This window comes from Haliaeetus leucocephalus, unplaced genomic scaffold, assembly GCF_000737465.1.
Source record: "Haliaeetus leucocephalus isolate CR32 unplaced genomic scaffold, Haliaeetus_leucocephalus-4.0 Scaffold2, whole genome shotgun sequence".
NCBI classification, from domain to species: Eukaryota; Metazoa; Chordata; class Aves; order Accipitriformes; family Accipitridae; genus Haliaeetus; species Haliaeetus leucocephalus.
The window spans coordinates 2,683,095-2,755,183 of NW_010972438.1; positions in this window are offsets into that span (position 1 = coordinate 2,683,095).

The window sequence follows — 72,089 nt, forward strand, 5'->3', positions numbered from 1 at the left end:
TTATAGTATTTTCTATCAATATTTCATCATAAGAAGTCAGTGCGGTGACTTACTTTGAGTCTCGCTTTGCTGGCGCAGGTAAGTTGTTGCTCTGTTCAAGTGTCATTCTTCGATGGTCTTCTCTGCTGATAAAAGTTAGCAAAGGGAATGAAAAGGGACAAATGCTCATAGCTATCAAGAAAAACAAGGAGAGAATGAAAGAGCTGTAGTTCTTCTTGAAATGACGTCTTTTCCCTTCTGGCTGCAGGAGTCCCCGCAAGCCCTAAGCATGTGTCCCACGATTCATGCGCCCACCAACTCCCAGATGTCGAGGTGCACCACCGTGGGCAAATGAATACTGCCCGCCACCGCCTTCTCCTGCGATTGCCTACTTGGACCGTGGCAGAGTGAAAAGCAGTCGCATTAGCAGGTGATGCTCCGGGCTTATGAGGAATGCTTGAAAATCTGTATTCGTGAGAGTTAATGATCGGAAATTTCTAATCTTCCCTCTGCTGCAGGCCAAATGCAGATGTTATTCAGAAAGATTATCCAGTAGGGTCAGATTAAACTGAGCTTTCCTCAACTATCCTAGATTTTTTTGAATAAAAACTCCCCAGTGTCCTCACCCCACCAAAATAACCAATGTTGTCTCCGGAGCTGCAGCGTAGTGCCACGTGGTCGGTTGACGGCAACTGCAGCAACAGGCAAGACTAAGCATTGGGGAAACGGGACAGTTAGAAGGTAGGAGGATATTTGGCACATTTATCCCCTGTCTGCTCCTTGTGCGGCTCTTCCAAAACCTGACTATAGCTCTGACTGTCACACTGTGTTTGAAGACCCGATCCAAGAAATGACTCAGGGCCCATCTCTGTTGCCAAATAACTTCACTCCGTTGTTTGCTCCTGGTCTTCGCCATCTGACTGTCCATGCTAGATGCTGTTTTGAAGCGAGCCAGCTAGTTCCCTCCAAGAGGAAGCTCTCCAGGGCTGCTGTCACAGATGCAATGCGTATTCTCATCATGATGCTGTCTCGCAGCTCTGATGAGCTGTGAAACATCTCTGGGATATCATCTCTGCTCTGTTGGACCGACGTCGCCGTTCTGCCGTAGGATTGCCTTGCGGGTCCCAGCGGGTGTGCGGTGCAGACGAGGCCATCTCATCCAAGAGGGATCTAGTCCAGAGCCATGCCCTCAAATCCCGTAGGCCAGAGAGGGAAGAAATTGTTCAGGGTTAGACTGATGAGCGTACAGCAGGGGCCGTTTGCTCTGACCGGGCGGCGTTGCTGTGCCCGTTGCGGGGAGTTGCCTTAGTTGTGAGTAACACGTGGGTTTAGTAACGATTTTAAATTTACAGCATACTGTGAAGGTAACTTTGTATGGGGATCCACAGCCGTATTACTTTTTTTCCTAGTTTTATCAACAAATATAGCCTTTCATAACTGCCTTTTTGCCTCGCGATTTATTTTTGAATGTGTTGTAAATAGCCGATGCTCTAGATCAGGTCAGTTCCCTAGGGAAATAAATGCATGACACTTATATATTAGAGGTTAAACTCTTCCCTGCCTTATACTCACTGCATACAGCATTCGGGGAAGCGTAAGGCAGGAAAGAACTTGTTACTGTATACAGAAAGTAATTTAAAGAATTACACCAATTACATTTTTAGAAACCTTATTATAAGGTCAATTTATTTCATCAAATGACCAGTAATTAATTTTACGGACGACGTTAAAGAGAGTAAACTCTAAGCTCTCTGCTCTGACTTGGACCTTGGCGGTAAAGTAGAAGACTTGAGCGTACTGGGATTTCAAAGATGTGCTCAGCGTTGGCCGAGTGATGTGTCGTGGTGAAAGAGGTGGTAGGGCAGCGGGGAGAGGTCTGGGCTTCCTTTGGAGCAGCCAGCGGAGGAGCCCGGAGCGGACCGGCCACGGCACTGCCCAGCATGGCACAAGCTGATTTCTCTTGGCAGAAGCCGGCCAGCACGCCTTGCTGGTGCGACACCTTTCTTTTTGTCCCCCAAAGGTTACAAAGAGGGATTCTCCTTGCAGGGAGAAAGACAAAGTATGAGGGATGCATGTAATTATATGGCATTTCTGTTGGTTTTTTCCAGAAATGCTAACTGAGAGCGAGTCATCCAGCACAAGCCACTGTGTGTTTCTTCTCTGCCATCTGCCGTGGTTGCCCTCTTCCCTGCCTACTCGCGGTAGAAGAATTGTCTTTTTCTCCATCCTGCTAAGCTTTCCAGAGAGCTGATCCCCCTTGTGCCACTGCCGGACTGGTGCCACGAGGCTGCCGAGAAGACGTGACCTGGAGGAGATGGGTGTAAATGCTGACCTCCCTGCAAGTTACCCACCCACTGACGCTTCGGTTTAGCTCCTCACTCAGAAATCTCTCTTGATTCTAATAAAGCAACCAAAACAAAGTGAGGTTTGAAGAAACTGTCATCTGTCTTCTGGGCTGGTGAGACAAAATCACTCTCCTCGCTGGCTGTGGGAATTGTACTCCAAAATTCCACAGCAGTAGACTCTTTCATACTGCTGATGTATATAATGTAATTTACTCCTTTCCCATAATGAAAAATGTTTAGATACAGGTGAAAAAGCCTTCAACCTATTTTGACCCTATGGAAAGTCAAAAGAATAGCCTAACTGATTTAACAGTGCCTTTTTTTTTTTTTTTTTTTTTGGAAGGGATGCTATTCATACTTTGGTTTAACAATCCAGCATAGAAGAAAACAGCATGACTCGAGCCAAGGAGAAGAGTAGAGAGAGTGAATAACGACAGCACAAATCAGCAGTAAAGAAGCAGTCTGCTGCAGCACCTGTACAGAAAGCCCGAGGCCAGCAAGGGAAGTGGCAGAAAGATTGCAGTGGGAAATGGCATGGGGAGCACCATATGCACCGAGCACCGAAAGGCTGAGAACAGCATTTTAAGCTATCCTAAAGATGGGGAAATGTCTCTGTCCTTGGGTAAGGGCAAAGAGAGGGGAATTTTTGAAGACGGACAGTTCAAGACCTTACTTTTATCGTTAGGCAAGTGCAGGTTTGCTTTTATTTAAACTAGAGTGTGTTGATGCTAATGAGGCACTGTAGATGTTCACAGGGATGCAGTGTGCAGACAGGAATCTAGCATGGCTGTTGGGTATTTCTTTAGATGAGAAGTGTGTATTGATATGGTTGCATGAAGTTTACAATAAAAAGCGATGCATTAGTCAATCCAGAAAATTAACCACTTTGAGTGCAAATCAGGGAGAGCTGCTGTTTTGCTGTGTTCACTGTGTTCTTGTTTTAGGTAGGGTTTGATGCAGAAATTGTTTAAAGCAGGAATATGGTTGAATAACATTCTCAAAATAGCCTCTGCTATTACTATTAGGATATTTACAATCTATGTAATGCTAGATTTTTCTACTAAATGCATTTTCTTCCTAATTTTGAATTTCCCTAATCTGCTGAGTCTCTTCCACTTGGGATAAATTAGAAGAAAATGTTTTGTGTGAAATCAAAACAGGTTGTTAAAGCCATCCCACAGGATGCAGGGTTAAGGTTCCTTCACCAAATCAGGCAGACAAGTACGTTACTGTCTTTTCTGTGGGTTTTTTCCCTAGTTTTTGTTTTAAATGAATACTACTGGAAGATGAAGGATGGGCCACTCTACCTGACTTGTTTGGTACCCAAGTCAGGGAGAAAATTCGTGGCAGAGGGTCTTGGAGATGTTGGACAGATAACCTCCCGGTCAGAGATGGCAGCTTCCCGGGATTTTGGTCTGAGTGAACTTCCTTCCTCCTTTGGGTCTCTTCCTTTAATAAGAACATAAAATGAGGTCTTCTGAATGACCTACACGTTTGGCTTCTATTTTTGCTTGGTCAGTATATTACACCGTGAGCTTAGAGTTGAAAATCAGTGCAAGTTTGCTGTTGACATCAGTGGGGGTGGGAGGCAGCCAGGCACCCCCATGTTAAGGGCATCAGCATCCCAGAGCCAGGCAGGACATGAGGGCTCGGCTGGAAAAGCTCTACCAGAGTCCCATGGCTTTACAATCCATTTACTGGTGGCTGCAAGATGTTTTGCATAGATGCCTTTTCTTCTTACCTAAATGTGAATACATACAGATCAATCAACAGAGCTTGAAAATCTTCCTCGTTCTTTTATGAACAATCTGCTTTGTTATTCCTTTCATGTGTTTTGCACAGAACAAGCCAACACCAAGAAAGTAACTTCTTGTGGATGATCAGAAACAGCTTTCCCCCCCCCTCATTTTTCAAAAGGCAGTACACATAAATTGAATGTTGTCTGTACGCAGAGTTGCAATTTTCCATATATAACCAAGGTGTCACACAGCTCATTATTTCATCATGTTTAGGAGAAAAAATCAGTGTCAACAACCAAGGCTTGCAACTGTCATTGATTTTATTAAAAGTAAAAATGTTTGATCATTTGAAGAATGAAAAAAAATCAGCTCCTGTGTGTTTTAAAATATTTTGCGCTTGGTCTTACCTAAAAGCATCAAAAAGTGAAAAATCTAATGTGACATTATACATTCCAGTGGCCCCTAATAACCAGTCACTCCACCAATTTTTCTAAGTTTATCTTTAATCTACTATTCCCAAACTAATTAAGGACTGAATGCCTTCGGACTGATTTTCATTTTGTCTTGAGTTATTGTGACATCTTTACTACAAATTCTTTTTCAGTCTAATTAAACTCCTGCAGCATAAATGTCATTATTAATATCATCACCTTTGGTGGACTAACTTTGCCTTGGTGTCCTGATAACTGTGCATTGTAGACTAACTCCCTTTCTTCCTGGTTAATATTTGAAAAGTTTGGCTTGAAGTAAGAACACATCAAGGCTTAGCATAGACAGAGAATCCATTAATATAAATATTAATTTAAATTGGTGGGGTTTTATTAAAAAAATCCAGTAGTTATGCTATTATATTAGTTTTCAGAAGAATATTTCAAAACTTGTTTAAAACTTTTCTTTTTATCTGCAGAAATAATTCCTGGATGCTAAGAATTCTAATAATTTGAGGATTAGAAGTAATTCCCACTTACATGGCAAAAATTTCCAATCAAATCATTAATGCAGGTGGAAGGGAGACTCACTAAAAGAATATATGTGGGACAGCAGAAAACTGCCAGAAATGAGTATTCATTTCCTCAACCCAAAAGAAGCTCTTCTGTGGGCTCTCTGCAGAGGACAGGACATCATCCCAGGAATGGTGGGAGCTCAACACAGGACAAGTAGGTGAGTCCCTTTGTCCTTAGCAGGTAAATATAGAAAAGAACTACCATGAAAAAAAAAGAATTTATATGAAAATTTCATAATTTATCCATTATTTGGGCTAACATTATCTTGATAACTTTTTGCTAATCCTGAATTTAATAATGATCTCTTTAGCTCTAAATGCATCAATCAGTAATGCAGAGATTTTCTGAAGGGCACAGGTAACAGTGAATTACCTTTTGTGGGAGGTGTCTTAGGAGTAAATCAACAAATTGATTCCTAGTCTAAAAAAACTGATTAATTTATTAAGATGAAGTTTTGATCTTTGCTCCCTCAAAGTTTTGATGAGCATTAGTAGTATTAGAATTGCAGTTCCAGACATCCAGAACAATCTATTAAGTTAATAGGCAGTGAGAGTTTGAGATTGATTGCTATAATCACAGCATGAAAGCTGAAATTTGTTTTGTAGATATAGATAACTGGGCCAGATTCTGGCACAACTGCAGAGATGTGTGTTACTACAAAACCTGTCTGCTTAAATTCTGATGAACTAAAAAGGAGAATAAAATGCTCTTCAAAAAGAGTGAGACTCTTATAATTTGACTGTAATAAAATAGTCCTAAATTCTTCTTCACAAGCCCGTATGAGTTTAGGCAAGCCTAAATAAGTATAGGAAGGCTGTTAACCTTGTATTGGTTCTACAGCACAACCTACATCAGCCCCTTGAGAAGCCACGATGCACAGTAGCATCATGGTCTGTACTGGAACGATATAACTAGTGAAGACTCCGGAATCTTCAAATCGAAGCAGAGAGACATAGAAAGCTTGCTACTGCTGTGAAATCCTCCTTCCCACCCCGTACCCACTGTACCAAATCTCTTAGGGACCCGAGGGATGCTCGGGGGGGCTCGGTGGGTGTTGCCCCAACCCTGCAGGCAGAGGCTGTGCCTGCTGAAGCAGCCCTGTAACGGATGGCCAAAAGCTCTCCAAAGACTGATTAAATTGCCAAGTTAATGTATTGAAGAAAGTGCACTTCAATAATTAAATTGCTCCGATGCAATTGCTACATTCTACATTTTTTTTCCTTGCGCTCTTGCTTGTATTTTGACTATCCTTGAAGAAGTCCACGCTACCAGAGCTTCCTTGCTGCTCCCCGGATTTTACAGGTAAGCCCTCGACGCCGTTCCTTTCTCCGTCTGTCATCGTGAGACTCAAAGGGAGAGGGCTGTCTCCCACGCATTCGAAAGCCTGATCCTGAGCCGTCGACTGAGGCAGGCGGTCCCAACGCACCCCCTCAGCTCAGAAATCCTCTGGTCTGGTTTTAAACATGGTGCAGTGGCTTATCTGCTAAATAAAATCTAAATGAGAAATGTTGATACTTAATGAAGTATAAGTTTGGGGATTTCACATAAGAAAGCTGCTGTCAGTGCTTTAATTTATTAGGGGAGAGTTATGTGCAGATGGTATATACAGAGTTATTTCCTGACTGTACTCCAAAGTAAGTTGATTTGTGGTTTAATGACTTTTATCAAAATGAAATAAGCATTTGATCTTTGGATTTGATCTGGCTATATCTGCAGCTGCTACACCACTACAGCAATTACTTCCAAACTGGGCTTTTTGCCCAGGCAAATGGAGTTCGTCCTTGTTTCATGTCTCATTGACTGTCCTGATAATACACACAGTGGTACTGTAGGTTTTTTCTTCCTCTAAATTTGATAGGTGTGAAAGTAAGAGAGTAATTCACTTTTTTTTAGTATCAGTGTTGTTTCATTATAATACATTTGCTACCACTGGTTAATTTTATCTCGAAGCTGCTCCTAACTAAAATTTAGTGTCAGAATGTGTAATTTTCTCTCCATAATCCTGCTATGCGCTTTTTATAGAGAACCGAGAAATTCATTTATGAATTCTAAATCTGGGAACCCTCGTGGTAATCTTCACATCTGTCTGTGTGGTTTAAGGATGAAGTTGTAGTGATACGTTGTACACCCACACTGGACTAAATCCACTCCTAATGTATTTCCATGGAAGGCAATAGAGTTATACTAGAAATAAATTTACCGCCTTGTATCCATCTCTGAAATAGTGCTTTTTTTCACCACTGGCTAACTGATTACTTACAGAATGAATCATAGAATCGTTTAGGTTGGAAAAGACCTTTAAGATCATCAAGTCCAGTGTGTTAAGATTAGCAATTCTTTTTCCAGGACAATACTTGTTTCTTTATTCCCTGTTCAGGACAAGATTCACCCAAGTTCAGCCCCGAAAGCTCCTAGTGAGAGATCATCGTTAAGATTAACAGTTCTTGGCGCTTGGTGCTGCCAGCCGTGACTTTCCCGAGCAGCCTCAGCTCATGCCAGCTGCATTTTTGACCAGAGTGTAGGAGACAGCAGCTAATTTGATGGCTTGCAGCCAGCTCACCTGGGTGAGGACTAACCGAAGCAAGCTGCTGGTTTGCGGTATGCAGTGTATTCTCTGATTAAGGCGATGCTGGATGAGGATGCTCTGGAAACAACCTAGGTTTGCAGCTAGCGGATCTGAAGGCTGCAGATTCACAACGGCAAGGAGGTGCAGTCACCAAGAATTAAAAAAAAAAAAAAATAAAGGATTTTGTTCTCCCCTTGTCTACAGTCACCTTGGGAGAAAGCGTACCGCACTTTGTAAGGTTGGAAGCTAGATTTTAAATTGTCTTTTTTGGCAGGATATTCCTGAGATATGTGATAAAAATGGTAATAACTGGAAAATGACTGGTGAATGAGTTGCCTGTAGATTTGCAGTCCTACCAGAAACTGTGTGAGAAGGCAGTTCATCACAAGAGCTCTGGAAGGTTCTCCTGTGCCAGGGTTGCTGCTGCGTCTTTAGCAAATCAAACGACTTGCATAGTACTTGCTTCTTAATCCAGGAAAATTAAAACCACCAGTGATAGCTACATTGTCTAGCCATCTGCTCTCCCAGGTGCTCCCACGCCTGATCAGAGATGAAGTGATGTGACCTAGAATCCTACTGCATATCTGGGATCATTCCCAGCACAGTCCCAAGCTTCAATCTTCTGCATGACATCAGATAAAGTAAACATCAAGATTTGATGCGAGAGCATATGTCCATTGCATAATTCATTAGAGTTCTTCTCTGGAACTATTTTTAGGTATTTTTCAATCAGAATTAGAGGGTGAGGATTATTCAGGAAAAAAGATAAGAAAATTAGGGGGGGTGTTCAGAAACATGTCCAGGTACTTCTAGGACTGATGGCAAATTTGGCCGTTGAGCTATGTGTGTTTGGTTTTTAAATAATTATTTCTGTCTTGGACAGTTCCACAGCTCTTCACGGCAGCTCAGTTGTAAGATGGTGTAAATCCAATAGCGGCACGGGAAACCTGCTCCTTTTTTACTTACCACTGCTGCTAAAACCCCTCTCAGGTCAGACAACATAATTCTTCCTTCACACCAATTTAAGAGCCTTGCCTTGAGGAGTGGAGCTTCGAGTGCGGTTGTTCCTGATTTCCACACGCGAGACACATTCAAAACTATTTACCTGCTGTTTTGCAACGTATCCACTAAGTGTTGGTACAACGGAGCAGGCAGAGTAAATGGTTAGGCTGCCTAGGCTGTGCAAAACGCCTCATAACTGCAAATCATTGCAGCGCTTACAGCTTGTTCTCTTGTGTCAGCAAGAAAATGTAAAATGTATTCAGCTCGTGTGGGGCACCTGGGATGTTCCTGTGTTCTTAGATGAAGGCGGTGCATGCACCCTCTTCCTTGCCTCATTTCACCTGACACACGCAGTGTGAGTGGTTTTGCTGTGAGAAAGTGAAAGAAAAAAACCCCAACCAAAAAACCCAACCCCCAAAACCATATTGTACAGGATGAGTCACTGAAAAGAAATGGAAGGAGGAGCTCTTTTGAGGGCTTTTACATCTTCCTTATTGCTAGGAGACTGCTTCCCATGCGTGCGGTGCTCTTCAGGCTCTCAGCAGCTGCCTCATTTGTACAGCAGCGTTGAGGGCAATTTACGGAGCAGCTTTGTACAAGAGAAGGAGAAGCAAACTTGGATGGGAGCTTATTTTCATTTTTTCAGTCTTTCTGAGACAAATGCAAGAGCATACGGGAGACAACTGCAGGTGCCAAGGAAAGCATCGTGCCCGAAATGTCAGGGATCTTGGGCTGACCTTGGAATGTTGGTTAATGGTTGGACTCGATGATCTTTAAGGTCTTTTCCAACCTAAATGATTCTGATTCTATGATTCTATGTTACTCAGGTTTCGGGACAGCCATGGCTTTCAAAGAGCAGTGCAATTATGTAATTATACCACATTTGGGTTAAATCTGTAGTGCTAGGGAAGCCACTAGTGCAAAAATGTAGTATTGCCAACCACAGAGCCAAGTTTTGGCTTGTCCCTGATGGTCAGTCCATGAGAAGTGTGGGGAACTTACACCATCAGCTACCAGTGCTTTGAGTCCCACCAAGGGCAGATGCTCAAGGCAGCCTTCAGGAGAAAGCATGAACGGTGGCCAGACCCACCGCCCATGACTCCAGTGTATAAAATTCTCAATTCTGAGTGAAAATTATTCTCTGGGAACCACAGTTTTAATAAGGCACCTGAAGTAAGCTGATTGAGGTTTGGATTGTAAAGGGACAGATCTCCTAGGGTTGTAGTCTGGGTGAGTAAAGACTAAAAAAAACCCCAAACAATCAAAGAGCATGAGAACGTGTGAATATATCATCTAGAAGGGAGTTACTGAGACAACCGTACAATATCTCTTACCATATTTTTCACACTAATGCCAGATGGCCAGGAATGGGATCCCCCACGTTCTCCTTCTAGTCTGAGAAGACAAGAAAATAAACAAGGAAAATGTCTGTGATGGTATTAGTTGGCTGCCTGATAAGTGAGTCATTGCTTTTGATTGCTGAAATAATTAGGACTGCTTTCTAATTTGATTACCGTGTTATCCCTTCCTGCTCTGTTCAGTCCTGCCCCACAGATCTCAATCATCCTTTTGGTTCCTGCTCCTCCCTCGTGCTCCCTGCTTGTGACTAGTGCCAAGTTTGGGGACGGTAGCCAAATGTCAGGTGCCTTCAGCACTGCGCTGTATCAATTGACTAACAGACTCCAGCAGATGTAAACAGTATGTCAGAAAAGCTTTATTCAACAAAAATTAATACTTAGAGGAGCCATCTCCAGCAGGTCCCAAAGGCAGGCCAGATGGTCACCGTTGGCACGGGCCGCCAGCTTGCAACCGGCCAGCAGCTTCGCCCCAGGGATTCCCGCTTGGTGTCTTCACACCAGCGTGGTGACATGGTCTGTGATTCTGGAGGGTTCCCTTTTTAATTGTAATTGTGAGAAGCCGGGAGCTATTTATGAGCGCTGACCCCCGTGAGTAGCCGTGGAGCACGTGGCTGTCCCTTCTCCTCCTCCACCGCCACGTCCAGGAGCGAGTAGTCCCTTGTCAGGCTTTCGTTTCTTGCCATGACAACAAAGCTGTCGCACGATGAAGCTCTGATAAGAGGTTACCGACAAGCCACATGCGTTTGCCCACATGCTTTTGATCAGGGACTCGTCGCTGTCGCTGCCTTCTGGCTGGCTGGACTTTGAAAGTGGCTTTGATCCATCTGTGCCAATGAAACGGAGTTGTTTGAAGTCTTTGATCCTTTCTGTGGGCACACTGTGCCCAGGAAACTTGATGGGCCCAGAGTATTTCTGAGGATTTCTTCCATTTCAGGAGTCATGAAAAATGAGATGCGGCAGCTCTTCCCGTTCGCTTGTTTGTGTTGTCTGAGTAGACCCAGGCAAGGGCATTTTACACCAGTGGGTATGTTGGTGGTGATACTCATCCCTCTGTTGCTCCCATCATCTACAGGACCGTCCTGTGAGTTACCAAGACTCAGTTGCCCTCCAGCTACAGGACAAGGTTGCAAGGAATTACAGGAAAAGAAACACAGGGCAGAAATTTTCAGGTGTGGTCTTGAGAAAGATGGAAATTTTGGCAGAACAAGGTAGACATGTTAAAAAATATTGCCGTGGGTTCGTTGACAGGCACAGACTCCTCGGATGAGACGAGAGCCCATGCAGGTGTGGGGTGCCCTGTGCTCAGGTTTTATTTCGGAGGTGCTTGGCACACTGTTTGGTCCCATGCTCCCCCAGATCCCTGGGTTCATGCCATATGCATGTTCTGTGCGCACACATTTATTTTTAAACTATAATACGCTATGTTTCCTACCTAGCTAGTGTACTAAAGCAATTTTGTTCCGTAGCAAATAAAGGAAATAAATGAGTAAGTATAAATGTGTTTCTTAACAGCCTTGTTTGTGACAAAATTGCGAACCAAATCTTCACATGACATAGGGCTGCAAGTATTCGAGTCACATTTGGACAGCAAAGGCCACTGCACGCAGCTTTAATTACAGTATTTCTCTCAGACACAGTCTTTCTCTCATGTTTTTCAGAACATTGTTTAAAGAACTGATGAAAGGGCTGAAAACTTTTCAAACTTTCCTTTTCTTAGGGTCTCTTCAGCTCAGTCTTTCATCACAGAGTCAATAAACAGTTGAAAAAGACTCTTCTGAACTGCAGCAGGAGGGAGGAGGAAGAGGGGAAATTAATGATATCACCAAATTGAAACTCTTTCAAGTTCCCTTTAATTGCAGAGGGCACAGGGAGCTCATTCAGTTTTGAGTTCTCTGATCTCTTGCTCTCCCCAAAGGGACCAGTCTTCCTCTCCTCCCACGTTGCATGTGATTTTCCCGGGGCGTCGAGCCCGGCAGAGCGAAACGGGGCGGACGCCCGGCTCCTTCCTCGGGGCTCCTCCGCGGCGCAGAGCCCTTCCCGGTGGGATTTTGGCAGTGGAGCAGCAGCCCAGGCTTCCCGCAGTTTGGGGAAGGCAGGGCCAGGTCAGTAGAGCAGCACTCCTGCAAGCCCCGAGGTGTTTCTCTGGGTAAGGAAAGGAGAAGGGGGTCTTTAGAGAGGGCAGAGTAAGTAAACCTGGGCCACGAGCAGCCCTTGCGCCCACCTCTGAGCACCCTCTGCCTTTCTAAAGCGTGGCCCTAAGACTATCTCTTCCACTATCCTCCTTGCTCTCCAACTGCACTCCTGCTCGTAACTGGGACCTCAGCAACGCGTCCCCCAGGACTCCAGCTTTCCCACGCTGCACCCTAATTTTAGGTAGGGCTCTGTGTGCTCTTCTCCCTCCCGTGGTCCCACACCAGGGCTGGTCCACCTTCATCGCCTGACCTTCGCCTTTGACCTCTTCTTTGCAATAACATAGGAATAAAGTCCGATGTCCTCTAAACAAAGCTCTTATCACCTGATTTGAAGTGGTGCGACCTTTCGTGCAGCCCTGGGGTGCCTGAGCTGTGACCAGACCCCGCTGGGCTCCTGGGGTGCCCTGGCCTCACGCTGGTGGTCGCGCTGCCATTGGTGTGGGGCACCCACCACGCAGGGATGCTTCCTACTTATTTAGGCACCTGGTAAGCCGTTCTGTCTATTTTTTGTCTTTCAGACAATAAGATAAAGGCTTTAGAGCGGAAAGGGGAGGATGTGGGAGGGTACATCACATTTAGGTTTATTGTATTTCAGCTAGATAATGAAGACCAGTGTGCACGCAGAAGCATTTTGGCATTATTTTAGGAGTCTCTTCTAAATAGCTGGCTTCCTTAGGAAGAAATTATGACACTTTCTGAAACCTTGTGAAATATTGTATTTGTTAGAAATGTCCTTAGGTGGTATCTTTCCATCTCATCAGTCCTGGTTAAACCCAGGCTGTGGCTGGCAGGCACTGCTGGTTCGGTGCCTCACCTGCCCAGCTGTGAGATGGTGAGAGTTACATATCCAAGTAGTCCAAAGTTAAAAGAGAAAACAATAAAACCCCCAAGACTGTCCCAATATTGCCACTGCCCACCAAGGAGCTGCTCAACTAAACGGACCAAGAGCGCCCTGGTTGTCTTTGTGTTGTGGGAAGTGTCAGTGTAACAGGCTGAGAACTGCTCAAAGAGCCATTCCCACCATTGAAAAGGCTGAGGATTATAATTGCAACAGGTCCATGGGCAGAAATATGAAGTATAAAGCTTTAAATTCAAGTCATGCTGATAAGTATAACAAATAAAGAGACCAAATTCCCTTAAAAAATGGGATTACGGAGGCTGTGGGGAAGAAATATTTTGAAGGAAGTTAAAGAGAAGTTAATCTGCTTTTATGTAATTTGTTTCCCTATTCTTCCTGAACTGGCTTGCTTTGGAGACAGCTGTTTTCAAGGTTTACAGCCGTGCGTATGGTTAGGAGGGCTGGAATTGGCAGCCGATCGCCTGACAGAATAATGGCTAACTGGAAAAATAGCTGGGTATATAATTCACAGATGATACGACCACATCAAAATCAGTGGAACACAAACTATTCATTTTTACAGTCTCCAGATTGCTGTCTGTTGTGATCTGTTCCTCCTGATTGCTCCCCCGTCGCGCTGCCGATCACCTCTCCTCCCACCGGCACCCGTGGCGGGGAGGACAACGACGAGCCTCAGCGCCGCGGGGCAGGATACGACGGACATCTCAATTTCTGGAGAATTTTATGGTTTAGATATGGATGGGAGCCAAAGCATCGGTATCACCAGGTCCGTGTCTATGCAGAAAGTGGGTCTGCACATCGGCAGCGTGGTGGGTGCCCCGAGGTCTGTAACCCATAGCTCGTTCCTCTCCCAACCACCACCAGGGCTTCCAGCCCTGTGGGATCTCCTGGGGCTCTGACAGCCCCACAGGTCTCGTACCTCCAGCTCTCAAAGCTCTCCTTGCTCTGAAAGGAGCCAAACAGCCTTGGTTGGTACGTTTCCAAACTTTGAAATTGTCGGGGTTTGAACCCAAACCGGCTAAGGTGAAGCAATTGCAAAAACAGCAATAAAACTGGTGAAGAGACAGTTTGGTTATGCCAACAGTATTTAACCTTCTGCAGATATCTCTGTCTTTCCTGTTGGAAAATTGTCTGAAAAAAGTTGCCCTTCAAAAAACAAGTGCTTTTCTGAATGTACTGTTATTTTAAATCTGGGCAGAACTTCTTCTTCATGCTGTTTTTCTCCCTCAGTTATTCTCAGGGGTGGAGATGACAGTAAAAAGGGTGAGAGAGTAGGAACCATGAAATGCAGACGTGGAATCTGGAAAAAAGGGCTTTTTCTAAAAACTGGAAATATTTCATCTCCAAATAAATGGCTTTCTATACAAATATCCATTTATCGTGAACGTACCAGTTCTTATTTTCTCATTGGAAAAAAACCAAAAGTGTTTTGTAAAGTCTTCTGTCCCTCTCCCCAAAAAATAGAGGTGTGGGAAAACCCAAGGGCGCTGGGAGGTGATTCATGTTGTAGCACACAGCGACTGTATCTGTTCGTTCCTGCGATTACAGACGGAGGAGGCTTCTTTCCTCACAAATGTCCACGTTACCCTTGAGGTGATCTGTATAATCCGTCCTACACTGCGTGTTGAAAAGTGTCCATGTTTGAGAAACAAACGGCAGTCTTATTGAGGCATTAGTCTCAGTTGTATTCTGAAGATTTTATTGGGCTCAACTCTTCTCAACTCCTCCAGACACTACCACTCCGTTTGTTATCCCTCGCTTAGGGAATTCAGCTGGCCAGCGTGAACTGCCGTGAAGTTTTCTTGTCACAAATTCATGGCTTCACCAGGTAAGCAGTATGTTACATTTGAAATATATTCTGTATGGGTTGGAGAGGGTCACGCCGCTGTTGAACCTCTCCAAAGAGCCCAAGCAGCACACAGGCTGGTGTGGAGCTCTGATAATATTGATTTCTCCAGCGGCATTGTGTTACAGAGTGTGGCCTTGCAAAGAAGGAAATTACGCCGGTGGTCGCAGTAAGTGTAAAAACTGCCATGTCATTTAACAGACACGGTGCCAGGGCTTTTATACAGTGTAATCCAACTCCTCCGAAATTCTGCTGAAGGATGCTTGAGCTAACAAGGCTCTGCGCTCTCTGATGAAGCAAGCCATGTACATTAGCTTTATTGTCAAGACATGGCACAGAGCATTTATTGCTTTTGGCTCGTGTACAGCGTAGGATTATTCTGTGAGTTTACACAAGACTGTCTATTTGTAGTTGAAAGTGAATTATTTGCTCATTAGTGGTTCAGAAAGGTCTGCTCGCTCCCACAACGTGAGACAGCTTGGGCTTCTCTGTGTGATGAAACGTGCTTTGCTTTAGCCCAGGCTCGACAGACTCAGCACCTTCAAGGTGGCCCAGAGGACATGGGATTAGGAAAATCTGCAACTATTGTAAGAAGAATATTAATGTCTTTTTCTTTTTTTGTTGCTCTTGCTTGCAGCATTACCATCCCACTCCGAGGGTGGTGGGGACAGAGAACAGCGATGCTCTGGCTGGCCTCAGCCTCTCCTGTCACTTGGTCTTCCTCAGCGTAGCAGTTCTGGGGAGCTCAGCCCAGCTTCCAGTAACCTGCCATGGCCTCGGATTTTATACTTGCTTTGTCCCTCTCAGAAAGCGTTCTCTGAGTCAGAAAATATGGCAGATGGCAGCTTGTGAGAAGAAGACAGCTCTTCAGTGCCAGATTTAAGCGAGTATGTAAGTTTTCATTATATATTAAAAAAAAAAAAACAACAAAAACCAACAAAACAACAACAGTGCTATTTTGAAGGGAAATAGGAATATGCTTAATACTTCCCTGAGCTGGCGCCAGGTGTTTGAGCCCCAGTCGACTAAAATTCCTTAGGTTTGATCGGGGCAGCACACCGCACCATGGCCCACCCAGCCGCTCACGTCCTTCGGCCACAGCGTAAGCGGCTGCACCCAGCAGTGGGATTCGCAGCACTGCCGGGGGCACGGACACGGGGGCACGGACAACCTCCAAGCCAGGCCAAAAGCCGGTGAGCTTGGGGGGGGGGGCTGGCAGCTGAAAACCACATCCCACCTTTTCTGCTGGTCCCCCGGGACACCACGCAAACTCCGTGAAATTGCAAAGCTGCTTTTCTGAGTGTTTCGCGGGAACTTAGGCAAGCTTTTGGAAAAGAGCGTGAATTTTCCACTGACCCATATTTATTTGTTTCGTGAAACTGCAGCACTGCAACATTATAGTCTTTTGTCCTACTTTTTTTCTGAAAGAAAATATTTATTAGGCTTTGAAGAGGAATATTACAGAAGCTGGTACTGTACAGTAGGCTTAGCGTATTTTGCCTCTCCTAGCTGGAGCACTTGCTGTTCGCCTTTTCTCTAAAGAGTCATTTCTTATCACTGCCAACCTCCACGTGTTCATAGAAAAACAGGGCCAGACTGCTCTGCCTCAACACGGGCAAATTTCGGATTTTCAGTTAGCTTTTTTGGTATGATTTCTGTCATTCAAGGGTGGAATATCTAGAAATATGAAAACAGTATTGTTATAATGAGCTGCAGCAATCCTCTACTGCCAGTCCCATCGGCTGAGCGATGAATGCAGGAAACCACTGCCCAGATGTGGGCAGCTGTATGGACATGGAAATTGATGGATATTCGAGGCATGGATTCCTGCAGGGGCAGCTTATTTGTGTGTAGACAGGTGCAATGCTGGGGATAGACTTGAGACAAGTTTTGCACTGCTCTGACTTCAGTGGAAGGAAACTATTTTATAGCAGAGACTGAAAACGCTGGTGGGAAAAGCTGTAGACGATGACCTCAGAGCCTGGTGTCTGTTCACTGCATCGTTGATCTGTAGGACCATGGTTTTGTGTTCTACTTTCTTTCTTTTTTATCTGTTTAAACCCCTGGGAACAAGGATTAGTCTTTACTTTGAGATTTTAATATTCAAGGATAGATTAATGCAACAGTGTTCTGATGTTAGATGACCATTAAATACTAAATTCTGTTGAATCCTCCAGCAGCATTAGTCAAATCAAGCCCTAAGTCCTAAAAGCTTTATACTTTCTCCAAAATAATTACACCACAGTATCACCTTTGAAGCCATGTTGTTCTTTGTTAATCAATAAACGAGCAATTCCTGGGTACGTCAACTGGAGAAGCTCTAGCTGGGTTAGTCGTGGCCTGTCCTTGGCCAAGCCGTAAGTGAAAAGCAGATTCTCGTGGCTGAGTTACAAAACCACTAAACAAAATGGAAATGTTGATGTTCATTATTGATTTTATTCTTTGCTGCCATGGAATGGTGCTAGTGGGAGCTGTTGTAATCAGATTACTTTAAAACTTACTTACAGAAATTGCTTAATTTATCCCCCCTTTTTCCTTTCCCAAAGTGGTACAATATCAAGGTATCAGCTGTGTTTCTTGTAGAACAGCCCTTCTCTTTTTGGTTTTCTCACTGTGTTTGTGTAATTCATTTCTTACCACTCCCTATGATCTTTTAAAAAAAAAAAAATTGCATGTGTTTTATGTCCTAAAGTAATCACTCATATCTGTTATGGAAAAGAATAGACAATGATTGTTGAAGATGTAACCCCCAAATGCTTCCAATTTCTGGACACTTCTATCAAAAACTAAATTTACTAAACATTCATCTAGAACTCCCGATGCTGTCAAGTCCCAGATATGTGCCTGGACAGCCTGTATGTCTTTGGGATTCAAGTCAGACAGGCTGATGATACCAGTTTAAGTGAGAATGTGGGAAATGCTGCATTTTGAGTGATCTAACCTCTCATGATCTGTGAGGTGAAATGGTTTTTCTGATTTGATTCTTTACTGCCTTCCCTGTTTTGCATCGGATCAAATCGGGTGTGAAACGATAGGAAACCCAAATGGCGGGTTCACCTGCCCACCCTTCGCTCGTTCGTAGCGCTGCAAGCGATTGCAGCCAGCACAACAGAGAAAGAGTAATTAGGCCTTAATTGCCCCCGATTCGTCATATGTAATGTACCAATATTACTGGGCTAAGTGTCCGGGGAAGCCGTCCCCCGTCGTTCATGGAAGGTGTTTGTGGGGCTGGAAGCCGAACGGCCGGTTTCGTTCCAGCACAGGAGCAAACCCCGCTCAGCGCGGCGGCTCGGAGCCGTCCCCAGCCGTAATCGCGCCGTGTTCCATGGGCAGCGCCGGGAACGCGCGATTCCCACGTTTCCCTCGCCATCTCCTTGCGTTCTGCTCCGACACCCCTGTTCACGTTCACGTCGAACCTGGCTCTCCGTCCTCTTGAGCCCGCGGTGGATCCCTTGAGCCCGAGGGACGCAAAGGGTTCCGAGCGGGACGAGCTACGGCCGCGCTCAGCCCTGACACCCGGCCGAAAGCGCGCCAGCTCCTCGCAAAAACATGTCCTGCCGTGGTGGGGAAGGCCTGCCTTTCGAATGAACGAGACTTTTAATCTCTGGAGCCAAAGTTAACCCTCTCCTTGCTCTGTCCTGGCCGCATTCCCCGCCATCACTTGGCAGCCAGCGGCTCCGAACCCAGCAATTCCCGTCAGTCTCCCCCCGACCACCACCGACCGCCTTTGAAAGGAGTAACGAGGTTTTGCTGACTGAGCTGGATGGCAGCAAATCTTGATACCTGCCTCTCATCGCCTGGCTCGTGGGTTTATAATGATGTATTTACTCTAGCACCTAGAGCAAATGAATTATATTAAACCTCTGCAAATGGTCGTAAATATGATAGTCTGTGTGAACTGAGGTAATTGCCTGCTTTATATATGTGTTTATCTTCACTACATTGCATACACAATGTGCATTATGTCAAAAAGATGATAAAGGGCGGCCATAATGCTCCTGAACTGCATAACTCTTTTTAGTTTATGACTGAGGCTCGGTGTTATCTTATGCAAAGTTAGCTGCAGTAGGTTTAATATAAATTAACATACTTACAAAATGTCAAGGAGCATTAATTGACAATTTCTGAGGCCTACCTCGCTAAATACCAATTCAGTTCTGAAACCTGTCTCTGCAAGTTTAATGTATGAAAAATAATGCTTATTCATGAGTGGCTTATGTAACTTGGAATTAATTACATGGCAGCTAGAGCTAGCTGTTACAGATGGTCTTTCCATAAAACGAGATGCCGAAAATAAAGTTTCAAGCCCCACAAGGGAACTTCTGGGCTGGGTATTCAGCACTTTGGAAAACCAGGGCACATCATCTTGTGTGTAAATATCGACTTACTAACCTAATTCTGGACCCACTTTTGAAAGAGAACTGGCATATATAAAAGCATTTAACTTCAGCAGCTTCTCCTTCATTTTGAATGAGTTCTGGCAGGCGGGGTCTGCGGCCGAAACCCGGCGTGCTCCCCCGCCATTCTCCTCATCTGGAAAATGGAGGTGACCCTGAATATCTCCAGCTGAAAAAGGTGAAAAAAAGCTAAGGTTTCTTTATTTGAACAATTAGGAAAGTGTTGGTGGGTTCCTTTGCCTGCCCTACAGCCTGAGCAGCGTTACAGCTGTAATGGGCCAGTGTGGAGGTGCTCAGAGGAATGCTAATTGTTGATTAATATAGGCCTGGGTTATAAAAAACCCCAGGTTCTCTCTTTAATGCTTTTTGCTAGGCACCAGGAAAGCGCTGACATCTCTACAAGAAGGTTACCTGCTCCCCTCTCCAGCTTGTGCCGCTTCCAGCAGTGAGTGCGGTCAGCTCAGCACCGCAGCGTGCCTGCTTTCAGAGCTCGTGGGAACTTTATTGCCTGCCTAAACAAAGTTAAGTACGGCTGAAGGATGAGATATTAAAGCATTTATTGATTTTCCTTTAATATTTTGTTATTTCTTTTCCATCAGTACAATATTTTCTTTATCTAGTGCACTGCGGTATAAGTCTGTTCCCAGAAAATTATGCCCATAATGTTATTTTCATATATGGGCATACAGATATAAAATGAAAGATTGCCTGTAACTCACTTAAAATAAATAACACAAAACACCATCTAGGAAACCCTGCTATCCGAGCTCAGCACTCTGCAGCTATCCACGCTCCGGTTACCCGAGTGGGAGTGGGGAAGGGCAGACTTTCCCAGAGCACGGCGTGGAGGGATGGGTTTCCTTGGCATCAGAGGAGGTTTGCAGCGTTTGGGGCCCCAGAGCTGTGCACTAACAGGTTTCTATGGCAACTGGCTGGTAAAGCTGGGGATGGGGGGGGACCTGCCCTGCTGTACCTGCAGCTTTTACCTTTTTTTTTTTTTTTTTTTTTTTAACCAAATAGGCCATTCTTTCATGTTTTTCCTCTTCTCTTTTGCATTGCTGCTGTTGGAACACAGGGTTTATCTTCTTATCCTCTGCTGCTCACGAATGTCCTGGGAAACTCTGTGAAGGGCCGTAGGGCACCGGGTGCGTTTGCCTGTGGGTGCTTAGTGTTATCGGTGTGGATCACCTTCAGTGTGTTCGAGATTTGTTTGTGTTTCTCCCTCATGCCCACACGGGACACCAAACCCTTCCCGTTTCAGACGTTCCCTGCTTCTTCAAAGTACAGAACTTACGTTTCCTTCTGTCCGCCTCCTTCATGCTGTCTTTGCCGGAGATTAGAAGCTGAGGGCAAAGACGCAGATTATCAGATCCATAGGAAGAAGCAGCTGTCGGTTTAATCTGAATTACCAGCAAGAGGTGACGAGCTGCCTTTGGGGATGAATTACGGGCTGGACCAGTGGCCGGTGGCGCGGACTGCAAGGATTTCCCTGGGCAACCTGCTGGAGCTGCCCCTGCTTGAGCAGGGGTGGGATGGGACGGTCTCCAGAGGTCCCTGCCAGCCCCGGCTGTCCTGTGACACGGTCAGCGATATAATTTTGGAGTAGAGCCTACCCCACCATGCTGGTGGTAGTCCAAGTGCACAGCAGGAGGTAGTCCACGTCCCTAAGATCTCCCCAGAACGGGGAGGACAGGCGGTGAGGAAGGATGGGGTGAAGCGGAGCAGTTCCTCTTTCCCCTAAGTTAAGCCTTCCCCTGAGGTCAGTGGCAAAAACGAGATTAGAAACAACCTTCCCAGCTGGCAGCAAGCGCTTCTTCCCCTTAACCACCCTGCCCTTGTCTTTCTGCTTGATTTCTCATCCCCTGCTTCTCCCATCCAGCCATCCCGGTGACCCACAGGGAGACAAGCCTCTCCCTCTTCAAACCTCCTCGTGTCCTCGTTGTTCGCTTGGGCTTTGGGGGGTTTTGTTGGTTCGGGTTTTTACTTTCAACAGCAACACTGTGAAATGTCAGGAGGTGCCACGGATGCCGCCTGTCCTCCCCTCGCAGTGGGAGGCAAGCCGGCAGGGCTGGTGGCGGTGGGAGAGCGAGGACCACCAGCTGGAGCCCCTTGAGGCTTTTTTGGGAGCAAGCCAGGCAGGTACGTGGCCCTAGCCGGGCAGAAATACCGTTCAGCTGCAGCACACGCAGACGTACAAAGCGCTCCTTCCCGCGTGCCTGCAGCGTTCCCACCGCGATCGTCTCCCATACTATACCATAACGGGGTCTAGTTTTATATACAATACCAGTAATCATTTTGTCTTCTCTTGCTTGAAACGTAAAAAAAAAAAAAAAAAAAAAAAAAAGCTTTAACCCATCTGCGAAGCAACTGCTTCAAATTAAATTTTGTGATAAAAACGAACGAAGCGTAATTGAGAAGAGACAAGAGAAACTTGCCCTGAGAACAGAGCGATAAGAAATTCACTGTGACAATGATGCAATGTATATTGTTCCTCTACAGCGCACCAAATGTCCCTGCTGTCGGGCTGCGCTGTCATTAGGGCAGTTTGCTGCTGTGATTGTGAATCTTAAAACATGTCTTTCCCTTTCCGTGCGAGACCACTCCTCTACGATCTTATGCGTGCTAATGAAAGAATTAGGCTCAACTATCAGGAATTAAGCAAAAATGTACTGGCACGTGTTCCTAGAAATACTGCTGAAAGAAAACGTCTTTTACAGAGCTGCTGCAATGCTTGCTGCAGGTATGAATATTGCAGAGCGTGCAGCCTGTCTCTAGTGGGCTGCTTGACCATGAAATTGCCTGTGAAATGGGACTCTATTGTTTATCATGCTAATTAGTAACCCAAGGAGTTTATTTAAAGGTCACTAGAAAGCAGCGAGAAATATCATAGTGTGTTACTGGGAGAAAATTCAAGAAGCCATAGGGGGTTTGGATTATTTAGTAGAATATTATTCCTAATATTTAAGATAATTTGTGAGATGTGCATTAAATTAATAAGGGAGATGAAGGAATGTTTTAATATAACTTAGTGTGAAAATAGCCTTCATAATTTATTTTATTCATAGATTTTTGCATCAAAGGTCCTATAATGATTAATTTTCAAACTTGCAGGTTTTAATAGCAAAATAAGAAATAATAGCTCCAAAGTTCCTTTGAAATACTTAATGAAATACTGTTCTTTAGAGCATTAGATGGCTTTCAAATGCCACTAGCACTTCAAAGAACAGTATTCTTTACAATATTTCCATGCAGTATTTCTATTCCGTTTTCTCCACTGTGTACAGCTGGCTCACTTTATGTAGCACAGAAATATTTTCAGGCAAAGTATTGTTATATTCCAACAAAACACTGGACTGAAAAACTGTACCGAGTACTCGATAGGGTTGAAGTTTAAATGCAAGTTAATTTGATGTTACAGAAAGGTTCCTTGGCCTTCCAGATTCCCAGACAAACTTAAAAAAAAAAAAAATCAGTAGCTAACAGATGTAATTATTGTAGCTGTTCATTGCTTTATAGGCCAGACCGCTGGAGGAGGAGCAGCACAGCAGGTTACTGGGTCACAAGCAAGTGAGAAAGAAAAATCCTTCATCAGAGTCAGGTCCAGTAGGGAGCAAGTAAGTCAAAGCTGGTTTTGTCTGTTGAGCAGAAGAATTGGAAATTAAGGTGGGATAACTTAAGCAGTCACCACCCTGGGTGGAGGAGGAGAGGCTTCTCCTGCGAGTGCAGTCCAACAGGCTGACGGGCACGTGCCTGACGCAGAACCATGAGAAGACTGACAGACCCCCCGATCCAAATGGGTTTTGTAGGAAAATGCACAGCTTTCCCCACAGACAAGAGATACATTCATGTCAAACCAAAGGTGCGTAAAAACAGGGGTTCCAACCTGGTGCGTGCCAAAGTGCCCCCCCTTAACAGATATTGGAGAGAGAGAGAAGTTTCTCCTTGGATGCTATAAAATAAAAGAGCAGGATTTGGCCCCTTCCAGCGGCCCCAGGGAGGCAGAGGGCAGCGCTGAACGGCAGCTGGGTTCACATGCTTGAATCCCGTTACAGGAGGGCTACTAATTGTCAGTTCAAGCATGCAAAGGATTAATTGCCAGCAGGTGTCAAAGATAAGAAGTTTCTCTCTGATCCGGGCAGGGGGTAACTATGTGTATTCTCCTGTATTGTTCTCTTCTTGCCATTGTTCATTAGAACATAAAGTGAACCTCTACGTGAGGAAGTGGGATAAATAATTTTGCTGCTGTCAGAAAAGAAAAAAAAAAATGTGCAAGTCTTCAAAGGGGAAAAATTGTTAATTAGGAAATGACTACATGAAAAAACACAATTGTGGAGGCCAGGCAGTTCTTAAAGCTAGCCTGTAGTTTTACAACCTGCCTGCAGCAAAGAGTTATACGTAACCTGCCCCAGCAATTTACTCGGGTTCCTCGCCTCGCACTGTCGGAAAATGAGTGAATTTAGGCAATTAGTAGAGCTGGCGATTGCCAGGGCCCTCCCGGTCGTCACCAGCTCCTCATCCACTTGTGGCTGCCGTGTTCTCTCCATCCCCGGGCGCAGGTCTCAGCCTGGGAGGTCGACGCGCGTTAGCCGGAGCAGGAGGTCCTGCCACCGTCACCGCACCACGGATCCTAACTCAGGGCTTTAACGAAGGGGCTTGTCCCTGTGGAGAGCAAATGGAGCAGGATACTCTAGAAGGTGATTCCCCCCACTGCCCCTGAGATCTAGATTGCCTTTTCTCTGTTTTCTTTGCAGAGACTGCGGGGAGAGCGGTTTCTGGAAGGGATTGAGGCGGGCATTTACTCCGCTCGCTTGCTTTCAGTGGGAGCATCCATGAAGGGAATTACTGCTGAGAAATAGCGCTCTGCAAATTCATGCTTTAGTTTGCTCTCCATCCGCACGGACAAATCCTGATAAGGTCACTAATGAGCTAGCCCTAGGCATGAAGAAACTAATCAGGGCGGTCTGGTACTAATTTGCAGTATTAAACCCAGCACCACAACAGGAACAGCCAAGTTAAAGAGGAACAGTTTAAAATCCAGCGACCCTTACGGATTCTTAGGACACATACAAAATACATCATTTCCATCATCATTTCAATATGTGAAGGAAAAGTCATGGCACCACTGTAATAATGGCAAAGCAAATGGAGCAGTCAGAAATAATTACCTACACGGTAAGCGCCAAAGTTGGCTGATGGGGCTGTTCCAGTAGATGTGGCTTCTTTAAGGGAGTTTCTAATGCAATAGATGATGCCACTAAATGTGGTTTCTTGATGTGGGGGAAAAAATGTTGGTACTTGGAGTCATAAACTAATGTGGCTTTAGGAGTTTTGCCATCACCCTCAACAGGAGCTGAGGCACAATCATTAACTGGGAACCTCTGTACAGCATTTAGATTGATGAAAATGGACAATGGACCTTTTGGGGTATATTTAAAAGAAAAAAAAAAAAAAGCCCATTGCCTGTAGCCTTGCATGCCTTTGCAAGCATAAGGCTGCCAGCCCACACACCCCATAAAAAAAGCCAATGCTTTGTTTCAAATTAGCACCCAACTTCTTGCCAAAGGAAACAGAAGCAGCAAGCCAGTCATCTGAGTTTTTCTGTCTCTGATCTCCCAACAGGCCACTTCGGCTGAGTATCAAAAGCAAATGCCTGTAAGGAAGGACATTTATTCAGTGCAGAAGAAACACACTTCTTATGTGCATCTGCTGAACAGTAAGTCTTGACTAACCATCCAAGAAATGAGAGATCCCTGTGCTTTTTGCATGCCTTCTGTTAAAGAAAGGCTGTACATCTTTGATAGATTTAGAAAATAGAAACAATGCTCAAATAGTGTTTCATGTCATTCTCCAGTTTTCCTTCTTCTCTGTAAATGTCATTGTTAGTGCTTGTGAAAAGTCATTAGCAAGGAGTCCATTGTGTCCCAAGACAGGTTTTAATTATTTTCCCTGCACTAAACCAGTTTCTTAACAGTATTACGGAAACATCTACATTTTGATTTCAATCCTAAAGTAATTAAGGACAAATTACAGATCAATGCAACAACATTTCTCTTTACTTGTTTGTTCGTTCTCTAGAAGAATGGTGCTTAGAGGAGGCACTCCCTTGAACAACTATGCTGAACAAGATCTCAGTCTCCTGAAATAGCAGAAACTTGCTGTTGGTCTTTGCTCAGTCTCTACATCTGTTTTGGATCATGTCCGTGATATCAGTAAAGTGAAGTAAAAGCAAACGTGATTAAGTGTAGAGGAAGCCATAATGAGCATTTCTGATTTTGACAGCTGTCCTTGACCTCATGCTTGTCAGTCCTCTGCAAGCCCAACTGAGTGATACCTCTAGTGGAAAACTTGTGGAGTCCATTTTCCCGAGCAGCGGAAGAGGTAGCTTTCCATCTGTATAGGTTTATTTTCCTTTTTTGCAGTAAAGGGAACATACACTCAAGCAGAATTTGAAGTCACCGGCAGAAAATTAGGCAGCAAGATCACATGAATGCAACTGGAGGAACTGTAAAGGCGTAAGCAATGGATGGAATAGTAATGAGGGAGTTAGATAAAAGACAGGGAATATGTAGCACTTTGAAGAGTAAAAGATAAGCAAAGCAAAACGTCCAGTGAATGTCCTGGTGACAGTATCCCAGCAACAATAAATTCTGCTTGTGATAGGGCAGGCTGAGAAAAAGCTGGGGACCGACAGTTTCCTAATCTCCTGCCAAAGAAACCTGGTGACTGGTACCACTGCATAATGTTCAGTGTAATGTGTAAAACTCATATAGGTATGTATGACTCTTATGCAGCAGCTACTGCCAAGAAAATTATTCAGAGAGATAGAAGTTGACAGACAGTACTGATGATCTGCGTTAGAGCTCTTTGAAGAGGTATCTGTCGGCTGCGAGAATTAATTTGACTTCCAATTCAGGTGGAAGATGCTGACAAAGAAGTCGTATTGCTGCATGGGCAATTTTGGGGTTATGTTTTCTGCATAGAAGTGATGTTGGCCTCTTAGCTTATCTGCTACCAAGAAAAAGGAATGGATGGTTGCCACATGGATCAGTTTATCAACGTAACAGGGTCTTATGGACTAAAATAAATGGGAATTTCCTGTGGATGAGTATCTGTGTGGCACTGAAGAGTATCAAATAGAAGAAGTTTCGCACATTTTTTGAGGAAAAGAAGAAATGAGGGTCACGCAGGTATACTTGGGTATTCTGCCAGTGTAAGCAAAGAAAGTGATAAATAGTCAGATGTCTCAGAAAAGCCTGAGTGGAGGAATAATAGCCATCAGTAGTGAAAGACATTGAATTAGATGGATTCCCACTTCTAGAAACTTCCTATGTTTATTACTGATGGCACTGAAAATTTTATTTCTTTCCTTTTTGTACTTCTCCAGTGATCTGGTTAGCATTTCAACATGCAAAGGCAGGTGATGGAAGGATTCTGGAAGGAAAGTGAAAAACGACATAAAGGAGCTCGAACAACAGCTGTGCGCTGGCAAGGAGTACAAAGAAAAGTAGGAAGAACTGGAGATAATCCTAAATGACACAGACTTTGTTTTCCTAGTTATCACTAAAACATAGTGGAAAGAGTCTCGGGAAATGGCAAGTCGCTATTTCCACAGGCTTTCTGAATCTCTGAGCCTTTTTTCCCTTATCTAATATCCTAGACCTGATTGGAAAGGTACCTGAACACCAAGAGGTTCGATTAGCATATAGAAAATGCACTGGTCCCCTATTCAAACTCTCGCACGTCTGTCAAATTGGAAAATTCTGCCTTGTATCCTCTGGTGAGAGATGCTGAAATGGATGCAGTGGGTTCTCCCAGGGAGAGGGAGGCAATGTGGAGGTGAGTAAGTATTTCAGAGATTGCTCCATGGTGAAATTGTCTCAGGCAATGAATCATTTTTGGACTTTCTAAAGGTCATTTTAAGTTCCCTTGAACTTTTAAAGTTGGCTATTTGATAAAATAAAAAGAAAGAAATATTAGTATAGATAACTGTCAGCCAGGTGAGATACCCTGAGAAATGCTCTGGCAGGTCATGCCACTTCAGCGACAGCTTTTGGGGAAGAGAGCAGTCAGCAGTGCTGCCTTCCCTGATGATCGTCTGAAATTGAAATACCGTCTGTCCCTCTTGCAGCATATTTAAGTGGAAGTTCATTGCCCCGCTGGGTGCCCGGATTTTATAACTGACCCCTGAGAAGTAACTAAGCCAATCTTCTGTCTCCACTTCTATAAATTAAAGCCCAAAGACTGGTGGTCTGGACTGGCCAAAAGGCACCAACTTTTAGAGTGGAAGAGACCAGGCTGGGACCTGCCCCTTTTTTTCTAGGACCCCCTTAGGGCAGCTCTGGGTGCTTTTAAAGGGATTTGTGGGGATGATGAGGTGCTGTCGTGCTGATCATCATTATTCTTGGATGTTTGGTCTGGGATGTTTGGTGCTCTGCAGGTACCAGGTCTTAAGCCCCCCGTGGTAGCGAAGGAGGAGTGGATGGAGGCTGTGCTTGGTGGTCTGGGAAATGGGAGACTCCCGTGATGGAGAAGGCTGCAGGCTTGTGGCTTCGGGCACCAGGAGGAAAGCTTCTGCTCCACCTGCAGATCTGCAGCTTGGGAACAGAGTCAGTGCCCTGGCAGCGGTGAGCACCCAAGCCCCACACCAGGAGGGTCAGGGTCAGCAGCCAGACCGACACGGGTACCACTGGAGGGAGCAAGGCAAAAAGCAGTCTGCAGAAAGGTACCTACAAGTACGGTTTTACATGCATCAAAAACCCCGTGATTTAAAACAGCAGAATTATGTTTTCCTTTGTTGTTAGAATAATTTGAGTTCCAGGTATGTAGATTTTTTTTTTAATTATTTTTTCCATCTTTTCAAATCTGCAATCAGTGTTTGCCAGAAATGAGAAATGGATTGGTTTTTCAACGGTGCTGTGCTCCAGGTCAGCTTGAGAACATGGGAAATGGCAGGCTAATGACAGTTTAACACCAATTAACAGACCACTTTATAATAGATTAGCATTCTGAGTCTGTTCAATTGATAATTACAATAATTAACTCTCTGAGCTTGCATGCACTTTTGAACAGAAATTTGGTACCTTTGCTTATGCTGAAGAAGGAAACGCACAGAGCAGGCATGGATCATTTGAAGTGTTATAGCCAGTCAGGATCATAAGTGTACTAAACTGGGCTTGCTGTTGAAATGTGCTTGCAGGTGACATCCTCCCAGGTGGAGGTGACTATATAAGTGACTATTTCAGCCTTAGCTGAGCACAGCTGCAAGCAGAGACTGAGATTTAACAGGTTGCTGTGGTTCAGATAAGCTGTGAAAGGCATTTGTGCTGCAGAACAGCTCTCTTCATCCTTGCTTCAGGATCCCTGGTCTCAAACTGATGGATTTCCCACCTACTTAGGCCAGTTATTTTCAACATTTAGCACTCGTAGCTGAAGCTGCTGATGCTTATAGTGAGACGCTCAAAAGAGCTCAACATCCAGCGTGACTGTGTCCTGAATTCTTTGGGAAAGCTCCGTTTGGTCTTGAATCCTTTGGGAAATGTGAGTGCTGCTGCTGTAGTGATTCCTGTAAATGGTTTATGGAAAGGTGCTGGCACCCACATGTGACGGTGGTTATCTATGGGACCGGAGGCAGAGCACGGAGAAGTCAGTAGGACAGACCTGCTGGCTCTGGGGACATGTCACAGGTCTCTGGTCACATCGTCTCGGTGGGTTAATGGTTGCAAGATCTCCTTTGTAATTCTTGGGTTCCTGTTGACTTTATGCATCTCATTTAATTTCATTGACCTCTCTTAAATCCCGTGAAATCTCCTTATGAGAAATGCACAAGGTGAGTTCTATTTATAGTGGGGTTTTTTTAATATTCAGGCAGTGGTCAGAGCTAACACAGCAGGGGGGCCTTTGCAAATGTAGCCCGTTTGGGTATTTCTTCAGTCCTGCACAGATTAATAAAATAAACCATTTGGAGCAGGCAGCACCAACCCTGGAGAGCAGTGATCCAATTCCCACTTCCTCCAGAGGATGGATTTCAGTACCATTAAGGAGCCAGGATTTGTCCTGGCAATGGGGAGAAAGAGGTTTAAAAGAAAAACTGGATTTTTAGACTAAAACCGTACTGTTTGGATTGTGTGGCTGGATTGTTTTTGTCATGCCATGCTGTACCAGAATAATTGGACGTATGCACGGTGCAGCAACAAAGCTGGGTGACGGTGGGTTTGTCAAGGAGCTAAACAAGACTCCTGAAAGCAGAGACTGCAGTTAAAAATTGTCATCATCTTCCTTTACCCCAGCAGAGCTCATGTCCCCCGTTCTTGACATTTCATAAAATCACACACGCAGTGAACATCGCTGTTCTCGCCTTGTTTGAAAACAGTCTACGGAACAATAAGGAGGTGAAATCATAAAGATAAGTGGCATTAACGATGCTACACTTGTAAACAAAAAAGCCTTGACTTTTCCCAGGAATGGCTCACTGGGGTTTAAGTATTAGGAGGGACAATGCTGTGATCTGCTCTGTCCCGGTGGCACGTCCCTGCCTGTAGAAATCGCAGCAGAGAAGATCACGCATAAGAACATCCCCGTGGGATAAAGTCCTCAGGTGGGTCTGGGTACCGCATTGCCCGAGTGCTGCGAGTCCTTCGAGAGGGGGCTGGGGCGAGGCAGAGATGCTAAACCAGCTTTAGCTTTTTAGCTCTCTTGCTTAAGCCCAACAGGCTTGGGGGTGCAACTGGGGCCCCATAATAATGTTACAGCTCCCTGGAGGGTGGCAGGGCTGGCTACGGAGGAGGAAAAGCTGCCTTATCACAGGGGAGTTTGAATAGATGGCTTGTACTTCTAGTACTAAAAGGTGCTCCGCCTTTCTAACGCCTATAGATGAGATTCTTAAATTCATGAATCGTTCTGGAAGAATAGCACGTTTGACAGTCTCGACAGAAAAAGAGGGAGTTAGCATACAACACAACTTGGTCGCTAAGGGATTAAAGTAAAAAATCAATGACATGTATATAGGGTGCCTTAAAAGAGCCCATTTCATAAGGCTGAAAGCAATTTTAGCCTAAATCAGCTGGGAAAAAGAATTTGGCAGGAAAATGGGAGTAATTAGGAAAGTTGACTAGGAGTTCAAAATTCCTCAGTTGAGGAGGATAGCTGCTGCTTTGAGAAACCTCTGCCTTGTTCAGAAAATTAGAAATTTATTTCCCTTCAACATTACCAAAGAAGAACTTTTTTTCTTCTCCCGCTTGTTACAGGGCATTCAGTTTCATCGCTTGCTGCTCAACAGAAGGTAAACCCTCTGCTGATCCACTTAAAATATAAATAAGTCCTGCAATGCACTCTGTGGGGCGTGGAACAGATGTTTGAGAGCACAGCTGCTAGCTGTCCTTATTGTTAGTCACTCACAGCTTTTTAGAGTCTAATATCTCTCTATGGTTGTATTAAAGAACATTTTCTATCCCCAATGTGCCTCGGATGAGCTCTTTGGCTCGGGGTGTCTCTGCATTCCCTGGCCGGGGACATTCTGCCCTTGGCATTGCTGCCTGTCCTGGGGAGAAACCTGCTCCCCTTTGACTTTGATGTGTCTCACTGATCGAGGAGTCGGGTTGATGGGCTGTAAAAGGCACCACTTTTAGCTGTTGTCAGCAAAGAGGCTGATTGCTGACACAGGTGATAAAACGGTTAATGAAACGATGGGATCTTCAGAGAAGCATCAACTCTTCCCTCCCCAAAAGGAGGCGGTGGGCCAGGTCCTCGGGTGAGCAAAGGCAGCAGAACTGCTGTGGATCAGGCTTGCAAGACACTAACTCTTGCGAATAATACCTTATTTGCTGCTTTCTATGCCGTATATCAAATATTACAATTGTTCTGGGTTTGTGTCCTGGTGAGTGTAAAAGGAGGACAGATTTCAGACCTCTTGAAGAGTCCTTGTCTGTGATTGAAAGCCTGCAGACAAGACTGTGTTTCTAACAAACGTCTTCATAATACTTAACATTCAATAGAGTAAAAGGAGAATAATGAGCACTGCAGCTATCCCAGGTTAGTAATTACCACCGTCATTATTAATTTTCCAGAGCAATCTGGTCAAATGAGTCATTATTATCTCAATTCCTTAGCGGGCTGATTGATTCTTTCTCCCTGTTGTGACTAATTTCATATAATGTCTGAGTACAATATAGAACTATAGAGCCAGTGTAATTCTAATGCAGAATAATTCTAAATAAGCAAATCCCTTGCCTACAGCTCTGTTTAGATCTGATGTTTTATACTACTTAATTGAAATAAATACCCCAATCCTGTCGCTCCCCACTCTCCATCACAGTCACCAGAGTTCCACTGGAGACAGGGATTTACATCAGCCTGGGATCTGGCCTGCCTGTTTCAATGTTATATCTGTGTTGGCACCAACCAGGAGCTTCACAGCACCTTGCAGAAGCAGCATGGCATAGTCTGAAAAAGCTGCTGATAACCTTCAGCATTTCCTAATGTTCATTTCAACCATTTTCAACGAAGGAATACGTTGGTTAGTCTGGTTGTGTGGCTTTTTTTTTGGAGGAGAGGCTAAACGTGATGGTTTTCCAGCTCTGTTTCGTTAGCTCTCTGTCTGCAGTCATCTGTCAGCACACCTAAGTATGAAGAAGTTCACTGCAAGATAAGGAGAAGGATCTCTGTGGGGATGGTAATATGTTTCATGCTTCTACGGAAATGATAAGCTAGATGAGGTAGAACGATTACCTTTCCTTTAAAAAAAATTGGAAACCCACTTCTTGCATTTTTCTTGAGCTGGAGGGAAGGAAGGGAGAAGGAGACAGCAGTTATTTTACAACTTTGACCTTTTTGTCTCCCAGACTTCAAACATGATCAGTCTGGAGAGGGAAAAGAATAGACTATAAACTAGGAACAGCGAGCAGCAGGGCTGTAGGTGGTACACTTAGCATTGGACCTTTTCTTTTTTTTTTTTTTTTTAAGACTAGGAAGATATGATGGTTTAATCCTGAACCGACAGCCTAGAAATCTTTTTCTGCCTTGGTAGGGAAGACTCACGTGCTGCTTTGGCAGTGCAAACAGCATAAGCAACGTGCCTCTCGCCCTGCCAGAACAGCCGGGCTCTGCAGGCACGGCTCAAACTCTGCAGGCAGCTCCCGAGCTAAATTTTACACATATTCGGCAAGCGGGAACGGGGCCAGCAGGCTGGGTTTTCGTGCCCGAGCTCCGCTATGTGCAAAGCAGCAGAGAGGCTGTCGGCTTCATCCCGTGTGCTGAGTGACCTTTATTCCTGGCCCTGCTCGGAGAGGAGGGATGAGAAGCTCCGTGCCGCTGCTCTCGGCGTGTCTCGGCTTTGCATTCCTAAAGCCAGCCCCTTCCCCAGCGGTGCCAGGCTGGCTCGTGTCTACACTGACATTTAAGGATACCCGTGTAGGTTGCTCCGGACTGGATTGGGGGAATTAAAAATATTGAAGTGGACAGGAAACAAATGAGGAGAGGTCTTGCGACATTTCAGTATCTTGGCCATGCAGCACTCATTTATTTCTGCTGGTTATTTACTGAGACAGTTCCACCTCAGTCTGTTACTGCTGAATTAAAAAAATATACTTTCACAGCCTGTGAAAGCAGAACTTGGTTGTGCACCCTGAACTTTGCTGAGGTGTTTCAGTATTTAAATCCGTCGGGAGCGCGCGTTGCACCAAGGACAGATTTGGTCCACAGGATTCAACCAGGGAACTGTCATATCTCAGTGTTCACAGGCATCCTTTTGCTGCTTGGGGGAACCGGGCTGTGCAACTTGTACCGGGTGCTTTGCCAGCACCTTCCCCTCGAGCCGGACTGGGTGAGGCCGTGCCATCCTCGGGGCTCGTGCGGTCTCTGGAGATGTTGTGTTTCACTCCTCACCCCAGCCCCATCCTTGTTTTTGCCCCAGGTACAGCCAGCCCTGTGCTGTCTTCTTCCCTAACTTGGGTATATCCTGTCCTATTCCTCAAGGTGCATTGCATAAAAGCTGTAAAATGTATATTAAAATTTTATGATTTCCAGATTTTAATAGGTATACTTCATAATATTAGGCTGCCTTCCTGGAAACATGTCTCTACAGTAAATTTCTGCTTTTTCTGATGTTCCTCCCAGCCATACAGATTCAGTTGGCAAGAAGAAACTAAGGGGATAGTTTTACATACTGTTTTTTCTTATTTGCAGTAACTAATAATAACCTGTTTATGGTAATTATCACCCAAGATGTTTACTAGTTTTGAGATGCTGAAATTAAAGCAAAGCAAACCTTGAACTACTTAGAGGGACCTTTTGGGCACACAGAGTCTGCTGCTGAAGTCAGCGGTGGTACCTTCTCTGTTTGCAAAAGACGAGCACAAAGCTGGTGTAGCAGTCGTTGTGCCAGAGCAGGAGCTGACTTATGTCTAAACCTCTCCTGCATCCAAGCATAAGAACAGTTCAGCTGAAATCAATGAAAAGAAAGTATGCTTAAAGGTTATGTTTATAGGGACAACAGGCTGAGGCTTGTAGTAACCTGGCTCAGTAAAAAAAAAAAACACCCCAAAACCAGTTGTTGTATTTCAACAATCTGAATATAAGTTAAAGTAAATGCAACTTCTTGCATACAACCAAGCTTAGAGATAAATTTCCATGTTTTTATAATAAATGTTACTTTATGGCAATCACCATATGCTACTTCTAGTCCTGTTTTGAGTATAAATCATAACGAGTGTGTATCCTAAAATGCTTTATTGTCTTTTTATGGCCACATGAGGCTGCTGTTCCCTCCATTTGTGATTAATTTTTTTAATGGTTCCCCCTAGAACCTAAAAAATAATTAAAACTAATGAATACTCTGCAGTGACAGTAAAGGAATGAGCATATTGCATCTATTCTCACTTCCCAGATCTGATCAAAAGCAAGTGTCGAGCTGTGAAGTTGTGACACTGACATTTTGTACTGAGCTTCCGACCACCTCCTGAGACCAAACGATGACTTTGGGGAAGATCATGAATTAGAGTTTTCATTGTTTCACAGGAATAGTGCTGAGAGGGTAGAATTAAAATTAGTTGAAGTCACAATGTTTATTTCTTGCCGGAGTCGTCTTAAGAAATTAACCTAACATGTAAAAGACTTTAAGACAAATGGCTTTTTTTTTTTTTTTTTTTTTCCCTTTGTCCTCGCCCCTGGCTTCAAGGTGTGATATATTCTATGTACTAGGGCTGGCCAGACTATTTGTTTCAACCAAATCTTTTTGAGAGTGCAGCCCCTTTTTATTTAAAAACCTGCCAGATGTATGCACATTTGTGTATCCAGGTTGGTGTAACGTGCCCAGGGAGCTGCGGCTCACCAACCCCCTCTGACAGCCCTGCCCTGTCAGAGCATCTCTGGTGCTACAGTTAATGGGAACCTGGACTCAAAATCCAGAGCTGTGACTCAAAGCAAGAATGCTGCCTCAAACATGGTTTTTATCTGCCCTCCAGAAACATTGGGGGGGTTTTGGTTTTGGGTTTTTTTTTGCTCCAGTGCACTTGGCCTTTGAGCTTATGCATGTGTTTTGCATGGGGGCACAACCAGCTTTTAGCATTTCTTAAAAACCTCCAAAATTCACTTCTGAAAACTAATATTTATCTGTAAAAGATGTAATTAAAGTGTGCAGAGGGGGTGTTGCTGTGCATATATCTGGCGCTCTCTGGACTTCCTGCAGCTCTCGGTGCCTTTGAAATGAAACTTAAGGGGAATAATTGACAACAAAGTGCTAGACAGGGGTTAAAGTGTCATTACTGCAGGAGGAAACCTTCAAAGTTCCCATTCAGTGGGGACTGGCCAGGGCTGCAGCCCACGGGGACTGATGAAAATGAAGCTCCCCTGGCAGCAGTTTGCATGCTGTCACCTACCTTCTTTCATTCATATATATGCATGCACGTGAGCACAGAGGGGTTTGAATTTATTGTGAATTTTGCATGTCTGTTTTGCAGGCCAGGAGCAACATTGGCTTCCCCGAACTATCTCCTCCTCCTTCGTGCCGGAGCAGACCTGCAGCCACGCGGTGGAGCAGGGTCTGGGCTCTGCAGCACCAACCTTTCTGGCCACTAGACATCTTGGCCAGTTACCAGGTACATCAATAAATACTGTTCTTCTACTAGAACAGGTTTCATTACAAAAATGAGCCAATAATGGATAATAAGAAAGTATCATCATCCGCATAACTGCTGGGCAAATAAGTTACCCTACATTTAAGAAGTCAGTGGTAGAGCCATTGAATTGAATCCCAGCCTTTTGAATTCCAGTTTGACATCTTAAGCTTGACACCATTGCTTACTCTTTTATGCCTTATGTTGGTTCATTTCTGGTTATAAGAATTTTAACTATTTAAGTCAACTTGCTTTACAAGCCAGACAAGAAGAGGGCTTTAGGAAAGCACTTTTTAATTTCCAAAGGTATTTGTTAATTGATTCCAAAGGGAGAACCAGTTGTAGTCAAAAACCAGAAAGGTATAAGAAAAAAGGGTCATTGAAGTCAATGTCAAGATGCTGCCAGGTGGTCAAATGTTACTGTCCTGACTCCTTTTTAAAAAAAAACTTTGATGACCATAAAGTTGCCATTTTCTGTACTAGGTTCTCTGTGAGCTTCCCTCCGTACATTTATACAGTATCATGAGTTAAAGTGAACCAAATCTAAACTGTTGTGGCATATAAAAACAGCAAACAAAGGAAGGCAGCTTTTTTCCCTAACCCCCTGAGATTTATTCTGACAGTTTGCAACTAGATGAAATGGATAATGGAAGTCCCTTGTCACAATAACTCAGTTTAAACGTATTGTCAGATTAATAGACTCAGTTATCCACTCTTCCAAGGAGAAAAATGACTTGTGGTTTCAAATCATGCCCTCGCTCATGGCATCCCATCAAATTAACCAAACAGGCCAAATTTAGACTCCCAGCAGAGGCCAGGCATTTTACGCGTTGTGTCATAAAAATGAGTTTACTCCTTTATTTTTAATGCCGGCCAAATGACTTCCAATTGCCACAGCAACATCTGTCGGTCCCTGCGCGGCCGATGGTGGGGACGAAGCCCCGGCACGGCGGCGGTCGTCCCGTGCAGCCCCGCTGGCTCGGCCTCTGCTTGCAGTGGACATCAGGAGGGGGGGATGCCGGCAGGACGATCCACGTCCCCCTCCCCATGCCCGGGGAGGTCGGTCCTGCGTGTTCTTGCCCCATCCCTCCGCGGCAGCGCGATGGCCCTCAGCGGAGCCGAGCGCCCAAACGAAGGCACGCGAGCCGGATGATGGACCCACGGCTTGCATCGGGGGGTAAGGACCACTCGTGAAAGGGCTGCGGGGATGTGTTTTCTGCTGCCTTAGGCTGATACGGAGGAGCGGGAGTTTACAGCGGGTGGAAACGCGGCTTGCTGACTTTCTGCGGAGTTTGTAAAGCATTCTGGATGATTTACCGCAGCCGGCTCACAAAAATACCTGCGGGAAGGCTCTCCTCGTCCTGCTGGCTCCAGGGAGAGAGCGCGTTAGACCATGTCTACTTGTACCTCTCTTGTCCTTTCACTAAACAATCTCACGAGATAATTTCACTCTCTTTGCAAGGTCACGAGTTGGTTCAGCATCAGACACAAAAGCCCTCACTGGGATGTGTCCAGGCTGGGCATTCAAGGGCTGTAGGAGCTACAGCAAACCATTGAGGGAAAGGACAATTCCAGTATAAACGAAGCAGCCCCTTTTCTTGCCTTTGGCGTGCCAAAAGCGGGAGCCCTTTGCAGCAGCTGTGGGACCAGCAGTGACATTGGTGGCTGGGGCTGCCCTGGCTCCAGCAGTCCCTTATTGCACAGCACAGGGGCTACGCGCCTGCACAGCTGCTGTCGCAGCTTTATTTGGGGTCAGTCGGGGGTTTTCGGGGGAGTTTTGAGATTCTGGTTTGCGTGTTGTCAAAAAACAAATCTGAATTTGCAGCCCATCCGTCTGTCGCACGTGGTGCTGCGTTTAAGAAGCAGGGTTGTTTATTAACGCATGTGGAGTGAATTATCCCGGTTTACATCTGGAGAGTGGCAAATTGTTGGATTTAATAGCTGTAAGCTCCTCTGATCTGCAATCACTGTCTGCTGGATTTTTTGATCTGACAAAGCATTGTGTGCAGTACTGCAAGGATCCTTCCCCAGCCTCTCCGGGGGAATCCTGCTGTCAGGCTGCAAATGTACGGTGCATGAAATGTGTAATTTTGAAGTCTAAACCTCTGAGAGCTCACGACACTCTGAGGCAGCAGTTTACCTTCAAAGTGGCCTCTCTGCCTGTACTTACCACCTCTTGTGATTTACCACTACTGCTCACGTTTCCTCCACAGAAAGTCATAAGGTTTGCTTTCTAAAAAAAATCTCATCTTCTTCTCTTAATTAGGCATTTTCACACAATAAACTATATGGGAGTCAATGAAAAAGGTGTCAATGTGCAGCGCAGCCTGGCCCTGTGGATGCTGATTGATGAAGCTGGCGGATGGGTAAATCATCAGCTTTGAAGACTGGATTTTCTTCCAAAACCATCGAATAAATAAGACAAGCAGAAGAACTAAATGGCAGGGAGGATGTGTGGCACAGCTCCTTCCCCACATTACCAGAGGTTGCTCAGGTCAGTGGGGTTTCCATCTCAGCATTTTCCTTCTCTGTGGTTTTTTTAAGCCTATTTTTCACTAATTGCTCCCTAAGTATGGCTGCATGTAAGTGGTTGCCCCTGAGAGGATAAAATAATGCCCAGCTTGGTGCCTGAGCATGAAGTCAGTCAGTCAGCTTATCTCTTTTGCACTAGTTGTCTATAAACCACTTCATACAGAAAGGTGATGAGACACAATTTCATAAATAAAAGTTCATAGGGGTAACGGTTTTAAACTAAAAGAGGGTAGATTCAGACTAGATATAATGAAGAAATTTTGTACAATGAGGGTGGGGAAACACTGGCACAGGCGGCAGATGCCCCATCCCTGGAAACATCCCAGGTCAGGTTGGATGGGGCTCTGAGCAACCTGGTCTAGTTGAAGATGTTCCTGCTGATTGCTGGGGGGGTGGATGTGAGAGACTGAAAGAGTTAATGTCTCAAACATTGTGGTGGGGCAAGTTCTGCTTAAAGACAAACCCTGCACAGCAAGGAACCGAGGTGGAAAGCCCATCAGCTCAGACATCAGCAACAGGAGGGGGAGGGCATGCTGGAGGGTGCGCAGCTCCCAGTTCTGATAAGCTCTTCTGATACAAAGATCAAACAATGGCTGTGTCTGCAGGCAAGGAGAAGTTACTTCCCAAACGACCCCCAAGCCCAAACGCTCACAAGCTGCTCATTAACCTGAGGAGTTCGGGTGCCCGCCCAAAGGAGGGGCAAGGATGATAAAAGGACACCAGCTGAAGCCCTGGGTGCGCAAGCCCACCGGGACGGGACCAATGCTGGACCCAGGACCAGTGAAATCTTTCTCTTCCTTTTTCTCTCTCCGTCTTCTTCTCTCTTTCCTTTTCCTTTTCCACAATCCCTACACCTCATCCGTTTCAAGATATAAACTGTTGACCAAGTCTGAGACTAAGAGTGGATGCAGCCGCCCCTAGACCCTTCTCTGGGGAGGAGTCTGGAAAGCAAGGGGGTCTGCTCTGAACCTCCTGACCCAACGGGAGGGATCTCCTTATTCCCTGAATCGATGTATACGGTTACCACGGGTTACACGGTTTACAGAAGTAGTCTTATGCCAGTTCCTGTTGTGAGAAACCCTGCCACCTACTAACACGCCTCCCCAGTTCAGTTTGGTTTTGTCATGAATAAAATCTTTAACTGATCGTTTGGTGTCGTTTCATCTTAATTTAGCCTGAGGGGATTTCGAATTGAACACGACTCCCTGGTCTGTCCAGCCTGGGTCGTGACATTGGACTAGAAGACCTTTAAAGGTCCCTTCCAACTCAAACTGTTCTGATTCTATGGTAAATCATGGGAATTTTTAACTAGCTTAGCCTTTGCTCTTGCAGTCTTGTCTTTCCTTTCCTGTTTCCCATCATAGCTGATGTGCTGGCTTTCCTCTTTCTTCTGCTTCCCTCGAAGCCTCTATCTTCCATTTTGTCTTGTCTTTGCATATCTCCATCTTCCGTTTTCTTCAAGAACATAGATACTGTGCCACTATTTTGTATTTTTCCCTGCAAAGTAACCCAGAATTGTTACAGAGATTTGGTCCGTGATCTGAATTCCTATGTGAAATTATACACACATTGATTTAGAAAAACACTTGAAGAGCACACGGTCAACAGCAGGTTTGTGTTCAGTGCTGTCCCACACCAGGCTGCTGCAAAAGCATCTTCTCCTCTGAAATGTGTAGGTTGCTGTGTCATTTGTAAAACCTCCCCTAGAACAGTTAATTCCCAGGAACACCTGGAAGGGTTCTCCACATGGCTGAAATTGAAACCCACGGCATAAACAGTGATGGAAACATTCGTGCGACCCTCCCTTGAGTAGCAAAATTGCTGAGCGTAGCATATCCCTGAAGCACATGGGGCCTCTTTTATTTTAAACTGTAACCATGAAATAGGAAAAAAGCCCAGTGAACCAAAAGCTTCTGCCTTTTTATTTTTGCTCTTAACATGTAGAAATAGAAGCACCTGCTGCCTGCTGGGCTCGTTAAATGTCTTTTTATTTTCATAAATCACCAGGTAGAATTTGAATTATTTACTCGGTAAACTCGAGGCTACATTAATTTCCATTCTCCAATTTTTTGTAACCAATTTTTTACACATTAGCTTTGGAACTGTTTCCCACCCACCTTTTGTTCAGTGCCCACCTTGGCTTCCTGAGCAGGGTCCCTCCCCTTGGTGACTGCAGGGGTTTCGTGAACTTCAAAAGCAGCCTGAAATGTCAGCCACACGCAGCCTTTCTGCAGCCGCTAAATTATGGATCAGAATACAGCAGATCAAACAGTTCAGAATTATTCACTTGTGGGTCTTTGCTTGGTAAAGCAATAAAAATCTCTGCATTTCTTCTTTGGTAATATGTGGGGTGGTTGTTTTACATGCTCGAGAGTAATGTTATCAGGGGTATGGGGGTGTGTATGTAATTTTTTTTTTTTTTTAAGCGAGGCACTTCAATCAAAGCTTCATTCTACTGTAAACCCAATTAGCTTCAGTCTGCCAAGTCAGCTTGACTGTCTGCAAGAATGTATGTAAGGCTATGAATAATTGCTAAAGTCAAGTTTTCTTTCTATCTAAGAAATGCCATGAGGCTTTTGTTACCACTAGATAAACCCTCTGCACTTGTCTCTGAGGTTCCAGCTGACGACACCCGTTCAAAAATCATAAATGTGTTTGAATAGTATTCTGTGTGTCAAGAGGCGCAGTAAAAAGCAAGTGCTTTCTTTGCTTTGGAGCAGAAGGTTGCTGAACCCAGATCCAGGGCTCCTCCAAACGCTCAGGGATTTTGCCATTAGCTTTAGTGGGAGCAGGACTGAGAATTTACATAGCTTTATTGCATGTGGCTGCAGAATAAGCCCATTACTGTAGGAAAACAGTAGCAGGGCTGTCCCCTGTGTTATACAAGAGGAAAGGTTAGAAAATTAAACGCTCCAACAATACGTGTGGAAAATGGGTCACCTACTTTGTGCGAGGAAGCGCACAGGATGCTCTCGCTGTATTTTAATATGCCAAGTGCTGGTTTCTAGCAGTTTGGACATGGTTTCCCAGCCGGGACGGTATCGTTTGGGACTATCGGGCTGTGCTGGTGTACGGGGTGCTGGTTAATCGACACCCCTGGCTGGGGGGGACAGCCAGCGGGCTGGGCGGTTAGGGATGATATCGGAGGTGTCTATGGGACATGGCTGCTCAACCCACCCAAACCCACATGGAGAGGGAGCTGTTGGCATCACCTACTGTGAATTGCCTCCAGGGTTCCTCCCCATCGCTAGGTATGTGCTGTGGATCCTCTTGCTTTTGGCCAGCTGGTGAATAGAGGATGTTTTTCCTAAGATAAGAAGGGTTGGCCATGTTGATATATTCGGTTGGTTTAAAGAGAACGTGGCTTCCCCATCTGCAGTGGGTTCCCCCTTAAATATTTACTTGCCTTTCCGCTGTGCATGCATAATATCCCTATTTTTCCCTCTCCATCTGTAGGCCACCTAAAAAGTTGTCAGAGGGTGGCGAGTCATCCATCTAACTTGAGTTGAGAGTCCCCTTCTCATTTTTTAAATTGGACCATGATTTCTGTTCACATCCCTCAAGGATGGTCATGTTCCAATGACATCTTGAAGACTCTCCAACTGTTTTCTTTCAAAAAAAATTATTCTTTAATTTATTTTCCTTCAAGTCTAAGGTTCAGAAAGTGATATAATACTCCGTGTGATGGCCATTGGTGGTGAGCTGTGTGACAAGATGTCAATGCTTCAGGGAAAAGGTTGGATGTTTTGCAAGATTTGAAGATGTTCAGATTTTTACTACTTAAGTGTTAACTGATGTGTATTTACACTGACACACACACACAGGCAGCATTTTTTTCCCAGATTTGGCATTATATAAAGCATCACAACATTATTCCATTTGTCTTTTGTAATGTCTGCCAAAAGTGATATGCTTGCACTAAGACTGAAAAACTTAGATATGAAAATATTTCCAATGCTACAGGGGAAGATACGATTTTGACTAATTTTGTTACAGCAGGTACATAAGTGGATGCCTGTCTTGACAACTATGAACTAAGTTGCACAAAGTAGGAGTGACAGTGTGATTCCCAGCAGCAGAAGTCAGTGCCACACTGGTTTGTCACAGCTCCAGCTTCCCTTTTCCTACATGAATAACGGTGGTGTCTATTATCCCCCGTACACAGTGATCTGTCAACAACTACTTTCTCAATTACTTCTAGTGTGTATGTGGGGGTGGCACGCAGGAGCAGGTGATACCTGATAATAGTACATTTTCAAGAGGTGAAGGTTTCATTTTCTTCAAATAGAAACCATGTCTGAGTAGCTGCAAGACTCCCAGACACTGTGAAATCTAGAGGGAAATTTTAGTCTTAGCTCTTTCTGTGGGATTATCTAAAAAACACACATACGTCCCTTTTCTTTTGAAAAATGTATTGACAGACCGATGACTACTGCTCCTATATCTGGGTATGAACAACAATATAGAGCCCAAGAAGACTGGGTGGTCCTCTAGTGACTCTTCCAAGCAGTGTAAAGCACCATGTAATGTATAGGAATAGGGGGGCAGCCCTCAAAAATAGCCGTGAGAGGAGTTTCAGTCGATGGAGGACTGGTCCCAGGCAGCTCTTGCTCAGTAGTTCTTTGTTGCTGCTAGGGAATTAAAACCACAGGTTAATGTGATGAGCAGCAATTCAACATCATGATTCAGTCGGATCCTGCCAGTGCTTGAGGACATGACCACAGCAATGTTTGCGCTGTCAGTCCTTGGATCCTCACTTCTTGCCAGGCAGACCTCATCGCTTCGGTTTTGCCCAGAGGCTCTTGAGAGCACCCGCTGTTCATCTTGGTCCTTGTAAGGACCAAGTAAGTGTGATTTATCTGGAAAGAAATAGTAGATGTATTAAACTTGGTAGTTACTATGTATTGAGAAAAGCCATTGTTACGCGAGGAGTTTTTTTGGTTTGGTGTGGATGCAAGTTATTTTAACTAAAAGAGGAGGAACGTCAGCCTCCCCTCACGAGCTACCAAGAGCAGCAAAAATTGTCAAAGGGCTATGTCGGGGGGTACAGAAAAACGGTCATGCTGCTTCTTCCCTATTTTATTAGTAACCATTTTGGTAAGTTCATTACCCAAGGACATTATCACAAACTGTGTTTTGTCCTGGCTGATTATGCTGTTGACTAAAATGTCAATGATAGTGCATAAAACACAGCTGAGAAATCAGGGATAATTTCAGTAGCTATTAATGAACTACAGCCTTGCTTAGCTGATAGAGTCTTCAGAGAAAGGAAAACTAAAGAGATTTTGTCTTTTTCAGTCTTTCTGCTCCCAGTAATATTACTGCTATCGATTAGGCGCAAGAGAAGTTTTACTCCCATTTATTTTAATTTCTGGCTGATTACAGAGTCTGTGTGCAAACTCCGTGCATCTCAGCCGAGATGCTCAGGGCACGCATCCAGGGAAGCCGATGGGAGCCCGGCCAGGGCTGGCTCTTCCGAGCTGCGGGAATTGCTGCGCAGAGGCAGCCCGTGGCAGCGCACAGCCGTGGGTCCTACCGCTCTGCAAAACCCAGGAGCGCGGCTCCGGCTCCTTCAGCATTTTCTTGGGGCCTTTTACTTATTTCCTGATTACATGTCGCTGCTTAGGTTGAGGTTTTATAACTTTTTTGCTATTAAAAAGGTACTAGGAGCCTAACTCAAGTTGGGTGTTGTGGTGGGAATGGGTGGGTTGCACATCTCAGCAGAATTCAGCACGCGTATCTCGGCGTTTTGTAACTAAAGGGAGCTGTGGAATGGAAGAACATGTGGAAGCTATTTCAGAAGATTTATATATACATATATATCTGTATGGTGCTTTAAATGCAATTAGGGAGATTCAGCTAAAGGTTTTACATTAGCTCATTAAAGCATAGCAGCTGTAACTGATCCTCCCTGCAATGAACTGCAGTTTGCTAAATGAGGAGAGGCTGCATAGCTGCCCTGCTCCTGGCCATGTCTCGGGGCTGGAGTATTCTGGGAGGGGGTAGCAGACAGGCTCCTGCAAGGAATCCCAGAAATTTCCTCCGATGGATTTAGCAGCACGATATTAGATATAATCAATATATAGAATATTGTTGTTGTTTCTAGCCCGACAAACGACTCAAGCAGAGGGAGCGCAGCACATGCGGCCATAGATTTGTGCAGAGGAATTCTGGCAACTGGACTGACAATTGTAGCCAAAGAATAAAGTGTGGTTTTTTTGCTTCCTTTGAATGTCCAAGCATGTGCTGTAACTTTTGGATTCGTTAGAAGTGAAATGGAGGTACTCTGCGGTATGCAAAACCTCCGTGTGCCGCTCCAGGCTTTGTCTGCAGCATCCGTGGTCCTCTTGGGAAGCAGAATTTATGTGGCTCAGAGGCTCCGTGCATCCTTGGCATAGACTATCTCAGGAGAGGGTATTTCAAGGACCCAAAAGGGTACGCTGTGGTTTTACCTGCGGGACCATCTCACTTTTGCTGTTCTGATTTTTCTTCCCATCCCACCAGGGTGGGGAGTGAGCGAGTGGCTGCATGGTGCTTAGTTGCTGGCTGGGGTTAAACCACAACAGCCCTTTTGTGGCACCCAACGTGGGGCTCAAAGGGTTCAAGATAATAACAGATTTGACTGGAATGTGCTAGATCAAATTTATACCTGTTATTGCTGTTTAGCTATTAAATTGACAGGCTTCTGTGCTTGCCATGGGGCTTACTTGCCTTCCTGTGTATTAGAGTCTAGTGCTCATTAGTGGCTGTTTTTTGCTTTTGCTGCTTGCCGTGCTGCTGTACTGCTTATCGTCTGACTCTGCTGTGCCTGCGAACGTTCTGATAACAGCAACGGCGATGCGCCCGGGCTGGCAGATGGCCAGGGCATCGCTGGTGTTTCTGTGCTGCTGGACTGGACGGGCTGGAACTCCAGCGTGAACTCGGGTCGAAGGGACTGTGACCTGTGGGTGAGTCCATGCTGGAGAAGGTCCACCTCAAAGCACCCGTGGCTGTGGGTAAAGCCAGGCTGGAGCAGGTATATCTCCAAAGGCAGCGTGGCCCATGGAGAAGGCCACGGTGGAACAGGCACACCTTAAAGCCGCTGTGGCTGTGGATAAATCTCTGCCGCAGCAGGTATAGCCCTGAGGAGACTGTGGATCATAGATAAGGCTCCACTCGGAGCAGGTACAACCCTAAGGGACTGCAGTCTGTGGGTACGTCCAAGCCAGAGCATGGGCAAGGCGAGGAGTTCGTTGCAATGTTAAACGCAATGGTCTGGTCCAAATGGACCGGGGGTGGAGATTGTAATGGAAATACCTTTAAATTGTTGTAACCTGGGATTTGAGTTGCATGTTATAGGAATTACTCTAGCAGGAACCAGCTGAACCAATGGAGGAGAAGCCTTACAAGAAGCAGTGCAGGGGCAGCAGTGACCTGACCCAAGCTGGCTTCGGTGCCCAGTAACTCCACACAACACACCACCTTCCCTGTCCCAAATGACCACCGTAACAGATGGAGCCCAAAGTCATGGACTAAATTAACTCAGTGGACATTTTGTGGACATTTATGGACATTTTACAGACATTTCACAGGGGTCGTCCATAGGCTGAAGGAATGGTATCTGTGTATTGTATTAAAGGATGGGAAGGGTGGTGGTGGGTAATGAGGATGTATTGGATAGTGTGGGACCTGAGCATGATGTAAATGGTATGGAATACGGGGTGGAGAATGTGCTGGTTTTGGCTGGGATAGAGTTAATTTTATTCACAGTAGCTGGTATGGGGCTATATTTTGGATTTGTGCTGAAACAGTGTTGATAATTCAGAGGTGTTTTAGCTACTGCTGAGCAGTGCTTACCCAGAGCCAGGGGCTTTTCTGCTCCTCAGCCCACCCCACCAGCGAGGAGGCTGGGGGGGCGCAAGGGGTTGGGAGAGGACACAGCCGGGACAGCTGATCCCAGCTGATCCCAGGGATATTCCAGCCCACAGGACGTCATGCTCAGCAGATAAAGCTGGGGAAGAAGGAGGAAGGGGGGGATGTTTGGAGCGATGGCGTTTGTCTTCCCAAGTCACCATTACTTAGCGTGCTGGAGCCCTGCTGTCCTGGAGACGGCTGAACACCCGCCTGCCCATGGGAAGTGGGGAACGAATTCCTGGGTTTGCTTTGCTTGTGCGCGCGGCTTTTGCTTTCTCTATTCAACTGTCTTTATCTCAGCCCACGGGTTTTCTCACTTTTATCCTTCTGATTCTCTCCCCAGTCCCACCATTGGGGACTGAGCGAGCGGCTGCGTGGGGCTGAGTTGCCGGCTGGGGTTAAACCACGACACACCACATGAATGGAAACAACGGGACAGCTTGGAGCTCTTGGAGAGTCCTTGGGACTGCGGCAGTGGTACCAGGGCAGTTAGACAGGGCGGTTGGTTCCGCAGGAGCCCTGAGCCGTGGGAAGCCAAATTCACCAGATCTGCAGCAAGAGCCCGCGGGATTTCTTCAGCTCGGGCAGTGACCTGGCCGTGCCAGTCCTCAGGACTGTCCAAGTGGAACAGACACGCTCTGGCCACTCGTCACTTTTGATGGCTCAGCTCCGCTTGGCTGCAGTGTAGAGCCAATTAATTTTATGAATCCTATTTGTAGCTCATGTTCCTCCTTACATAATCCTCATTTGTTTCAAATGAGGAGAGAGTGTGCCCCTGAGATTCTAAACATACCTCTTTATTAAAGTTTAAACAGAAATTGTTACCTACAGAAGCTAAACTTAGCACTAATATATGAAATGAGATGAAGAGAATCCTTTTAAATCTCCTACCAGGTGTTAGATAACACAACTCTGTAAAGGGAGGGGGAGAAGGTGACTGCATAGCATTACGAACATCAGCATTAATGATCTATTGTATTTATTTCTCTAGTAAGCAGAAGTAGATTAAAAACAAAAATGCAGAAGTTAATTGGGTGATTGCACAGCAATCGGTCTTTGCTTTTGTTCTCCGCTCCCTGTGAAGCCATGTGCTGCCGGAGTGACAGCTGTGAATAACAGCACGCAGCTGGGGCAGCGTCTTTCTTTACCGGCGGCATCAAACGCAGGGAACAAAAACAGTTTTAATGAAGCCTTGTCCCATTAAAATCTCGGGGAGCGAGCAGCCCGCAGTGGCCGGGCTGGAGCGGTCCTGCTGATTCCCTCCCACCGCCCCGCCGGGGATGCGATCCCAGCCCAAGGGGCCTGTCGTCTCCTCGCTGGGCTCCCTCGGTCCTCAGGAGGGGTTTGGAGAGTGTTTCCAGAGCAGTTTTATAGCTGATAAAAGGCAATTGGAAATCACGTGTTATCGCGTCTCAACGCTGCTGAGGTTGCTGGATGCCCGAGTGGGGACATGGGTCTCACCTGCCAGCTCCGAGATTCCTTTCACAGGCTTGTTGGTTCATCCTCCAAGGACATTCCCGTACAAGCCGGCACGTGAGAGAAACCAGGTTCTTTAAGGTATTGAAGATTTTAATGAGCCAAACTGAAAAAGGTTCAGCTTTTCTAATAAGCACACAGTTAAAGAGCACAAGGAGGAGAGGAAGGCAGCAGCCGCTTCACAGTTCAGGAAACACCAGCTTCCATTGCCGTCGTGACCATGGCACACCTCTCCGAAATCAATGAAAGTCAATTCTGCCTCAGAGTGATAGATTGCTTTGAGATCTCAGTAGAAATTTTCTCCAAATTGCGAATTGGATGAGGGTCTTGCAAATTATGAAAGCCCTAGATTCAATGCACGTTAATTTTCTAGCGTATTTTCTATGCCATTGTGGGATCAATAAGCAGAAATGAAGAAGATCAGAGGTTGTCTGTGGGCTCTGCAGTGGAGCTTCTGCACTGGGAGAAGCAGAGCTGGGAAGAACCGGTGGCAGGGGGGAGCTGGGACTGCCCCCAGGCACAGACCTGGGGGAAGGGACTTTCTTTTAGGAGTTTTTTATTATCTACTTTAGCAAGGTATTTTCTACCCTTTCTCTAGTCCAATTTAAAGCTGGCTGTATGTGTGTAGAAGGCAAATTCCCTACTACCACGAGCAGCTCTCCCTGCAAAAATTGTTAAGGCGAATTAAGTTGCAGGAGTATATACGAGAGAAGATTTGCTTTTCCTCTAAGGAGTACTAGGATATTTGTCAATTCCTCTCCATTAGAAACCTAACGCATTCAGAGGTAGAGATGAAGAGTGAAAAACCCATGAAGATCAGATGAAAGGGTAGAAATTATCATTCAGGTAACCCAGCTACCTTACCACTGTCACCATGGAGATCCCCGATTATCTTCTGCTCTTTGCATGCAAAGTGCTGAGAAACACTGGTTTCATAATTGGCATCATATTTCTCTGGGTATATTAAGCTCGCCTGTGGAATAATGCTCATCAGGTCCTGAATGGTTACAGATAACTAGCAGTAATATATTGAATCAGATGATTCGATATTATGATTTTTCAATCCAGGGATTATTCGATGTGTTTCCACGCACAGTGTGCAAGCCTGGAGATGACTGTAAGTGTGCTGCGGGTGAGGTTCAGGCATTCTGGGGTTTGTGGCTACCAAGAAGAAAACTGTGGTTTTGATCGATGAATAAAGTAGCATAACAGTCTGCTGTGGCTTGCTCTACATTCCTTGTATTTTCAGATTTCTGTACTCCAACTCTGATCTTCCTGGATTTCTGACTTGGAAAATACCTTTGCAGTGCAGTACCTGCTCAGAAGGTGTGTGGACCCAGCCTCAACTTTTTCTTTACTTTTCTTTTCTTTTTTTTTTTTGGTAGGTCAATACATGTGGGCTCAAACAATTTTTTTTTTACACAATACAATTAGACTTAGCTTTTTAGATTGTCTTTATAATCTGCCTTCAATGCACTAAGTAGCTGTGTTCAATGGATTCAGCTGATGCGTTTCCTCCTTTTCCCATCGAGCATGTTCCAGGGTTGACAGCAGAGAGGTGTTACATTTGTGACTGTAGCTTTAAATGAAATAAAAATTTGTCTTTCATCCTCTTGTCTCCCTAAAACAATTTGGTCCTACTGTAATTATTAGCATTCTCATTAAGAACAGTTTAGCTGAAAATCAAGACACAAAGACGCAGTGACTTCATCAAAGCAACGCAAATCCAGATAAAGCTAGGTTTCTAATTCGACTTCTATGCTTTGAAATAAATCCTCAGAGCATCAATTACTGTATCTGTTGTAAAGCAATTACTATCAGCCTCCATTGCTCTCCTTTACACATTTTAATTTAATTATTAGTTTTGCTTCAGAATATAGGGTAAGGAATTTTACAGTTCCTCAAGAAGAAATAAAGCAGACAACAACAAAAAAATTCTGTAAAAGCAGAAATTGCTTTCTTTTGTAATCAGGTTGATTAGACTCATGTATAATCATACACAGCAGGTGGGAAGATTAACATTTCACTAATTCCTAGTGGTCATTACTGCAAGGAAATTTAATCGGCAGAGTTCACAAGGATTGGAGCTGCATGCTGGTAAAGCTCATTTAAAAGACAGGGCAAGAACAACACAACTTTATATTCTGAAATCCAGTTTTACTCAAAACTATTTTGGCCTGCAGGCAATGCGCATACACCCAGCATCTTCTACTTAATTGAAAAATAGATTTGTATTGATCATGACCACTTAACAAGCACATTCAGAACCCGTTCCTGTTCTCAGTTACTTTGGTGGGGAATACGGGCAGACCCTCAGAGGGTTAAGCTGGTTGATAAGATAGATATTTTTACAGTAAATGTATTTTTTTCTGTGTGGGGGCTGTATTAGTACACAGCACTAATAGATTCAGTTCTCGTATTTGGATCAATTCAGAATAATTCTGCTGAAGTTGAAAAAGTTTTTCAACTTTTATATAAAACCAAAGTGTGACATAATTATTATGGTCAGATTCAGCTTCACTAACCAGGATGTGGGCTTTTTTTAATTCCAAACTCCAAAATAAAATGCCCAGCAACTTGGGATGTGAAAGTTACGGTCATCCGTTACTCCTGCGCCTACATCTCTAATCTCTGGACTCCTTACCTCTAGTTTCTACGAGCGGGAGACTTTCAATCGGCATTCAGTAGTACAGCTCAGGGTGGTCTGTGACTAAGCTGGAAGTGCTTGAAGGAATATTGGATGGGTAAGTAGGGATGACTACTCTGCTTTTTTACTTGCGTGGGGTCTAGCTCAGATTTAGCTATGTTTTCTGTCTCCTGTGAGCAAGAGCAAAGGGAGGTGAAAGAGCAAGAAAGGAAGACAGTGATAAGTCTAAAGTTAACAGCGTTGCTGACCGGGAGATGGAAGCAGACCCCAGGTTTAGCAGGGTAAGCAGCGCGCTCTTCCTCCTTCACCTGGGACTGGTTCCCTCGTGCTGCATCACCTGGGTGATCCCAACGCTATAAACACATCAGGACGTCGGAGTAGAAAGATGGGGAGGAAAAGTTTAAACTGGGCATGTTGTGCTCCCTGTACTTGGACGAATCGTAATGAGACATGGCCCTACCCTACCGAACAAGCAGTCCATGGCCAAGTGCCTCTCTTTTTAACGTTGTCACTAGTTGAAGTTGCTTTGAAGACATCTTAAAAAAAGCATCTCATCCCATTCATACCCACTGAAAAGCCTTTTGCATCTGTCTCAGAACGTTGCCCACATGAGAAACTGGGAGGTGGGACCTGCGCTGACGCCGTGAAGCCGTCTCGCCATTCCTGTGCTGCTGTGGACCAAGGTCTTAGGGACAAGAGGTAAGGTGTCACCACGGGGCAGAGCTGGCTCGGCTCGATGGTTGTCCCTCCGGCGGGAGCCCATCCTGCTGGTCTGCGTGGAAGGGTTTCCTCTGGTCCCCCTCTAAATACCAGACTGCAGCTACTCTCCTGTTCGCTTAGCTGGGATCATCAGGCTCATTTTCTTACCTAATGGTTTAAGGGCAAAAATACGCTCCTTTGATCTATGCAGTTAAAAGTGTAGTTGAGCTATATTGTTAAAAAACTACAAAAAATGACCAGATGGCGGAGTCGCTGGATTTGGCTGGGTTAGAACAGGATATTATTCCAACACAGGTAACAACATATGCCTCCAAATAAAACAAGTGACCACTGAGCATATGTTTTATTGAACATCAGAGATCTTCACTGTGATAATTATGATGATATTACAATGATATGACGCTGGTATCCTTTATCCACAGAAAGCTTCGTTGAGTCTGAGCCCCGGGGGGACTGGTGATATTTTCTTGTCCCTTGCAGGCCCGTGAACTTGCATGAAAATGTGGCTGAGGCTCAAACCTCTGGCCCAGCTTTGCTGATCTGCCAGCGTTATGCTAAGCTCAGAATTACTGAAGTTGTAACGGGGGTTAAACATAATCAGAATAAACTCCTGCTATTGCAAGAGTTACTTCCACTTGATTTTCAAACTCTGGGTGCAGAATAACTGCCACAAAATATGTAGTATGAATCAAAGCAAGTTAAGTGCAGCTAAACTGGCTTAATAGTGGTGTAGATGATAGTTTAAAAATCAGGAACAGCTAAAAATATGACTGCACTGATGTTAATGCTATATTAGCCTGATAAAGAGACTGATTTTTGTAAGTCAGTCTTCAATCAGTGTCTATCTCAACCCTCGAATGCAGCCTACTCTGCGAAAAGATACCATCTGAGCTTGGCATTCTAGTTTAATCGTGGCTGAAATATGAAGTAATACGTTCAAATAATTGGGCGTATGCACAGTACTTAATCCTCACTGCCACTCATAGTTTGAAAATGTTGTTGGGATTTAAGTGATGGAGTCACCGAGCAGAGCTGGAGGGTTTGCCCCTGTAGGGTACCAGGTAAGCCCCTGCGGGAGAATTTACATCCCACGTAAAATTAGGTAGCTTGAACCCATGATGGTGGCTCACGGGTGAAATGGGGCAGGGGGGGGGGACCCGCCTGGACTAACGGGGTCCCCTGACGTTCCTCAGTGCCCAAAGTTAGGCATGTCCCATCTTTGGGTTAAAAAAGATGGGCAGGAGCCTTGCGGAGCTCCGGGAAAATGCAAGGGAAGAGCAAACAGGAAGATGTCAAGGGACTGTCACTAGCAAAGATAACAAAATTAACGAGTAAACTAGGAGGCAAGTTAGAACATCAATATGCACAGTAATAAGTGACAATGAATCACCAGAGATCTGTTGCTTTAATGATGCTGTTGTAAAAATGATGGCCCTGAGCTATTTCAGAACGTATACTGAATTTTGGCTGATGCTTATCAGTTTACATGCAAGAAAATTTATAGCATGCAACCTAAATGAAACAGTCCTTTGGACAAGAAGAAATGGATTGCAGGTGCAAACAAGCATGAAATGAAAATCTACTAATGAGTTTCCATTAGCAGCTAAATACCTAATCGAATAATTTTTAGCCAACACAGAACAATGAGAAAATCAATTTATTCCTTATAAGTACTACTATATGGATTGATGCTCTAGTACATCTAAAGCTGGTTTTGTTAAATGAAAGCCAAGCTTCAGATTCAGTTAAAGCTCAGCTAATAGCAGCAGAACATGGGTTTGCTTTTACTGAATATGAATGGAATATATTTCTTTGAAAACCCTAAATACCATAAGGTAAAAGGAGGTATTAGTTAATATGCAGTATTCCCATCTGAAAGCTAGAGACTAAAATATTTCAGAAGGATGGACTAGCACCAGCACATCTGAATTTACTTACAAATATCCATTAATGAAGTAAGCATTGTTCTTCATCTGCTCTTGAAGCAACGGTATCCTCAATTTCCCTTCTTTTTGCCTTAAACAGCCTCTAACCTGAGTTTTGGTTGCATGGTGTTTTCACAACTTATTCAACTACAGTAAATATTTCTCCTTCACCTATGGAGACCCTGATTTCAAGGCTCTCACAGCCATATACATAAACAAAATAGGTTTGAAGAGCTGGGTTGAAAGTGTTAGTGAGGAGTCTGCAGCAGAAGACACACATTGGTGTTGAAGAGGCACCACGCGTGAGAACGGCAAAACTGTGTCTTTTTGCAGTTACTGCATGTAAATGAAATTTATACCGAGAAACTGGCTAATAGGTACAGCACAAATCATCTGATGTTTCTTCCAGGCCAGATTCTTCACCTTTAATTCCAGTGAGGTACGTTCCCCACGGACCTCACGGGGTTACTCGTGGAGGAGACGCCGTTCCACAAAGCGGAGCTCAGCTGGGCATGGTTTGGCCTCCACCGACGGGTGGTTTTAATTATGGAGAGGTAGGTGGGCTTCTGCTGCATCCCCTTGGAAGGACAAATCCATGAGCTAAAAGCACTCTGTACTTTTCAGGGCAAAACGCTGAAATCAAGGGGAAATTTAAACGGGATAGGCTTGGAGACTGACATTAATCACAACATTTTAAGGCTCAATAGCTTATGAGTCAATGTATGCATAATATTTACCAAACAAGAAGTCAAAGGAAAGAATAACAATAGAGAAGGAGAAAACCAAACACTTTTTAGCACCTTTTTTCAAGGAGGAATTTGTTGTGATAGCTCAGCCTTATTGAGTTTTTAAACTCTGACTGATATGATGGGGATCCTAGATCAGAAGCAGTTACTTGATTGGGACAGATTTCAGCGGGCAGTATTTCTCAGTGGATCTTATACATGGAAGTTGAAGCTTATAGTAAGCTGAAAAACAAATGGTCTTGCTTGGACACATAATACTTCTGGACAAGCTTTCAATAAATGCATGCCTGCATATAAATCTCCTATTTTAGCGTGACAAACACATCCCCTCGTAACAGAAACTTCCGCAGACTCTGAGTGGAAATGTTCTGGCTGGGGGCAGTCCAAATGAGGAAGAGGCTGGAGCACAATCAAGCTAATCACCGCATTAAACGTCTCGTGTTCGGTGACCAGCTCTTGCACCCTGACAGCACCTTGCTCTGCAAAGAGCCGTGTTGAATTCGGTGGAGTGACAGCTCGTATTCACAGAGCGCTTTGCATTTGACGGGATCCCTAAAGGATTTGTGAATTTGTCAAACTGAAATATAGTCCATTCACTACTGAAGTCAGCTTCCTCCGGCGTGGAAAGCACATAACTCTGCAAGACAACTGTGTAGAGCAGGGAATGAGAACAACGCGCTACGGAACCTCTGAAGGGGAATTAGGGCAGGTGCGGTGCAATGATCTAACTTGACATTTGGTAGGAATGTGGGAGTTTTTACAAGCCAATTTCTGAAAAATACAATGTGGCATCTCTCGTGTATTCAGAATTTCAGGTGTGGGTTTCTTCTGAAAGCAGAGCCTCTATCTAGCTTTAGGCACCTGTCAGATCCGCGTGCTGTAAGGCAGCGGGAAAAAATCTCTTTTGACCCCAAAAAGGATGTATGGGAGGTGAATAAATGCTATGTTTCCAATATTAGAAGAGGTTACTGCCTTTAATCTTGATCATACCACTGCCGTAGAATATGGCTTCATCAGAAAACAGTGACGGTAGTGAGAACGTGGGGTCTCCCGGTGGGCTTCTGCCTGCGGCCTCGTGTTTTCCATATTATCCTTATCTTTGGGTTGCCACTGCAGCCCCCTTTGCCCACGTACAGGTGGACATAGAGGTAATTCTCAAATCCATGGAGACTGCCGTTCTCAGGCTCACACGCGGGATATTTCCTACTGAATTACTGTAACTTACGGCAGAGCAAATGCCTGATAGAATAGCATCAGGAAAGACATCTTTTTTTATGTTCTTTACCAGATATTATCGTAGCAATGATGGCTTTCAGGGAACTGGAGATGGCTCTGTCGGAGGCAGTAATGGCCCTTCCGAGCTGTCGATTACCTCCACCTTGTGCCGTTTCACCATATTTGATAAAGACATCTCTGCTCTCTGAAAGCCATCGGTGATTCGGTGATAATACAAAAATCAAATTGGATTCCAAGTGCTTTCTCTGGCATCCTGTGTTTAAAACGGGATGTCCCTGTGCCGTACAGAGTGAGGTGATTTCTTTACAAAGATGCAATATAAACCACACTTCAAAATACTGTGTTTTCATGAGAACCTGTTTATATCTGTGAACTTTAAACCAAAGTGCCACATATATTATTGGACGCTATCTGTATATGGCTGAAATTTCTGAGGCTTGTTTGACTTGATTTGTCTGAGAAAATGTCTGCATTTCGGACCCAGTCTCAAGGCAGTTTCCCCTTGACTCCAGCTGGCATTGTATCAAACCTTAGTGTGCTTTACAGCAGGCAAACAAAAAACCCAAAGTATTTCTATGACTTTCCTCAAAACTCTGAATGCTGGGGTAATTTGGAGATGCTCACAAGGTCTCCCCAAATGCACCTGCATGGATGCTATGTGCAGATAAGTGATGTCAGGCAAGAAACCAGGAACATAAGAAAGCAAAAATATTAGTTAGTTCCCAAGTAAGTTTTGTCAAAGCATTAAAAATGTCTACACAGCCTATCTAGCTCTACCTTGGAGAGCCAGCTAAAGCGTATCTTCCTTCCCATCTTCCTCTAAAACTCTAAATGAGAAACAAATAAAATTTTTGTAACCTTATATAGCCACTGCCATAACCCTATGTATCAGCCAGCATCCTTTATCTCTCACTGGCTGGAAATCTCTCGTTTTCATTGCCCTGAATCACCAGATGCATTCATCAGACATGACAAATGCCTCCAAAACACTAAATCACACCACTCGATTTCAATGGGCTACATAATCATTGTCATACCAACAATAAATTTGAAAATATCTGTGTTCCAGACTCAAATACCTACAGCTCCTACCAGAGCTGAGAAACTGCAGGGGAAAAACTGAATCCTAAATTAAGTTTAAGAGTTTTTCAGTCCCTCAAAAATTTGATAAACTCATGAATTTTTGTGAGGCTTTCTGATTTATTTTTAGAAAAAAAGTATTTTTTTCTACCCACAGGAATGATTCATGGAGTAAGAGATGTGTTCCAAGGTTGTATCTTAGCAAGCACAAAAATGTAGAAGGGAAAAACTATTTACTGCTCTCCTGGGGAGTTGCCAGTTCTGTGGCCCTGCCCATGCATTGCTCCCTGATGCTCCCGTATCCCAGAGGACCCGCACCTGCCTGAGGATGGCATTGTAAGGGGTTGGTGATGCCTTTACAGCATCTGGGGGGGAGAGAAATGCAGCTGAGCATCCTCCTCCTTGCTCTGTGTGACAGGACCCTGCACCCGAAAGGCAATGGCAGGCAAACGCTGAAGTCATCGCAGGTCAAACTTTTGGTATCGCTTAAAAAAAAGGAGAAGTTGGGCTATGGACGCATGAGCAAGTTGCCCTAAGGATCCCATATATCAACTGACCTGTGAGAACCACATCCTTTCTGCAGTGGAAGCCCGGCAATGCAAGGTAACTTGATAACCTTAATTAAAGAGATTCTCATTCTCTTTCTTTGGAGTTGGTTGAGGCTAGCAAAGCGGTACTACCTCAGATAACCTTATTTTCTCTAGGAGCACACACAGGCAGATTATAGCCCACTATACAGTGAACTCTTTACTTCCACAGAGCCAGTACTCCACGGTCAGAGTTTAAACAGATGTTTTAAAATTAGTTCAGTAGAAGATGCATGAATGTAAACATTTCATTTTCAGTGTTCATAACCCAAATTCAAAAGCCTTGTGTTTGTATGTAGGATTGCAATGTGGACATGTAGGAAGTCTTTGTTTTCAGTCCACACATGAACCTTGATTTTTTAAAAGTATATTTGTATACACGTACGTGCTTACACAAAGACATTGTCTCAAAAGCAAGTATACCATTTGCTGCTATGCAGTCATACAGCATTTTCTTAGATCTCTGCTGAGTGCTATTTACTGCATTTTTCATTTTAAGTCAGGTCAAAAAGGAGACTTGCCTGGGATTTTTCACTGTGTTTTTCCCACCCAGATCCCACTAAAGCTGAGTGCGTGATTTTGCTGTAAAAAAGATGCTGATTTTGCAAGAATGCAAAACCTGTGCTGACATCAGTGGGAGTCGTGTATCTGGAATGATTAAAGACCAAAGCCAATGATATGACTGCGTGGTATTAGCCTGGGATCTGGGAAATGAGTACTCTTTGCTCTGCAACTGTGTCTTCTTAATAAGGGGCAACTTAAGGTGACCGAAAACCCAGTCCTGCTGATCATCTGCACTGTGAACTTCTAAAGTCATCTCCCAGCAGCTGCCCAGTTCGACCTTGAAAGCTGTGATGAACGTCTAGGTCAGGGCAGGTCTCCAGTCTGTCCTCACCTCCAAGCCTATGTTCCCGGCGTGATGGGCCGGACCGTCCACCGGCAGCAACAACCTCGTCCTCTCCTCCGGGCTCCCAGGTCCTCGCTGCGCTGCTTCTCCTTCCACAGCTCCTCGGGTGAGCTGAGCTCCCAGGGAGACTCCCTGCAAGAAGGGCTTTCTCAGGTACTGTGGTAAGAGGGATCTATTCAACTGCTATGGCTGTAGATATCTTCCACTACTATTTTCTTCCCAAACATCATCTGATTTACTCCAGTGATAAATCCAATGTTCTGTATAAACATTTATTTCCTTGACAACCTAGTTTTCCGTTAGAAAAATGCCCAAACCTGAGACCTATTATGGCAGTTGACAGGCAAAAATTCAGCTTGTGTGGACTCATGCTGTTTAGCATATATACCCCAAGAGTGAGAAAATGGCATGTGTCACAAACCCACAACCACCTTATTATACTGCGAGAGCCACAGGGGATGCACACGGTGACAGGGAAGGCAGGTTCTTTTCAGCCCTTTTTCATATTTGGAGTGTTAACAGGGCCAAGATTAAAACATCTGAAATGTCTTTCAGTGGTAAGGACACTCAAAGTAATGATTCTTGCAGACTAATTGCCCCCCAAACAATTTTTTAACCCACTGTTTGATACAGTTTTACCTGTCAAGCTAAAGAGAGGTGTCAGAAAGCTTTTCGTTTCCACGAAAAGCAAAACGATGCCAAAAGCCAGGAGCCTGGCAGGAGAGGATTTTCCCAGCTGAGAATTACAAAAGAACATCTTCGTTTTAGGGACGAGTTCAGAGGTGAGCCTGTAAACCAGCCAGGCACGGTACCACGATCAGCACAAAGCCTCGGCGCAGGCTTAGCAAGGATGTCTGCTGGCACCCTGAACATCACGGAGAAGGTTGCTTCAGGTTTCTGTTTTTAGGGCTGAGCTTTGCCTCATTTCGTTATGATCGGACGTCAGGTGCTGAGGGTGTGCGGTCTCCGGTTGTGCCCAGAGAGCCAAAGAACCTCCCCATAAGCCACGACCTGCAGCTGGAGCTTCAGGCACCCTGGTAGCACAGGCAGGTTATCTATCATTCACAAACCTCCTCAGAGGCTCCTGTGCCATCAGAAAACAGGGAGGACAGGTCCAGCAGGTTCTCCCCTCTTTCTTGTTTGCTGGCGGTGGCTCAGGAGTAGAAGACATGGACCATATGTTGGGGGGGACTGCTCCAGACCTGCTGGAATGCAATTACCTCCGTGGTGCTTCATCAGCGGTTTCCATATAAAGAGTATTTTGGAAGGAGCAGAAAAATGCTTTGTGCGATTAAAAATATCAAAAAGGACTTGGGATGGTAGAATGTGAATAACTAAATGACCAAATCAGCTTTCTCTTCTTGGAAGAGATCCATAACACAGATGCCGGTGGGTATATTGTCTTTTGAATGGCTCTGTCCTATTCCTTCCTCAGCTGCCTGTACCTCCTGCTCTGCCGTGACACTGCTAGGCACCCTGCATTGCCACACTCGATTTGTCCAAATAATGGTCTTTCGAAGAATAATGCCCCTTTCCGCAAGGTTGAGAAATGGCTGAATCAGTGAAAGCAGCGCTTGGAAGTTTTCCTGGGAGGTTACTGTCTCAAGTACTGGTCAGGACCTCATCCTGCTCAGCCCGTTAGAAATGCTGACACTGCAAACCCCGCTGGTGAGATTTCAGGCTGTAGTCTTTCCCGTTAAAAACACCACAAATAACCTCCCTTGCTACAGAATGAAATATGAACCTGGGGTTTTTTTCTGATTTCCGCAAGTAAACCCATTAATGTCTGGATGCAAAGCTGCTTTCCACATCGGCAGGCATCCAACCCAGATGCAATTTTCAAGTGAAATTGTCATTAATGTGATAGTGCATGTGAAAGACAGGTTTGTGTAGCTGTGGTTAACAAGACTGCTTTCACTTAGATAGGCCCAGAGCATTAAATCTGTATTCTGGTTATGTGTAGTCCAGAGTAGATGTGCTGTAGTCCATGTCAGGGGCTGCAAATGCAAACCTATACTATTTTCATTAAAATCAAATCGAGATCTTAACAAAGCAGCTATATTTTTGGCACCTAACTTGTTCTGTTAAAAAAAATATTTATTTTAAAAATTAATAATGCTAATAGTCATCTAATTATGTGAAATGCTCACACTTATTGCTTTGACTTTTTCCTTGGGGACGTGTCGCTAAAAATAAAAGATGTTACTTTAATACCGGCCAAAGCACAATTCAAACCCAGCCACTGTTGATGTGATACAGCTTTTCACCTGAGCAAAAGAGTCCATGTTGCAGGAGCTCCAAGAGCAGTTTTGTTCCTTTAAAGTAAATGATTTTTGAATCAAAACCATTGATCAGCTACTGTCATTTGTCCATTCTTTCTGTTGGTGCCAAAAGGACTCTGCTCTTTCTACCTCTACAAAGATGCACGATCTGAGCATTCACTGAACATCCAGTTTTGCTTGAAGCTTTGTGCTTAGCGATACATAAGAGGTCGAGAAATGCTGAGAAATAGGGTATTAAGTGTAGGACACTGCATCCATCCAGTTAGGGGCACAGGAGAAACTAAGTCCGCTTGGTCTTTAACCTCGTCGAATCCTTCGGGCTGGCGTAGACCTTGCAGCTGCTGCAAGGGAGAGCTGGACCTGGGTGGGCTTTTCAACTAAACCACCCACGTGTGAGCAGCAGCAATTGATTTGGTACCCAGTGTGTGGTACCGATGGATAAACCCTGCTTTTTCAGACATCAGTACCGGCGCCTGGCATTTGCAAAGCAGATCTCTCTAGAATCGCCTTCACACGGTATCGGGGGGGCTTTTGATATCTTTGGGTATTGCGAGGCATGGAACTGTGTGAGAACAAAATGTAACACAAATAAGTGATGACATGAGAGAGACGAAGGTGGTATGGATTAAGGAGGCAGGATTTGGAGTGGGAGAAAAAAAATTTCAATTTTTTCCAATGCAGCTCACCAGTCCCCTGCGTGTGGACTAATTTTAGAGATAATTGTTACATGATTTCCTGAATATAATCTATTGTTATCTGTGCCCTGCAAAATAAAGCCATGTCTAATTCTGGATAACCACAGGGGTGATTTCACAGTTACACTGAAATGAGACTAAGGACTTGTTAATGATCTTTAAAGATCACATCATTTAATTCTGTGCGGTTGGTAGTTAAACCAAACTAGTCACAAAGGGGTACGCACTCCTTCCAGTGCAGGCAGCAGCCCCTGTAAATTCCGGCGGCAGGGAGAAAGGAAGAAGCTGCCAGTCACACATCCCACCTCGGTGCGCCAGTGTCAGCCGAATGTTTGAGACAAGGCGTGGGATAATTTGGTATTTCGCTTGCGTAACTAGTCCGCAACCTGGAGCAAAGGGTTTGAAGGCCAGGTCCTGCTGCTGCTGAGTGTTTCTGAAGTGCTCAGAGCCCCTGCCTCCCCAAACAGCGAAGGTGTGACATGTTCTGAAGCAGGTGGGAATTACCAGCCAGAAGATGCTCACTCTTCTACAGGGCAATTAGGAACATTGGGAGCTGCTGGGCACTTGATGGGCTGGAGGTAAAAAAAAAAACCACTGTGGAAAAGTACCAACAACTCAGGAGGTGATGCTGCTATTTTTCCTGCTTTCCAGTGTTTTCCTGGCTTCAGGTGTGATTCTCCACTTTAATGAAACCTTCGGATTAGCTTATGGAGGGAGAGACAACTCACCTTAAGGAGCAAATGATAGAATCACATTTATCTGTGGTTTCCAGTAGAAAAGAAGAAGGGAGCAATCAGTTCTCCTCTCCTCTCCAAAAACAGGTCCCAGGAGCTCATGAGATGGAAATAATGTGATGAAGAGCTAAAGTTCACCCAACAAAATAAGGTAAATTTTTGTCAGCTTACTGGAAATGATTAATGGATTTCGATACATTTTGTCAAATAGTTGTGAACAAAAAGGAAAGAAAATGATCAGAAAAAACAACAACTTGTTGTTGAGAGGTTTTTTTGTTTTTTTTTTTTTTTTTTTTTTTTCCAAAATGGTGCTTTCATTTCACGGTTAGCTAAAAAATGCTATCTTAGAGGCTTTAAAGGACTGTAAAACCTAACCAGGCTGGACAAAAGCTACTAAGTCACCTTGAAATAAGTTTTTCAAATGTTTAGTCAATGAAACTTTTTTGGGGGGTGGGTCAACCCCAAAATATGTTTTAATACCTTTTTCCTTTACTTGCTTTGGCTACAAAGTGGGAAAAAAAAAAAAATCTTATGATTTCGCAGAGACCATCAAACTGGTCCCACCTGCACCAGCAGTTCAGAATTTACCACCACCTTAACTAGCTGTATGGTGTTTAGATACAATAAAAATGTAAAACCCTCTTATGAGCTTTTTTTTAAATCCTGCTCCCTTTTTTTTTTGAAGCCTAGGAGGCACATAAAATGCAATTCTCAGCAGAACGAGGGTAATTGGGAGAAAATGTAATAGATGGTCCACATTTCTCTTTGAAGTTCCCATTGATCAGTGTTGCTGAGACTATTTTTCTAATCCTTGAGTCAGAAACATGAAGAAATTGTCACTTTATTCTTTGGTTGTATGTGGTTCACCTCCTAAGAAAATAGACTTTGGACTCCTGAGTAGCCTTTATTCAGGTTTTTCTTGCAAGATGGTGTAAAATGGGAAAGAATCAGGACCCCAGTTGTAGTATTTTCTTGAATACAAATTTTCCTGATGTTAACCAAGAGAGTAGTGGTTTTATGATTTCTTTTTTATGTCTGAATTTTGTGTGAGAAAACTACATCCAATACCTTCTACTCAAAAAATGTGCTTTCAGCCAGTCAAGCATTAATTAGGAGACAATCACCCCACCTCCTCTCCACTGGAGAGGCAGCTTGTGTTGAAAACCCGAACTTTTCACAAAGAGGGAAAAACCATCTGTCCAAACAATGCTTAAGAAAGAGATATTTTTTTTTAATGCTCACATTAGTTGAATCGACATGTAATAACTTGTTTTCGTAATGAAGCCAGTTAGTAGGACACATTTTCATGCCCCTAATTGACACAGCTATGATGGTAAACCTGCTGAAGTAGCTCTGGCTACAGCTGTTAGGAAGATCAGGGAGTTCCAGCCAGATGCTTAACCAGCACCGGGACCGCGGACACAGAAACCTCTCTGGAATCGTACCTGTGCAGAAAAAATGTCCTGGTGTTTAAGGTGCCACTTGTACTGAGAAAACAGTTTCTCTGCATGGTCAAGCACTGCCAGGTCTTGATCTCTTTGCATTTTGGTATCTCAACTGAAAAACAACCTTCCTTGGCAGGAGTTTCCAAAGAGAAAATATTTAAGCCTTTGAGGATCTTGTGTACACCACTGCTGGGGCCATGGAAGTACCTGATATGGGGGAAACCTGGTCCCAGAGAGGGCTGCTGGCTTGGAAAAAACTTCTGATGGCCAGAAACAAAACTGGATCTATGACACAGAAGTTTTCATATTCTACTGCCCTTCCCTTGTCTCAAACAGAGTGAAATGTGCTCCCCACGCCCACTGCCCAAAGGCGAAAACACTCAAAACCAAGAGGCGTGTACTCAGGTTCCTGACTACATTTTAATAAGAAAGAGAAGGAAAAATTATGAGTGAGGAAATTATGGTGATCCAGAATTCAGAATAAGAGTAATTAATAAATAGTGAGTAGAGTTGTGAAGAAAATAAATTTTTCAAGGACTCTGAAAAACATGTTTAGAGCTGCAGTCTGGAACCTGCAGGTGGAGTAGCTGCAAACATCGTGTATCTGCTCACATTAGATTTATCAGAAGTTTGTTAATTAGCTGCTTCTAAAATACCCTTTGCAGCTGATGTGATACTAATGAAGTGGTTTGTATCTCCCACCCCTAGAAGTTCTAGGTCACGTACAACAACCCTCCACACGCAGCGGAGAGCAGCGATGGGCAGGGGCGAGCCCGCCTGCGCGGAGCTGCTTGGATGCTGCTCTCTGGATGGAGTGATGCTTTCCACGGCTTTGTCCTGGTTTGAAGAAAAAGAAGGAAAATGGTGATTTCCTATGTGATGAGTTCTACCAAACTGTCTTCACGTAGCAGGGTTTTTTTTAAGACACATTTGTAACGCGTTGCCCTGTTGCTGCCCTGCTACATACCCCTGCTTTTGTACTTTCTTGGTGCCAAGCACACTGGTTCCCACTCAGGGACTGACTAATAATTCTTCATAACAGCCTTTTGGGTGTTTTTGGCATCTATTTTTGCCCAGAAATCTCCTCCTCTTCTCCATTTAGAAATACTATAAAATCTTTCTCCACGGTCAGACACTTCAGGACAAGCTGTGGTCATTGTGTAAGCACAGAGCACAATCCAAATGGAAATGGAAATGAAAACAATTAAATATACATGACAAGCAGGTATTTAGATGAGCCTAGATTTCTTAATGGTTCATTTCAACCTTTGAACTAAATTAAATGTTGCTTTCATCTATTTTTAAAGAAATGTCTATTTTCGGTTTGTAGATGCCCTGCTCCATCTCTTCTTTAGATGGTTTTTACTTAAATATAGCACCCATTGGCTGTGTTTGTACAAAGCACGTATGCTTTTTATGCCACCATAGATGAGGATTCACACAAACCTATTAGCAAATGCACGGCCTAAAAGGTAGATTGACAAGCAATTACCTCCAGGTTTCTTTTGAATGTCGAGTCCTCTGTATTTGGTGGTGATTGATATTAATTACGCGGTGCTGGCACATTTTGCACTGTTGCACTTACAGGGTGGATTTTTGGACCGGCTTCTTCCAGTGCCCCTCTGCAGCTTCGCACACAGAGGCTGTTAAGTACTGCTTGGACCAAAACCAGCAGAGCTTCTCAGAGCAATCAAAGGACCCAGCATATATATGGTATATACATGGTTGAGCAGCCACGATGGGAGCCGGTCACAGGGCTCTTGGCAGTCGCTCCCCTTGGAGCAGCTCTTGGGAGTCTCATTCTTACTCACACGATCTGAAAATCAGGGATTGGGAAACCAAAAACCTGACTTTGTTTCTGGCCCTGTGCTAACGACAGGCAATCTAAATACTCAGACACGGCACAGAAAAATCCGGGGAAAGTTGATCAAGGTTGAATGTAGAGAAAGCACATTTGGATCTTGCAGCCAGGAAAGAGAGGGAGATGGATATTATATTTCTCTGAGCTTTCAGGTTGCCTTTCTGTCTCCGAGCAAGATGACAGCGGATGTCTTGTAAATATTTAAAGACGGAGTCTGACCCACCCTGTGCGGTGCTACGCTGCATAAAGGTAAAGACTGGCAGCAATCTTCCAATATTTAAATATGTCGATTCTGAAAATGTAGCTAAAACGGCTACTCCTGCCATGGAGGCATTGGGTTTTTTTAATCAATATGTGACAGTCTAATGCCATATAACATCTGTGTGTTATTTCTGGGATGCTGATTAACTTCATTAGTGGAAACTGTTCAGACAAAAACGTGGCAGGGTTTTCCCAGGGATGACAAGGTGCTGTCAGCAGAGGCCAGTGTATCACTAACATCTATTTGTTTGTCTCCTCTAACATCTATTTGTTTGTCTTTATTTTTTTCATTCTTTTGAAGCTTGCTGCGTAGCAGCCAAGGTGTAACTGCTATTCTGTCCACGGTGGATAGTGACATTAAGTATTACTTTCTGGCTGGAATAGTCCCTCTGAACTGAAGAATCTGTAAGGTGTTTTTCACACATTACTTTGCAGAAATAGGAAGGCAGCTTCCTATATGTTTTCACAGAGGATGGCATCACTTCCACCATGCTGGGCAGCAAGGCTCAAGATGCTGGGATAAAATGCTACAGGCATTTCTTTCTCATCTCCCTGGGCCTGTGCTGCACAACCGATGTGCAGGGCTGACAGTGAGCTTGCCTTTTCTTTCGCTCCCATCAGTGGGAAATCAGTGCTTTTTGATGCAGTCCCAGTACATCGCTGTGTATTTCCTCTGCAGGGACACAAATACGCCTTTGAACTCGCATTCCTCCTTTTCCACCACCTCTCCTCGTGCTGGCCACGGACCCAGAGCCGCAGGAGAAGGAAGCCCTTTGCTCCTGTTGCAGGAGTGCGATTTCCACAGCTGCAAAGTTGTGTTTCCAAGGTGGCTCCGTAGGTATTTTATTTTACCTCATCTGATTCTTATTATGGATTTTTTTGGTTTCTGAGAGTTCTTCACCCAAACCAGTCACCAGTAGGGGTTTAAATGATAGGAAACAAACTGAGCGGCTGGCTGGAGGGATGGGGTCTCCTGGCCAACCTTGCTTTGCACGTACTGTCATGGAGCTGTGCAAGAGCAATGGAAATTGCAGCACTGCTTCCATTTCTGTTGCAGGGGAATCACGGAGGCAGGTTTCCCCAACAATCACTGCTGGCAGAAAGACCACGGGCTTGTCGTATGCCTGCAAGGACACGGACTGCGTGACGAAGGCTGGGTTTGGTCCTTCTTGGCATTCCCAGCCCTCCTCTGTGAGCCTCGGGCTGGGGAAGGGCGGAGGTGGGAGGTGGGAGATGGGAAGACAGCGAGAGCCTGCGGATGGTGGGCTAGCGAGGGAAGTGCAGCAGGGAGTGTGGGGAAGTACGAAGGGAAATAAAAAGAACAGAAAACGAGAAGAAAAAATGGGAGAAAAAAAAAACCCTGTAAAATGTAGCACGTGAAGAAAATAAAGATATTTGCATATTCTTCAGTCTTTAGGGTAGCTCGAGTGGACGTATGTCATGGTTTTGTCTCCATTTGATATAACAGGTATTGGCGTTTGAATTCTGGTTGAATGGCTTCAGCCCCGTGCAGGTGGGATGGCTCCGCAGCCAGCTCCTGCACTCAGCAACCGCGGCACAGGGCAGCCGGAGGAAAAAACTCCCGTTGTAAAACCCAGTCTGGGAGACGTACGTACACTTGCAGTTTACCACGAGTACGTATTGATTAGGGCAACAATGTCATTTTGGTTTGTGCTGAACAATCCAGCGTTTGGAATTGAGACCTGTCAGGAGCCAAATGACTTAGCGGAGCAAATTGAAAAGAACAGGGCTATAAATTGCAAGGGAATTCACTTCGTGGTTAACACTCGGGCGTGCTGTGAGAAACAGGACTGTACACAAACTGCCCTGCCATGCAAATCCCAATCAATGTGCTGACAAAGTGTCCTGCTGAACCCTGGTGTCTCACTCAATATTTCTTAAAATAGACACAATTTAGGAGGCATGGGAAGGCATACATTTTCACCTTAAGTGATGCACAGATGGGAGGTACTGTGGAATTAATAAGCAGTGTATAGATGAGCTTTGTAGCAGCCTTACTGCATTTATTTCATACATATATATTGCTAAACCGTTTTAAAATGGCTGTAACTGAAAAAGGACCTACTTGATATGTATAACACCATTTCCATTCTCCAATATGTATTCTGAAAAGTCAGTACAATATTTTTTCCTAAGTATAAATCCAGGAATGGCCAGAAAACTAGGTCAATACATTCATGCAGGAAACTAGTAAACCCCCCTCCCAGCAAGTTCACCTCGCTGTGCCGGTTACAAACCCCGTGCCACAGTCAGTCACCGCGCAGCATCTCCGCTCTGCCACAGGCTCCCGTGGCTTTTCAGGAGCCCCGCATCTCCTTATGCACTTCAGTGCTGACCACCAAATTCTGCCCGATGGTCTTACTCAGCTCCTCAGGCATCTCGGGCTGGATTATCATCCCCTCCAACTCTCTGTACGGTGTTCCCTGCAGTTGTCACCCAAGCTCGGCTTCCAACCACCTCCTGCTCCTTTGTGCTTAAGAGTGGTGGTTCATCCAAAAGATGGTGGTTGGAGAGATACTAAGGTTTCAAAAGGCAATGGCCAAAGCATTTTAATGTCTTATATCTTTGCTGTTTAGTCTTGGGCAATTAGAAAAATCAGGGAAAATGAGTGAATGCTCACAGAGATATTTGATGTGCAAAAGGAACTTATAAAGTATTTGGAATGGTACCGATACCGGTTGGGCTGATGGCTGTTAAAAGCAATTCTGAGCAAGGAGGAGGGTATATTGCAAAGCTAAAGCAAGGTGGCTTTGGATACTGTTTGTTAGCTCAGCCATTCAGCATGGCAGCCAGCTTTTACAAAAATCCTGCTTGACAGCAAGCCAAGCATTGATGAAGCAGCTCGCAGTATTATTAAATTTACAATACTAATGGGAGTGAGAGCAAAGAAAGGAACACAGTTACCAGCTTTATGGAGGGGGGGGGGACAACGACGACTTTCAAATGCAGTGGATAACAATTTCAAGAATTATTTAGATCCCTGTAAAACCTTCTTATCGCAGATTACTCCTCCTTAAATTACAGATTATCTTTCTTACCAGTGCGACCGTGTCACGTTTCAATCCAAGGGCAATTTGTCCTTTACGTGGAGGGGACCCATGAGTAGTCTGAAGCTGTGATTCACCCTTTTGGTCAGCTCCAGGAAGGAGCCAGCTCTGCTGGAGGGGGATTCATGCTCACCGTGCTCATCGGCACTCCCCAGCCTGCTGCCATGTGTACTGGGAATTTGGGGGAGGTTTGGAGGTGGGGGTGAAAAACATGAAATGTAAGGAGAAATTTGGACTGACACTTGACAACTTTCTGTTTTGTAAATTCTAGAGGAATTTGAATTGCATGATATGCTTTTACTTGCAAATGTTTCAGATTTGTTATTTTTCCCTTTTCTACATATTTTAAGCTTGTAGCATTGTATAATCTTTTTTTTTTTCTCTATCCTTGCAGAGGAATGAGCAGATAGCAGTCTGCAAAAGCAGTCTATTTCTGACTGAAGATAAAATAATCCACAAGATGTTCATAGTTTTAATTTCCAGTTGTGCAAGAGCTGATGCTTCTGGAAAGGTGTGATCTTTAAACCTGTAGTAAACTCAGATGTCTCTCAGCAGAGCTCTGTGGGAGATTCATGTTTGTTAGAGGAGCAAAATATTGGAGCTACAAGATTGTTTTGAAATACAGTACTTTGTGGAAGACCAACTGGAGAAAAATAAGCAGATGTTAAACTGAAAGGACTGCAATGCAATTCAGTCCTGGGCTGGTTTATGCTAAGAAAGGGCAGGAGAAGCCGAACTTTTAAGGAGGGCTGGAAGGGAATATTAGACAACAGTAGGAGATGTTTAGATAAACAATAAACAACCTGCTGAGCACAAGGATTAAGAGATCAGTGGGAGAGAGATGTAAGAAGAAATGAAGGGGAAAAAGAAGATTGTAATAAAATGCTGAGAGGATCTGGTCCTCAACTTGTGCAAACTGGATTAACTTCCTTGCAGTCAGGGATCACCAGCTCCCGGGACTGTCCCCAGCTCCCGGGGCAGGTAATGTGCTCATGGCCAGCAAGGAGTTTCTCCAAGCTGGTGGTAGAAAACACAAGTAAAATTGAAACTTGTAAATGTTATGGTGGGGAGGAAAAGAGAAGGAAACGGGCATTTTTTTCTTAATGCCAGCTGGCGCCTCTGCTTTCATGGAAGAGGAGGAGGTGAAGGAGGAGGAGGTGAAAGAGGAGGAGGAGGAGGCGGTTGGCTCTTCCATGGGAGAGGAGGAGGATGGAAAGTTGTTGAGGAAACGATTATATTTCCTGGCATGTTGTGATGGGGGAATTTGATCATCTCTTGATAACAACAAAAATGTCTTTGCAAAAATTCTGTGCTATCCTGGTAAAAAAAAGTCAGGAGAGCTTAGTTCTGTGCCCTCGTAAAATGGCTGTGGCCTTTGAAGGTCCTTTGAGGCAAAGCACGGTTAGCGTAGCATCTCCACTTTGCATCCAGCCCACTATGCGATACATTGCAAGCAGTGACAGAGCAGTTATTATACAGGGACACTTCTCTGTTATTTTCTTTCTTTCCTTTTTTTAACCTCCCTTTTCATTACACTCCACTGCTGGAAATACTCCTAGGGTACTGAAAATAAACAACATCTCTTTCCCTACCATTTACCAAACACAGCTTCTCATTTTTGGAAGCCTTTGCCCACCTCGGGATCGAGACCTGGAGATGCCACCTGCACCATCTGGTGGCTGCCTTGCTTTTGCACTTCGGGCTCTTTGCAATCACGTTAAAAAGCATTTCAGTAGGAAAAGCAACATTTCCACCTTCTTCCACTGATTTAAGCTTTCCTGTTAATTGCATGCGTTTTCCTTTCTGCTGCATGCAGTATAAATCCAGTTTTAGCCTTGTGTGTTGTTTATTGGGCTCTGTGGGCTATTGTGGAGTTATTCCACTGTTGCTGAGAGAATTTGGATCCCTTCCTATTATTTGTCTTTATTCTAGGGAATAAACATGCTGGCGTTTTCTGCAGATGTGCCTCCTCTACCGAAAAAATCCCCCACAGCACCAGAAAAGAGTGCAGGCACAAAAGACGGAGGTGGAAACATATTCTGAAAATGCCACGCTGGCTTTTCTGAAATGATGGTGTTGACATTTTGAATTTACATTATCACAACCATTGTGTGGGTCCTTCAGGGAGCAACGCCGTGGGATGGGGGGGTTTGCTGGGGGTGCCCGGCAGGGCTTCCCGGCTGCCCCTGCTCCTCAGCTAGCCGGCAGTTGCTGTTGCTGATCTTCTTTGTCCAGGAAATTCCTCCCAGTTGCCACTCTCACTCCCCTCTTGTGTTTTATTTAGAAAAATTAAATTGCTATTCCAGTGTCCTATGATGAATGTGATCCGCTCGCCATATTTAATGTACCCTTGGATAACATTTAAATATGTAACGGCAAACCAAGCTGTGATAAACCTCTCACAATGAGTTGAGAGCAAGCTCATTTACGAAAGTACTTCAGTAGGAATTAAAATAAAATTTCCATTTTCCACAGTTACATTCTGATTCTAGTTGTCATTAACTTACTTACTCAAAATCCCATTTGGGATTTCAAACTTTAGTAAATCATTGTGTCTTCCAATTAACTTCCATACTCCAGACAACATAATGTGACTAATTTCATTCAACTCTGTTGTTTAATAAACATCTAAACAATTCTTTATTTCTGAGTCACAAAGAAATGTGCAGTTATATTATATTGTGCACGCAGTAATGGGCAAAAGGAAAATTACTGAAGAGAAATTCATCTTGGTTCTTTGGTTTATCAGCTTCGGAGAAGCGATGCTCTGTGAGTGATGGGCACAGCCAGGGAATTCACCAGCTCTCCCTATCACACACGCAGCATTATTTGCAAAGAGAAAGTACTGCACTCTCGTACCAAGCCTCGGGATTTTTGGCTGCCTAAGCAAAGGCACTGCAGGGGTCACTTGGATGCTTAGCAGCCCGGAGGGTGCAGCCGATGGAGCGGTGACTATAAGCTATGATTATTTCCATCAAAGAGACAAGTTAGGGGAGCTGGGACACTGGAAGAGCGGTCGGAGACGGGCTGGTGGACTCACACTGTTCTGGGATCAGCCGCGTGCATGCACAGCGGGCCAAGCTAAATCTAAGTAATAAGACCTATTAAAGTGATGTGAGCTAAACAATACTGTTTCAATAGCAGAACTATGATGTTAAATTATTCAGTATTTAAAAATTGAGAGAACATGACTGCCGGGGCACAGTTCTGATCACAGTGTCCTAGCAGATGCTGCTGCAGCACAGCTGCAGGCAGGCACGGAGAAGGGCAGTGTATCTGAACAGAGGTTTTCTCACTGATGCTTTCTTGTTAAACCTGGCAGGTTTCTAAAACTGGCAGTTTTTACAAGGGGGTCAGCACACGTGTGAATTTTCCTGCTGGTGTAATTGCAGAGGGCTCTGTGTGCTCAGGGGGGACGTGGTCCCACACGGCTGCTGCGCATCTGCAGCAGAGTGCTGAGTGCTGGTAGATGACCTGTAAAAAAAATCATTAGCACTAAAGAAATGTCATTCGTCCTGATTTTTCATTTTGAGTATTCTCTCCAGAAGAGTTTGAGCAGATGTCTAATCAGGGAGGAGGAAGACTGCTGTGTAACTTATCAGACCGATCACACGTGAGTCTGAAATTTCAGCATCTGTTGCCTTCCCAGTGAGGAGAGCCTTTGAGATGAAATCTGCTAAATCCATTCCAGTAACTAGTGTCTTTGAGGAATATGATGTCCTCAAAGGATTCCTGGAGCAGAGGAAGAAAAAAGACTCGATCCCTTGAACACTTTGCTAATTACTGACCTAGAGCCGGGCTGTGGCATGCAGACCCCGATCTTTGAGATGGAGGATTTCTGTGGTTGGCATCAGTCTGAACACACTGTGAAAAACCTTCTGGTCCATTTTATGCCTAACAGCAAAAATGTGTGTACGTTCACAAACTAAGGAACTACAATACTGCCTGAGTTGTGGGAAGACATCTACAGAGGCAGTGCTGTAGCGAAACGCAAGCAGGCCATACTGGAAAAAAATAAGGAGTTTATTTAGTGTTAAATGTGCTGATGTTTTTCTCAAATGTGTTTGCAGAGCCATTAAAAGCTATGTTTAATCTCTGCTCCATTTGCAATCTGATATGCATGGTGCTTCTTCCGCAAGGAGCAAGCGCAGTTAATGGCACTGGATGGCTCTGCCTCCGCTCCCAGGGAGGCTGGACACAGTCTCCTTGTCCGGGGCTGCTCTGCCAGGGGACTCCGGAGACATCTCGGACACCTAAACCCAGGGCTAAATGCTGTTACGTGGTTGTGTGTACCAAACTTGCATGCCAGCGTTTGTGACTGAATGAAAACTTCCCTGAATTAGTAATGATGTTTTTATCTTTAAGAGACTCGAGCTCAGGCATCATTTTAAAAAATGGATCATGATTTTAGGTGATTTCTTTCTGCATGGATGCTTAGAACTACCTGAAAATTGTCTGTTAAAGCTGCTTCAACTTCTGTCTCTAATGGAGGTCTCACACTCACTAAACTGTTTGGGAAACACTGGCTGTAGTGTCTCATCCTCCTCATTGTATTCCATATTTGCATTTCCTTGGATATACAAAGAAAAAGCAAATCAGCA